Source organism: Phaseolus vulgaris, chromosome 3 (assembly GCF_051622355.1).
Source record: "Phaseolus vulgaris cultivar YP4 chromosome 3, ASM5162235v1, whole genome shotgun sequence".
Taxonomy (NCBI): Eukaryota; Viridiplantae; Streptophyta; class Magnoliopsida; order Fabales; family Fabaceae; genus Phaseolus; species Phaseolus vulgaris.
The window spans coordinates 30,453,801-30,525,889 of record NC_143500.1 but is presented as its reverse complement, the minus strand read 5'-3'; the positions used below and the strand labels follow the sequence as shown (position 1 = coordinate 30,525,889).

The 72,089-nt window shown below is 32.1% G+C and overlaps 3 protein-coding genes and 2 pseudogenes across 3 annotated transcripts; 3 read left to right on the top strand and 2 right to left on the bottom strand.

The window, feature by feature from the left end:
- Nucleotides 1-18,527: 18,527 nt before the first annotated feature.
- LOC137805850 (uncharacterized) lies at nucleotides 18,528-19,920 on the top strand. Its single transcript, XM_068605753.2, has 3 exons — nucleotides 18,528-18,705; nucleotides 18,815-19,065; nucleotides 19,359-19,920. Exons 1-3 carry the CDS (start codon nucleotides 18,559-18,561, stop codon nucleotides 19,732-19,734), a joined length of 774 nt encoding a protein of 257 aa, XP_068461854.1. The 5' UTR covers nucleotides 18,528-18,558; the 3' UTR covers nucleotides 19,735-19,920.
- A 15,784-nt stretch (nucleotides 19,921-35,704) lies between these two features.
- Nucleotides 35,705-47,533, bottom strand: LOC137805498 (uncharacterized; annotated as a pseudogene).
- On the bottom strand, nucleotides 37,867-46,040 carry LOC150028782 (uncharacterized; annotated as a pseudogene).
- Nucleotides 47,534-53,009: 5,476 nt separating the features above from the next.
- Nucleotides 53,010-57,583, top strand: LOC137806989 (importin subunit alpha-2). The gene is made up of 11 exons (XM_068607396.1): nucleotides 53,010-53,483; nucleotides 53,615-53,711; nucleotides 53,821-53,912; nucleotides 54,006-54,137; nucleotides 54,221-54,406; nucleotides 54,493-54,656; nucleotides 54,984-55,062; nucleotides 55,178-55,306; nucleotides 56,420-56,547; nucleotides 56,637-57,024; nucleotides 57,122-57,583. The coding sequence occupies exons 1-10, from the start codon at nucleotides 53,271-53,273 to the stop codon at nucleotides 57,004-57,006; spliced, it is 1,590 nt and encodes a 529-aa protein (XP_068463497.1). The 5' UTR covers nucleotides 53,010-53,270; the 3' UTR covers nucleotides 57,007-57,024; nucleotides 57,122-57,583.
- Nucleotides 57,584-62,636: 5,053 nt separating this feature from the next.
- On the top strand, nucleotides 62,637-63,818 carry LOC137806988 (GATA transcription factor 15). Its single transcript, XM_068607395.2, has 3 exons — nucleotides 62,637-63,046; nucleotides 63,123-63,263; nucleotides 63,347-63,818. The coding sequence occupies exons 1-3, from the start codon at nucleotides 62,945-62,947 to the stop codon at nucleotides 63,590-63,592; spliced, it is 489 nt and encodes a 162-aa protein (XP_068463496.2). The 5' UTR covers nucleotides 62,637-62,944; the 3' UTR covers nucleotides 63,593-63,818.
- Nucleotides 63,819-72,089: the final 8,271 nt, after the last annotated feature.

Here is a 72,089-nt window from a genome sequence, read left to right as displayed (position 1 = left end):
TGGTGTGTGCAGATGAGAGTTTTGTTTGATTATCATGAGTTATGAGATGTCGTTGAGAGTGGAGTGTCTACATTAGCTGATAATGCAACTGAGGCGCAACGAGTAGTGCATCGTGACCAGAAGAAGAAGGACAAGAAGACTTTGTATCTCATCCATCAAGGGATGAATGACGAGACATTTGAGTAGATAGAAGGAGTAACAATTGCAAGTGAGGCTTGGACCATTTTGTCAACCAATTATAAAGGTGATGACAAGATCAAAATGGTGTGTATTCAAACCCTAAGACGCCAATATGAAATGTTGTAGGTGGAAACCATAGAGACGGTTGATGTCTATATAAATAAAGTTTTTGCCTTGACAAATCAGATGAAGACCAATGGTGAAACACATTCGAAGCAGGCAAAGGTGGAGAAGATTTTGAGGTCTTTAACTCCCAAATTTGAACATGTCGTTGCCGCAATTGAAGAGGCCAATGACATTTCAACAATGACAATAAGGTTATTTTCCGGTTCCCTACGAGCGCATAAGCAGCAGATGAATGACAATTAGATTGAAAAACCAATTGAATAGGCTTTACAAGCACAAGCCTCAATTGGTAGCTCCTATCATAAACACGGTAGTTCACGAGGCAGAGGACGGGGACGTGGTGGTAGTTGTTCCAACAAAGGTCGTGGTGACCAGAATCATGGAGGCATTGAGCAAAACAACATTAGTTCTAGTCACAATCCAAGTTCAAATAACTCTTGGCGTGGAGGACGTGGCCGCGGAGAACGTGGTCGCGGAGGACGAGGAGGCATGTATAATAAATCAAATGTGGAGTGTTATAATTTCCATAAACGTGACCATTATGGAAATGAGTGCAGATCAAAAAGTGATAATCATGCTGCCAACTATGCTAAAAAAGATAGTAATCATGAACAAGCTAAAGAGGATCATGCAATACTAATGGCAGTCACATCAAATGAAACTCTTAACAATCAGACTTGGTATTTGGATACAAGTTGCACGAATCATATGTGTGGTCAGAATGAGCTGTTTGCAGATTTGGATGACTCATTTCGCACAAAAGTGAAATTTGATGATGGCATGTTCGTTTTGGTGAGGGCGAATTCTTATCACATTGAAGAATGGTGATCATAGGTAAATCTGTGATGTGTTCTATGTACCTGATATGAAAAATAATTTGTTGAGTATGAGACAATTGGTCGAAAAGGGTTACGTGATGCACATAGTTGAAAACCAATTCTCAATTTTTGATAAAAAAGGTAGTTTTATTCTTAAACCTTTTTTATCATAAAATCGCATGTTTCCAGTAGATTTTCATATGATTTCAAGTGCTTGAATGCAATAGTGAATAATGAATCGTGGTTATGACATTTACGCTTTGGGCACTTAAATTTTCAGAGTTTGGAAAATCTCTCCAAACGAAATTTAGTGAATGGTTTACCCCATATTCATCACCTTGATCAATTGTGTGAGGCTTGCATTTTTGGAAAGAATCACAGGATACCATTTGTTAAGGAGCCTTGGGGTGCGAAATTTTCTTTGGAGCTTGTTCATTTAGATGTTTGTGGCCCGATGAACATATAATCAATTGGAGGTAATAAGTATTTTTTAACCTTTATTGATGATTTTTCAAGGAAAACCTGGATTTATCTATTGAAAAGCAAGGATGAGGTATTTCACTGCTTTAAAATATTTAAAGCATTTGTTGAAAGACAAAGTGCCAGACTAATTAAGATGGTGCGTAGTGATGGAGGGGGTGAGTACAAGTTTAATGAGTTCAAGAGACACTGTGAAGAACTTAGGTTGTAGCATAACATAACCTGTCCCTACACACCTAAACACAACGGAGTTGCCAAGAGAAAGAATAGAACAATCATGGACATGGCGAGGAGCATGCTTAAAGCGAAAGGTATGCCAAATTATTTTTGGGTATTCATGTTTTGTATGCCGGACAAAATTTGAGTTAACAATTCCGTTTGAGTGGGGTTTGCCTCCTCGGGTTGACCACCTTCAACATCTTGTGCTGGCAATTCATCCTCTTCATCATCTTCTTCGTGTGCATGGTGAGGTCCACCAAGTTGCCATACGCCATTGACCTGAAATATATTTAGTTTTGTCATACTTTTTTTTCCAAAGTAATGATTCCAGCCTAGCATTATTGCTTGTTCATTCGACAAGTCGAAGCCATACACCTGCAAGATCCTCGTTATCAAATTTGCATATGGGAGAGGCATCTTGTTATCCCGACATTTGATGATGTGTTGCATGATGTAATGAGGCCAATTAATGTGTACATTATTTTTTATTAACCACAACATGAAAATATCTTCATTCAGTAGTTGTGCACAGTTGCTTCCTCGAGGGCACAAGATATGCACCCATGTGTAATGCAACAGTCGGTCATTCATTTTCAGATTACCGACATTTTTGAGATTTTCACCTTCAACATCTTCACGAATCATGGACGATAATGCTAGTGCTCGATTAAAATTCAGTTCCTCAGGGATCGTCCCAAGGGTTAACTTAATACCATCATACTGTAGATGAGCAATGGTCATCCAATCCATTTCTTTAATGTGTATCATTCTTTCGCAAATCTCAATGGCAAGGTGACCAACAGGTGTGATTTTTGCATTTGTATAAAATACTCTTACCAAATCCTCATAATACGGAAGATTAATTCCAAGGAAAGGTTGTAAACCTTGCCAATTTAGAAGATTTTGGAATTCAAATCCTGGACCAACAAAAAATGGAGTATGCATCACTTTTGGTGGTAATACTGCTCTTGCGTGAAAGTTCTTTTCAAACACCACCATTTGACGCCTGGTACTGAAGTATCTTGAATAATCAAGAACTTGTTGAATCCTCGTTGCTAGAGGAGGAACGTCAACATCTTCTGCTAGAGATTTACCCTTACGGGTTCTGTTACGTTTGTGGGATGATGATGCCATGTATAATGCAATTACTACAATAAATAACTAAACAGAAGTTAACATAATATCATAAAGCAATAATGCAAGTTCAGAAAGCAAAATATTACATTGCTAATGAAAGTAAAAGTTCACAAAGCAAAATATTACATGTCCAATAACTAACAAAGACATTCAAATATTACATGTCCAGTAACTAACAAAGACAGTCAAATATTACATGTCCAATAATTAAAGGTAACCCCCACGCAGAGATATGAAATCAATGCCTAGTCATAAACCCAAATATGGCATTCGACGCTCATATGGCATCCCAAATAGTTGTTTAACTCTTCCGGGATGGTCACATAAAAACTCGTAGCATTGATCCATGAGTTGTTCATCTTGAATGTTTAGCTCCACGAGCATTACCCAAATATCAGACTCTGAGTACTGGTATGAGGCATGGCGTCGATGGTGGTGTACATGCTCAGCATATAGGTCGTTTCTTCGTCTAATTTCGGCAGCTATATCTTGAGCTGACGTTGCCTGTGCACGAGCAATATTCACCAACTGAGAGGCATTTTCATTTCCATCCTTCATTGATGACACACATTGTTGAAGATTAGTATTCAACATTGCAAATTGTTCATCAATGTCGTCCATATTGGGACCTTTTCTCTTTGATCCTCGGGATGAGGATGTGCCCGCAGAGCCAGCAGACGGCATAGAAGGAGTGTTTGAGGGTGTGTCTGAAGGAGTGTGACTAGATTGGAATTGAGGAGCAGGTGATCGTGGGACGTAGGCATCTGCCTCCTCAAAGTTCGGTTGTTCGGGGATATAATCCATATTATTCTCCCCAAGGTTGACACTGAAATTGCTGATGTCAGGAGGTGAATTGATGTCACGGGCTGTCCTGGCTCGACTTCCCGTGGCTCTATCAATAGACCACAACTCCTCCATGAGGTCATAATGGCGAATGTGATTGAAACGCCATTTCGCCGCAGATGGTTTGACCTACATACATTTCACATATTAGTATATGATGCGAAATGTGAAGTTAAATGTAATTGTTACATAAAAAAATACTTATCATTGTACCTTAATCGGCTCACTCCAAACTTCGTTCTCGGCTTCAAAAAGTTTGGTGGTCTGGTTCCATGCGAAACCACTCAATCCACCAAACAAATCATGGATTTCCCTCCACCTGTCCTTCAGGCTTTTCTGGCGGTTCTTCACATTATTTTTCTTAAGACCCGATAAGCCCGCCTCATTTAAAGCCCTAACTATGTTAGTGTATCCTTGAGTGGTCCAGCTACCATCAATTCTACACCCTTTTCGTACCTCGTCAATCATTGCATTCAGCAAAATTAGGTCCATCTCCGTCGTCCACTTGGTGAACTCTCGATAAGAACCTGATGAATTTGAAGCCACAATTTTCCCGCGATCCATCTAATTAACTTAAATAAAGTTAGGATGACAAACATTGAAAAATGGTAGAAAATATATAATTTCATGAAATTAATTGTTTACATAATCTTGCCACATTTTGTTTGCTATAGTGTCCCTAATATCACACCCTAGCCTGTAATCATGTTCACGAGCATGGGTGGTGCTTGGTTGGACATCTTGTTCTAACAATTCATTATCTACTTCTTCAAGCAGAGACTCATCATTGTCGATCCCGCGTAGAAAGTTATGCACAATACAACAAGCTAAAACAATTTTTGTCATAGTATCCACATCATAATGTGGCTCAGTCCCACTGGCTATAATTGGAAAACGTTTTTTAAGCACCCCAAAGGTTCTCTCAATTACGTTCCTAAGTGATGAATGTCGATGATTAAACAACTCTTTTTCATTTTGTTGCCCTCTTCGCGAATATTCTTTCAAATGGTATCTCACCCCGCGATAAGGTGTTATTATATTTCGTTTTAACATAAAACCTGCATCACCAAGATAGTATTTTCATACAAAGATTGTGGAAAGCTGGATTAGTATATGTTCCTGCCGGTTGACCGGATGCGTCTTTGTGCGTGGCTTGTCCCCGCGAGCTAGGGCACCTTCGTTCTGCTCCGTCCGTGAGTACTTGAAAAGAAGTGGACAAAGGGGCGCCCTCGCAGCCGTTTGCACTCCGACGATCAAGTCAGTTAGTGAGAAACATCAAAGGGACGCACGTATCGGAACACCGTGAATGGATGTTCTGAAGGTGGTCTAAAAACTGAGTAACTGAATAACTAGTGCTTTCTGCCCTAACTTCTAGTGCGTACAGTGGGTGCGCCAACAAGACAACTAGGGTTTCTCTGTGTGTGTAAAACTGTGAGAATTAGGTCCAAAACTCGGATCCCTGTCTCAAACGTCTAAAGCCCCTTTTAAACACCTCCAGCATTTAAAGCGTCTTAAAGCGCATTTAAAGCGTATAAAAATGTTCAACGCGTTTAAACCGTTTAAAGCATTGAAAACATTTAAAGTGCCTTAAAGCGTTCGAAACGTAAACTAAATTAATGCGTACCTTAGCAAACTTTCAGGGAAACTGATATACCGTGATGTTTCAATGCTTTCTGCTATGTGTTCTTCTGACTTGATCGCTACTCTTCGTGGAGGGCCTTACAGCATCGTAACCCAACTTAGGGATAATCCATCGTGTAAGTCCTCCTTCTTGGAGTGCATCTGCGCAAGGGGTGACTTTCTGGGTGCCAACTCATGCGTCCCAACCTCTAGTCATTCGCCCTGGGAGTGTATCTACCTTTCTCTCGCACCATGCACGTGGTTCTCCCCTGGGCGTGGCCCTCTCATGGGTCGTATCTGTCCCAGGGTCTCCCAGCGGTGGCATGGGTACTTCACGAGTCAGGTTACCCCCTACTGGTACTAGAACTATGGCCTTGAAGCCACCTTCCTCTTCTCTTTATTACTGTTCTGAGGTACTGAGGCCTCTCACGGTGTCGCCCCCTCCACGGTCTTTCCTTCCCATGGGTATCGGGGGGTGGCACCGTCGATGCCTTAACCTTGGCGACGCCTACACCAGGCGACACCTCATCTTGGCGACGCCTCACCTAGGCGACGCCTACAACTGGCGATGCCTCACCTTGGCGACGCCTTCAGCGGTTTAGGGTTTAGGGTTTAACCTGTTGACTTTCTTCCCTTGGGCCCCCTTGAGGGGTCTTAACATATGTTGACTTTGACTTTGGTCAAAGCCCGGGGATGGGACGGTACAGTATATACTACTACAACCTTTTAATTCTTCTGCACACCCAATCCCCTATAACTAACCTTCTGGAATAACCAAAGGATCGCCTCGTACCAAAGCATCTTTCAATATCCTTGAATCGGAGGCAGTTCCTTCCCAACCGGCTAAGACATATGTGAACTTCATGTCAAAGTCACAGGGTGCAAATATGTTTTGGGTTGGCCAATCTTTTCTCCCTCGAAAACGAGGCGCATCAGCACATGCAACCTTAGCACGTACATGACTCCCATCTATGGCCCCTAAACAATCCCAATGTAAACAAAAATTCATAACTTTAATTAAACACAAACTAAAGAAGACATTACACATGATTTCAAGTAATGTTATTATCAACAAACCTTAAAGTAGGGGAAAAATCGACTGTTGTTAAGGATTTGTGGTTCTACAACCGTTCCATTTGGTTGAATTAAGAATTCCCCCTCCAACCTTAAAATTGCACTAAAAACATTATGAAAGTGACGGGAAAATGTTTCTCCAGACCGATGGAAAAAGAATGACACACTTCGATTCTTCACATTATGTCCAATAATGTGCAGAAATTTCGCTACTTGTTCTTCCACGGTTGATCGATATGCATTTTTAACAAGTCCAATTCCTCGTATCCGTTCACATAATTTAATCAAAGCTTCTGGTCCCATGCGAATAATGTGACGAGATTCTTCAGTGTGAACCAAGTACTCCATCAATTCTTGTCTGCGGCGCTCTTTTTGTGGTTGGGACTCACTGATACAGTTGCTTGTAGTAGACACCGTGCGTAACAATTTCAATCCAAAAGCAATCATACAAAGAATCATGACTGATGCACCTTGATTATTTTTTTTTATTTGTTCTTCAATTTGTGAAATTAAATTCATGTTCGCCGCAACAAGATCTTCATAAATTTCAACTGTTTCCTCAAAGTGTATCATCTCCGCCTCGTCATAATTTCTTTCCGAATTCATACCGAACGCGATTACCGTATCGGTGTGAAAGTACACCAATACAGTTACCCTAAAACGTACTTTTAATTAATTTTAATAAAAAAATTATTATAAATTACTATATCATTCAATAACATAATTTAATAAAAAAAAAATATAAACAAACAAAATAATTTATGTACAATCTAAACAAATATTAACTAAAGGTTATCAAATTTTATTTGGATTCTGTAAAAATATTATTTACAAATAAAATATTATTTCTTATAACAATTTAATTTTTAAACACTAATAACTATCTACAATTATTATTATAAATTCAAATTTCTTCTGTAAATTTTTTCTGACTATTTAAATTACTATAACATTTTTTTATAACATTTAATTCTAACACCAATAATTTATGTGAAATACAAATTAAAAAAAATTAAGTCAAAATCATATTTCTACTCAAAACTTTTACTTTTTTTTTAATTACTACAACATTTTTATAATGTTTTTAATTATAACATTAATAAATTATGTTAAATCTAAAAAATAAAAACCTAATAAAAATACTTTTTAAATCTTGAATTCCTTTCTGTCTAAATTAATTTTTTTAAATCTTTTTTATAAACAATTCATTTTTAAATAAATAATTACTTTCTACATTTATTATTAAAATATCAATTAAAAATACCACTTTTAAAATATCAATTACTTTTTAAAAAACCTACAAATTACAAATTTCTATTTCCAATTGTAAAAATATTAATTTTATTTGATTTAATTATAACATTAATAATTTATGTTTAATATAATCAAAAACTTAAACTTTACAAATTTCTGTTTCCATTCGGTAAATCATTCATTTCATACAAATAAATATTTTTCTTAAATGTTAAAAAAATAATAACTATCTACAAAAATTAAAACAATAAATCAAATAAAGGAATTAATTTACTAACTCCTTAACATAATTAACTAAACTAAAGTCTAAAGAAATAATATTACAACCAACATTCATTTACTAACTCCTTAAAATAATTAACTAAACTAAAGTCTAAACAAATTATATTACAACCAACATTAATTTACTAACTCCTTAACATAATTAACTAAACTAAATTCTAAAAAAATTATATTACAAAATCATAATCATCCAAACATAAATATAAAACAGAAATTAAAAAAAAAATAACTTTACATAAAAAATTTAAAAACCTGAAGATAAGCACTCAATAACAGCACAATAGGGATGACTGATAGGATGAAGAACACACCACGAGTGCCTGAAAACCACATAAAACAAATTAAGAAACACAGAATTTCACAAAATTTATAACATAATCGATTATCCCATCAGTTATATACACAGGATAATCGATTATCCACGTATAATCGATTATGTTAGTAGGCAAAAAACAAGCATAATTGATTATGACAATACATAATCGATTAAGACCCTTTTTCCACACTTCAGATAATCGATTATGGGTTGAAATTTTTACAGATAATCGGTTAGTGCCTTTACTTAATCGATTATCTACACCATAATCGATTATGTGACCAGTGCTAGTTCAACCATAATCGATTAAGCACCATTCAAAGACATGCTCTCACCTCAGATGAACCCAGCGATGAACCCAACATGTCAGATGAACAACCTATACGTAACTCAAGCCCCTACCACACACTATGATGGCTTACGAATCTCTCCAACCACACTACACTACACACTCTAATGGCTTCGCTTTCTTTGCTTATCTGTGAATGGAGGAACCAGCTTCATGCATCGTTTTATATAGCATTTAACCAGCTTCATTCCACACCTACCTCACCCATTGCATTCACTCAGCTTTCACACTTTCACACGGTCAAACGATTCCTGAGCCAAGTCAGGAATCTGATGCTTTCATGTGGCATGCATGCAGGGGCTCTGTTCAGCACAAAAGCAAGGGCACCAACGTAACTTCCTATGAATGACGTGGCACTCGCTCTCCTCAGCTCAACTTTCTCTTCATCTCAAGGGAGAACCGAAATTCACTCCCCTTTCTCCAACATGGATCCAAATGGAGTGGTGTTGTGACTTCCGTCGTCGACAACAGTACCACGCCTGGAAGCAAACAAGCCCTTAATCCAAACACTCTAACTTTCTTTACACTTTCTATTCAAATCATCTCAAATGCACTCCCTCATTTCCACTCCCTAATCCAATCAAAGTAACTTCCTCCCTCTTTCCAAATCGATTGACCCAAACATCATTGGTATTGGTATGTACCAAAGACAACTCTAAAAGAAGCACGTTTATTTACACACCAATTTGGTGTTAGGTCCTTCCTTTGGGGTATATACCAGCTGGTTGTTGGGTTTTTTATTTTTTATTTTTTGGGGTTTTTTAGGGTTTTTTTTAATACAATAATTATAATTTTTTTTAGAAGAATTGGAACATTCTTAAATTTTTTTTTTCTGATAAAAGAAATTTACACACCAAAAAAATCTTAATTCTGATTTACTTATACTTATAGACACATGAATTTTATTTTTCTTCTAATAAAATTACATTATGGTTTTTATCTTTTATTTTATGGTTGATTATTAAGTTTTTTTACATTAACTTATAGTTTTGTTGTATTTATGCATATTGTACAAACTATACTCATCAGGTTTTAACTAGAACCGAGCGTATAAATATTTTTACGCTGTTATGTAATCATTGATTTTTCATGCACATTCTACATTGCCATTCAACTTTTTCAATTCATTTTCATGCATATCTATGGCAATTTCTTATTAGCAGACATTGTAACCATTTTATACTGAAGCTATCAAAATTAAAACCAATTCGTTAATAATTATTGTTAATTACAACTTAATTATCATTTTTGTATCACAATTTATTTTGAATTTGATTAATTATTTTGTGAGATTATAACAACTACAATTTGTAAATGGTTTGAAATTAAAAAACTTACTGATTTATTAAATATTTTTGTTTAAAATATTTTAATCTGTGTACACAAACTACTACAATTTTTTTAAACAATTTAAAACAACATTAAAGAAGTTTAACCCATTATATTTTGGAAACCAATTTTTTCAAATAGCTCTTACACTCATCTACTTTTAGACTCTTAAATTCAATTTTATACATTTTTAAGTTTCTAATACATCTTTATAATTTATTCACATCTCATCTTCAAATAATTATGCCTCCTCAAATGGACTAAACAAAACCCTAAGCTATATTAAAACCTACACTAACCAATTATACAAGTATTTCAAAACAAAAAATTTAACTATCAAAAGGATATTAAATCAATTTTTCAATAACTTATTATTGTAACCCTATATTTTCCCACATCTAATAACGATAACTCATTCATACAATGTTTCAAAATATATCCCTCTTCATAGAAATTTTAAGGAAATACACGATCATCACAAATTAAGGAAATCAATTACAAAACAAAACAAATGGTAAGTTAACTATTTTTAAAACTTCTAATATAAATATAACATTAAATATTCACATAAATCCATCAATTATCATGCATTTCCACATAATCATCAAGTGTCTATCAAAATTCACAATTGATCTTTCTCATGTTAGACTTCTACTGACTCACAACACATACTTGACTCTACTTCCGGAAGACTCGTGTATTGAAATTAGAATCCAGAGACTTGCACCTGTCATACTACTCGGTGTGAAATCCACACAGTCATGCGCATAATCATCTCAATATCTCATCATCTCATATGATATGCTTTTGATCTTCTCTGGTAAGTTCTTCCAAACCTTAGACTCAACAAAATGAACCTCCTTTGACTCTCACCAACTGAATAACTTTATCTATGTGATTCCATTATACCAGTAGAGTCAGAATCGTCTCATTCACAGGACACTCACAAATCAATACACTGTAATAACAATCTCAACAAATATTTCCTTTCCTGTCTTAATCACACTTTCACCTCATTACATATATCATTTAACACATTAATGCACCATTCAATCACATCATATTTTAAACTTTCTAAATCATCCAAACATATATCAAAATTCACTTAAACATATAACTAAGTTCATTTAATCATACTTTTAAATAAAATGTATAATTTCTACTTAAAAACAATAAGCAATCATACACTAGGCTTTCTAAAGCAAAAATAAAAATTTTAAGTTTTTTTTTAGAAAAAAATTTGGCTTAAGCGAAAATTTTTAGTTTGAGCGAAAATAGACTTGTAGGTAACCCAAAAAATTTGGCTTAAGCGAAAATCTTTAGTTTGAATGAAAATTAACCAACGATCACTCCAAAGTTTTCCCCATTTTTGCTTGAAAGAAATCTCATCTCGTTTGACCAAAAATGGACCAGAAAGTACCTCAAAATTTAATTTGCTTGAACGAGATCCTATCTTATTTGAGAAAAAATTGACCCGAGAATACTTAATATCTTATCAAATATACTAAACCAAAGTTACAAAGTCCCTGCTAGAATTACTCTAAATCAACATCAAACAACCAATACTCAACGACATTATCCTTTAAGTGATTCATCAAACTATTTAAATACATCCATTTACTTATTAAAATAAAAAAACAATATGATGTTATAACATCTACCATATATAAAATTTCACATTTTATTTCAAACAATATGGCGCTGTAAAGAGAAAGTACCTAAGAACTTTGATTAGTAAGGAGCAGACGGATATGGTGTGTATTTAAGAGACAAAATGTTCGATGTTTAGCAGAGAGAATGTTCTTACGTTGTGGGGCTCTAATGATATAAAATGGGTTGAGAACGGTGCAATTAATAACGTCAGGGGGATTATTACGATTTGGAGGAAAAAATGTTTTCAGATGTCGAGGTTCTGTAATGGTAGAAACTATTTTATCATCAAAGGGATTTGGAAGCTTGGGACGAAGGTCCCGGTCACAATAGTAATTGTTTATTGTTCTGGGTCTTTACGGGAGAAGAAGGAGGTTTGGGAGGAGATCAGTAACTTTAGGGTGTTACAAGTGACTAAGGCTTGGTGCGTAGTGGGCGACTTTAATTCTATCAGAAGAAGGGAGGAGAGGAAAAATTTGTTATCTGTATCTGATTACGGTAGTGAAATTGTTGGCTTTAATAACTTTATTGAGAAAGAAGAATTGGATGATATTCTGATGATTGATAGGAAGTTTACGTGGTATAAACCAAATGATTTAGTGAGGAGCAGGATCGACAGGGATCTCGTGTCAAAGGAATGGGTTGAAGTATGGTCGCATAGTAAACAACATGTGTTAAGTAAATCGGTGTCTGATCATTGTGCGATCATCGTTAAAAGTGAGAATGTTGATTGGGACCCAAAACCGTTTAGGAGTCTGGATGTTTGGCAGAGTGACAGCAGATTTAAGGAGTTTTTGAAAGAAAGTTGGCCCAAGTATGAGGTACAAGGTGGAGGGATATATATCTTCAAAGAAAAACTGAAGAAACTCAAGTTGATCTAAAAGTTTGGAATAGGGAGGTTTTTAGGGACGTGATTAAGGAGGGGGATGGGTTGCTAAAAAGGATCAGAGAGTTGGACGCAAGAGATGATGATCTGGATCTTAATGCGCAGGAGAGGGAGGAAAGAAAATCTTTACTAGCTGACCTAAACAAAAATTTATTTAAGCAAGAGGCAGTGGCGAAGCTGAAAGCAAGGCTAAAATGGTTGAAGCAAGGTGATCTTAATACAAAATTCTTTTATTCTTCTATTAAATGGAGGAGAGCTAAGAATGAATTACATGGGGTTTTCGAGAACGGTCGGTGGAGTGAGGATAAGGATGTAGTTAAGGATAAGGTCAGAGAATTTTTTGAAGCTAGGTTTGTTGGGAATGAAGAGTTGTCGGTCAGGTTGGATAATGTTCGTTTTAATTCCATCTCCGAGGAGGATAATCAGATGTTGGTTGGAGCTTTTTCTGTAGAGGAAATTAAGGAAGCGGTGTGGAGTTGTGATAGTTCGAAGAGCCCTGATCCTGACGGCTTTAATATGGATTTTATAAAGTTTAGTTGGGAACTCATTAAAGCGGATATTATGGTAGCAGTAAAGGATTTCAAATCCTTCGGAAAATGGCCTCGGGGTTCAAATGCGTCTTTTCTATGCTTGATCCCAAAAACTGAAAATCCTCTACAGCTTGGGGAGTTTAGACCTATTTCTTTGGTCAGATGTTTGTACAAAATTATTTCAAAGGCTCTGTCGTTGCGGTTAAAAAAGGTGATTAGTAAAGTCATTGATGTTAGACAGTCTGCTTTTCTGCTGGGAGGGGATTGTTGGATAGTGTGTTAGTTGCCAACGAAGTCTTGGAAGAGATGAAGAGAAGGAAGAAAAGTTGTGTTGTTTTTAAAGCCGATTTTGAAAAGGTGTACGACTCAATAAGATGGGAGTTCTTTTATTACATGTTAGAAAGGGTTGGCTTCTGTGGCAAATGGATTGGTTGGATTAAAGGGTGCTTGGAGTCCGCTTCGGTGTCTGTGCTAGTGAATGGTAGTCCGTCTAAGGAGTTCTTCCCAAAAAAAGGACTTCGTCAAGGCGATCCGTTAGCTCCTTTTTTGTTCCTTATTGCGGCGGAAGGATTGACAGGTGTGTTTAGAATGGTAACGAAGAGAAAGTTGATAGATAGTCTGGAGGTTGGGGGAGAGAAGGTGAAGGTAAACATGTTGCAGTATGCTGATGATACTATTTTCTTCTGTGCAGCTAATGTTAAAAGTATTTTCAATATAAAGGCGGCTTTGAATTGCTTTGAACTCGCGTCTGGGTTAAGGTGAATTTTATGAAGAGCAAGGTAGGTGGTTTAGAGGTAGAGCAAATAATGATTCAGCGGTTTGCGACAATTCTTAATTATGAAGTGATGGTTTTTCCTTTTGTTTATCTGGGTTTGCCGATTGGAGGGAGTCATAAGAAAAGGGAGTTTTGGGCTAAGGTGGTTGATAGAATGAAGAGAAGACTGAGTAGATGGAAAGGTAGGTTGTTGTCTTTGGCAGGGATTTTCCTGATTAAGTCGGTGCTCTCATCTATTCCATTATTTTATCTATCTCTTTTTAAAATTCTTGCTGGGGTGGCAAACGAGATAGTGAGTATTCAAATAAATTTCCTGTGGGGGTGGGGTTCTGATGGAAGAAAGGTAGTGTGAGTTTCTTGGAAAAAGGTGTGTGAAGCTTGAGAGGATGACGGGCTTAGTGTCATTGATTTAAGGATTTTTAATATGGCTTTACTTGGTAAATGGATTTGACGGTTGGGGTTGGATAAGGGCGATCTGTGGAAGGAGGTAATTGATTCCAAGTACGGGGGTTGGAGAAGCTTGAGAGAGGGTAGGGGAGGTAGTAAGGATTCTCTGTGGTGGAAAGATTTAAGGGAGGTTCAAAATTTAGAAAGGTGGGGTCGGAATTTTGAAGAAGCCTTAGTTTGGAAGGTGGGTAATGGGAAGGAAGTTCGGTTCTAGGAAGACAATTGGGTGGGTAGGGAGCGTTGAAAAGTGTTTTTTCGAGGTTGTTTTCATTAAGTGTCTCAAAAGCATCTACGGTAGCAGAATAGGGTTTTGGAACAACAATCTCCAGGTTTGGAATTTTGGTTGGAGAATGAATATTTTTGAGTGGGAAAAGAATTTAGTGTATCTTCTGTCTCAGGAAATTCAGGGAGTGAGCTTGAGGTCGGGGAAGGAAGATAGTTGGGAGTGGAAGGAAGGGGAGAAGGAAGGGTATACGGTTAAATGGGTATCTTCGTCTTCGGGGGGGTCGAGTTGGGGAGAGAAACAAGGAGTTTATGAAGTTCTGGAAGTGTAGAGTTGTACCTGCGGCACAAGTTACTGTTTGGAGGGTGTTGGAAGATAAGTTGGCTACCAAGGTTAATTTGGAAAAATGCGGGATCAGGGTTGTAAGTTCAGTGTGCATTTTCTGCGGGTCGGAGGAGGATTCTTGTTCACATCTATTCTTTGAGTGTAGATTTGTGTGGCTTTTGTGGAACCTTTGTTGTGCATGGTTGGGAGTGCAAAGCACGTTCCATATTCCTCTGTTAAATTTTTCCCAGTTTAGGATTTGTAATGCGTCCGCTTCGGTAAATGAGATTTGGGGGGCGATTTGGATCGCAATTGTCAACGAGATTTGAAAGCATATAAACAAAGTAATATTTAATGGGTGTGTAAAAGATGTTTTGGAAGTGTTTGCCTTGGTGCAACTGAAGGCTTGGTCTTGGGTTACCTCCAAGTTGCAGGATGCATTTCTCTGCTTGGTGTATTGACCCTTTGACCTGTATGGAGATGATGTCATGAGTTTTTGCTGGGAGTAAGAGGGAGTGTTGTAGGCTTTTCTTGTTGGTTTATAAGAAGTGGTTTTTAGGTGTTGGTGGGGATGAGTCATGAGGAATAGGTTAATGGTTGTGTTCTTTGTATATGGGTTGAACCATCCCTTAAGTGGCTCACATTTATTCATTGTTTATTGCTGATAAAAAAAATGCATTACTCAAACAATCAATCCTGCAAAAAATATTTTGAAACTGGTGACCACGTCACCTCCACATCCAGATATTCTAGCCTAGGATTCTATTGAAAATTTAAACTAACTTCCCTTACGTAAGCTTGAGTAGATACTCACTAAGAGCTCCAAATCTACCAAAAAGCTTAAAGATAACTTAACCTGCACCACAAAGTTATGATAAAAAATCTAACTATATCACTTAGGACCTTGAGCTAACAAAGATTAGACGTGATGCTAAAAGGGTCACATGCAAAGCCTATGCAAAGACAAACCTAACAAGTTCAAAATTTGACTCAAAGAGAAGAGTAAAAATGAGCTTACTCTGTTAAAGATTCTGATTGGCCAATATTGTAGTATTCACTGTCAGGAGTTTGATGGCAGACTCCGATCGTCAAACTGATGAGCGGGGAGATCAAAATCTTAGAGAAGAAGTAAAGGAAAGAAAAAAAAGAGTTTTTAAAGATATGTTGTTTCTTTTAAGATGAAAGTTGAATAATTGAATGTCTATTTATATGTTATTTTAACTTTAATAATAAAATATTCTTATGTCATTTTAATTTTATCATTTTTATTTTAAGATTATTTTTTTTGGTCCTTACAATTATAAATTTTTTTATTGAAAATAAATTATTTTCATTGATGAAATTAATTATCTTTATTTGAGGATAGTTTGTAGACCAAATAAAACAATTTTAGAATGGTAAGAAACTTTAATATACATCAGCATTCAAAAAGCTAAGAAAATAAACTTAGGAATATATCACCGAAACAACTAAAATACTAATAAGAAGTTGAATCAATTGCCTTAGTACCTTTTTATGTCCTTGCATCTCAGAATCTTTAAAATATTTACAAGTAGAACTAGGACAAAAAAAAACATAGAGAGATTTTAAGGAAAAAAAAAAGAATTTACTCTAAATATAAATTTTGATTGGTCACAATTAATCTTAAAACGTTTTTAGTGTAAATTTTTAACATTAATCTTAAATATAACATATATCTTTTTACAAAATCTAACACTAAAAAGAAAGAGAATCTCCACCATAAAAAGAAATATTCCATAAAACACAAGATATTTAAAATGATAAAAAAAATCTCTCCAACTAAAAAACTTTATTGTGGGTCTTATAAAATGTTACTTTAAGATCGCAAAATAAATTTTATCGTTAGAGTAAAAATTGAATAAAATATGGTGAAATCTCGTATCTTTCTACCTTATGGTGTTAGAGATTTTATCATCACAAACATAATTAATTGTATTAGTTACTGTACTAAAAAAATAAAAAATATTATAAAAAATCATAAAATACAACTAGTTTATATATGTGTGTATATATATTATTAATTTTTTAATATTTTTATTTAAATAATTATTATAATAATTAATTTTTTAAGTACATATTTGTTGTTACAGTAAAAAATGAACACACATGGCATCGTGTGTTTGGACTCGTATATATAATTTATCTCAGGCAACACTATTTTAATTACACAATGACTTTTAAAATTAAAATACTTAGAAATTTTGTAATAATTTTTTCAAAACAATTTTTGTTTAACTAATATTGCAGAAGGAATTATATTCTTAATGTTTTAAAATTAGGATTTATTTTAATTTCTTTTGGCAACTCACCATTTCATAAGTTCATTTATCAATTTATTCCTTTCATATCTATTAGCATTTAGCATAGCTTTTTATCCACGGTGGATGGAAGACTTTTTTTTATAATAATCATTAGATATTTTTATAAATTAAAATTATTTTACATATTAAGTTATGCTTAAGTAAATTTTAATTTATAAATAAATAAATATTATTTCCTTCTTACTTATTTTGAAAAGTTATTAAAAAAAGCTCATCTAAACATGTTTTATTCCACCTTGTAAAATTCCTTCTTTAAATTTTGTACTTATGCCCTGCACTTTAAGCCTTCCACAAAGAAGATAAATCTCTAGAAAAGGATAATAAGCCGTCCATCTCATATTTCTTTATCTCAAATCTCAAACAAAGAATCATTTAACTTTCTATTTTTTTAATTTTAACCAACATTTGCAGAAAGATATCTTCTTTCCAGAAAGTCCTAACTGCTCAGTCTTGTTCTATACTCCTCTTCTTTACAGAAATATTTCTTCGTCAAACCTTTTTTCATTTAGCATTCAGTTTTGTTTTTTACTTCTCATTTTCTCTCTATGAGATAAAAGGGTATTTCTGTGGATGTTACTTTGAACTGTATAGTGAAAATCACTGTGAATATTGTTCAATCTCTACTAAGGGATTTGCAGAGACTCAAATACACATCCATCTTACAAAAATCAAATTTGAACACCTTGTATACTATTCAACATCTAGTGATCAATAAATAAGTACAAAAATATATGTATAATAGATGATATAACTTGATAGTAAGGAGATAAGAGAGAATTGATCAAGAGTGTTCGATTATCATTGCTTTTAATCTTAATTTCCAAGACATAAGAGGCTATGTCAGTGACTAGATTCAATGGTATCATTGGATCACCAGAGAAACAACCTTACTTTTATGCCAGGGTTGCAAATAAAGCATATTAATCTTAGAAGCAGAATCAGAAAATGATTTAGCAGTGTTCATATGTAGTACTTGGCAATACCTTTTAAGGGCAATGCATGCATAAATGTTCTCTGACTTTTGTAAAAATTTACAAACTCTGAATTGACTGAAAGGCTTGTATACTTTGGGAGAGTAAAGATTCTGGTATTCATGAGCACAAGCTTTATCCTCATCAAACAGTACCCTTCAAAGCTACCCTTTTAGTGCTTATAACTAAATTATGCAATGTCCCTTGTGTGAATGCCATGGTATCAAATCCCACAAGATGGGAATCTCTGGCCTTTAAGTAACCTTTGTTCCAAGCAATTCTGTTTTTTATTCTTTTCAATATTTTTTGCATAACATAAAAAATTTAACTCCAAACATAAAAATCTGTTGTGTGAATTGTGTTTCTCATCAACCCAAACAATAATGGCAGTCACACATGCTGACCTTGAACCAAGGAGAAGAAAAACAGATTTGAGTAGCAAAACAGGTGTCTTTCTCATGGCTCTCACAATACTATTGGGGCTATTCTGCTTCATTCTGTGTCTCATAGCAGAAGCCACACGTTCGAAGGTACTGGTTTTGTTAATAACATGTTTGAAAATTACGTATCTGTCAGATATCCCAGAGACAATAAAAAGAAATGAGCATTGTTTGTAATCTTGTGGAGTTGATATGGCAGGTGATGTGGATGAGCACAGATGAAAATGGAAAGGGAAGTAAATCAGAATGTGTTTACAGTGGTAGTGGGAAAATGCCATTGCTATGCGCTTCTTTTGCTTTCATTGGACTAGCATTTGCCATCTTGGTTGAGCACAGTTACATGTTGATAGCAGTTAGTAATTCATCTCCTGCTTTACTCGCCTTGGATCCCGAATCTGCTTCTGCAAAGTCATTAACATGGCAAGCTGGGTTCTTCTTCGTTACAACTTGGTAAGAAAAAAGTCGCAACTTGTTACTTTTCCACCTATTAGACAACAAATAGTTCCTTATTTCAATTCATGGTCCTATGGTACCACCACATATTTATAGTCTTGACCAATTTCTACAACTCGTTCTTGCAAATTGAAAAAACTGTAATCATGATTAATGATTTCTGTCTTTTTTCAGTATAATTTATCTGTTTTCTGAAATTAAATGGAAAGTTCACTGATATTAATCCACATAAATTTATGCTGTGAAGATTGAGCCAACAATATGAATATTCGTTTGGCCATGTTTTGTAGGATTTGCTTTGCAGTTGGGGAGATTCTGTTGTTAGCAGGAGTGAGTGTAGAGTCAGGGCATCTGAAGAATTGGTGGAAGCCTAAACCCAGTTGCCTTAGTATTAGAGAAGGGTTGTTCTGTGCTGCAGGGGTGTTTGCTTTAACCACGGTTTTCCTAGCTTCTGCTTTATACCTAACAGCACTTCGTGCACTAAGAATATCACAGGAGCAAGAAAATGTTCGAAGAGAGGTACTTCTGACCTCTGTTCTTCATACTTCTCCACCAAGAGGATCTCAACCACAAATCACAACTGTTACTAGGGAGAACCCCACAACAAGAGAGACCCCATTATCTGTATTTCCATCTCCTTTCAATAAAAGCTACATCTTTGTGTGAAACTTGTGGGAAAGTATAATTTTTTAGCCTCTGGAGATGCAAAGTAAAGTTGGGAAGTGCAGAAAAAAGCCTTTATACACAGTTAGTTCTAGGAAGAACTCTTCAAATTTGATTCGTTATGTAATGTTTGAGAAAATTTTCATATTTCAACAATCAAAATACAACTTTTGTCTGATCAAGTTGACATATTCATACATGAAAACGGACTTATATGTGCAGCATTTGAAACGCGGAAAAATGGTGTGGACCAAAAAGAAAAATTAGATTACAAGTTTTAGTAACCATGAAAAAAAAAATTAGAAGTTTCTGTTGTTTGGACATTTAATCTTTCTTTGACAATATCATGTTGGGAAATTCTTTACATGAAAAAAATTAACAGTAAGAGATAACATGTTTGGTATAGAAGCAAGTGGAAAATAACATAAAACTAATCAAATGTTTAGCAAAGAGCATATATCCGTACACACATTACAATTCAGCATACATAATTTTCAACGGAAAGCTGAAAACTAATATGTGAACTCAATGAATAGAAATATTTTTAATAAATTTAGTTATCACGTTAGTTGATAAATGCAAAAATAAGATTAAAAATATATGTTAGATTATTTGTATATTTGTATATAAATTTCACTTTTATTTTACTAATAAAATATTTTCGTGTAGTTAAAATTTTAACTTTTTTTGTTAATTTTAAAATCTTATAAAATTTAAAATAAATTTTTTCTAACGATTTGACTCTTTTACCGCGCGCGGCATCGTTAAAATAAATAGCATAATATTAAATAAGGGATAAGTGAGACATTTTATTTTAGAAGTGTGATGGAAATAAAATATAATATACGGTACAAACGATTATTTTAGGTAACGTTACTAAAATAAGTTAATTTATTTTGTGGATATTTTAGGTTTAACAAGTTTTATCAGATGAAAAAGATAACATCTTAGTTGATTTAACTGTCGATTTGTGTTTTGACTGTTTGAATATTTTTTCTTAAATTACTGGAGTCTTCAAGTGTGTTCTACTTTCTTTTTTATCATAGAACTAATACGTTGACCAGTGCATTGGGAGTTTTTCAATATTTTATATATAAATATTAATATTAAAATTAATAATTTTATTTATATATATATATATATAAAAATTATAAAGTTGATCAAATGAAATTAAATATAGTGCAAGTTTACATTTTTTTTTATATTAATGGATTTAATATAACATAACATAAATAAGTAAAAATTAATAAATAATTTTTTGTCATAATAATTACATTACAATACAATAATTTGAACAAATATATTGTATAAACAATTATCTAATATTATGTTCACATAACGTATTTACAGTGAAAATGAAGTCCTCTTCACCAACCTCATGCTATCTCTCAGAAAAATTATTGCAATTAAAAAAATAATTCATTATATTATACCAAGTACAATTATTGCAAAAAATTATCAGTAAATGTGTGTTTCTTCCATAAACATATTGTAGGAAAAATCATAATAAATTTTGAAGTCACCTTTTATCATATAAATTAAATTAAAATGTAATATAATACAAATAAAACATGATGAAATATAAATACAATGAAATACTATTTATATAAATAACTAAAGATCTTAAAAACCATACAACAATAATAAACATATATGCATCATCAGGTTTCTAGATAAAAACAGCAATCATTAATACTTTAATGACTAATTAATAATAAACAATATACAAAGAATAAAATGAATATAAGCATTCTATAATATTAACACAAAATATATAAAATAAAAAATATGATCAAAGATTTTTATGACTTTAATATACTGGCAATTGTTATAGCGTTAAACATATGTAATAATGTCAACCTATTATAAATATACCAGATAATGAAACAAAATTGTAATAATTTATATATTCATGTTGATTTTTCTCGGCAAATGTACTGAATCAAATGTAATATAGTGCTTTTTAAAGTACGAATGTCGAACCCATAGGGAACAATTCTAATTAATATGTTCTGTTATAAAACTCATTAAGTATAGAAAATAATTTTAAGAACATGTTCATAACCAAATTAAAGATTTCACAAGTAACTCAAGATTTAGGGTTTGATTCAACCAAAACCAAAACTAACTTCTCAAATATAGATAAAGATACTTGGGATTGAATTTCGTCTATCTCAATCATTTGTATTGTGAATAATACAATATATAATACTCAAAAGTACTTATTCTTGATGCTTAGTTTAAAGTCATTCGCCTTGATTCCTCACAGATGAAATTCACAAGATAATTTCTCAAATACTAATTCCTCATATATCTAACAAATCATCCAGCTTTATGAATAGAATTATGATGCAATTAATAACCTGGAATCTATTCACAGCATTACAAGTTATCAAGTATTTTCGTCAATTTCAGATCCTTAAAGGTACTTTCCAATTAAATGTAAGGATCAAAATCAAGACTCCATTGATCAGATAGAATCAAGCAATAAGCATGAAACGAAAATACCAAAAACAAGTAGAAAAGAGAATATTATATATATATATAATACATTTGATAAAAGTATATTACATTCAATCCCAAGTTAGAAAGCACTTAGGCACTCATGACAGCTCCTCCAATCTTCATTCTTGATTTGGATTGCATAAGAAGAGTTGATCTGAGCAAGTTCTTCTCCTAAGAACATAGGCTTTCTTTTCTTTCTCTCACTAGCTTCTCTCTAAAAATCACTTCTTGTTTCCACCGCTTCCTTTTGAGTTGTGTTTCAAAATTTATATAATGAACTTTAGCTCAAGTTAGCCAATTTAGCTTAAGCTAGATCTTTCAGTGCATTTCTAGCTTGAGCTAGCAATTCTAGCCTGAGTTAGATTAGTATTGCACCTTTAATCAAATCTGGACAGTTTTAGGTTGAGCTAAAAATTCTAGCATGGGCTAGATTAGTACTGCACCTTTAATCAACTCTAGACATATTTAGATTGAGCTAAATCCTCTAGCTTGAGCTAAATCCTCTTGTGATCCAATTAAGTTTTTGCTTTCTTTCTTTCAATGCCATCTTGAATACATTCTTTCAATTCTTCATATTCATCTGCAATTTACACAAAAATTGAGATTAAATTTCTTCATTTGTTTTTTGGTTCAAAATATATAATCAGATTCAATAATTCTCATATTAGGGTAATTTTCTTACATTAAGCAACAATTAAGTTCCAAAGTGTTCAATTTTCTCAATCATAAAAACTACACATTGACACTTATCAATTCATATTGCAAGAAATGCATGAACAAATAGAATATGAATACTACTAAACAGAAACATATAGTCAATATAATATAAACATAAAGAGTACCTAACTGTTCAGGTTTCCAAAAAAGTCCAAGCAGAAAAATAAATATGTCTGGGCTTTCTTAAGCACTGGTAACTATTATCCTAAGAGAATAATACAAGAAATTATCCAGGATAGCTTAAACTGTGAATAGAAGTAAGTAACAAAACCCTGATATGAGAAGAAGGATTTCTCGTATCACATTCAAAGATAATCTTGTCTCCTTCATGAAAAGAATTAAAACGACATAAATTCTTCCACCCTTTGCCAAGTTTAGTCCGTCTAGAAGGAAACTTCCCTTTCAACACCTTGCATTCCACATCCATTAGTAGACCATGCAGAGTAACCTTATTGAATCTCCCTTGTTGAATATATTGTGAAAATGGAGCAGGAAGATCCTACAACAATATCGAAATAATAAGTAAATAGAAATGAAGTAAAATATAATACAGGGCGTTTTTAAATAAATGAATGGTATACTAACCAAATAACTGAGTTTGATACTTAATCGAGACAACTTTATGGAAAAATGGTCAAAGGGACCAATGCTTAAGGGTTCCTTCCCTTCAATTTCGTCCAAATAACGATTTACTCCACTCTCAGGGACATCATCCATATAAACAGTTATATGGAAAGCGTTGTGACCCACATAACTGAATAAAATGTAGTTATCATCTGTGAAACCATAAAAATCAAACAAATTAAACCATCCACTCAATATTTTCGGCGACAATAAATTTTCGTTATACTGCACTATATGGACATTTCCTTCTGAATCTGCTAGGGTCTACTCCTGTCCAAGTTCTTTTTGAAATTCGATGGCGAAAGCCCGATCTACATAACCAAGCTATTGATTTTCAAATAAAGAAAAAAAAAGTCAGGAAATGAAGAAAATGTTTAAAATAAGAAATTTTAGAAAAAAAGATAAATATACATACTTCACCATGGCTGTTCATGCACCAAAAGACTCCTCTTGTTTGAAGTCTAATGATTTCTTTAGCACTAGGAACCATTAAATGAGTAATGGAGAAAACACCAAGTAAGTAGGAGAGAAAGTGAATAATAAAGAAAGTGAATAATAGAGAAAGCATCAGAAAGAAAGTAGTAGAGCACCAGAAAGAAAGTAGTAGAGGAGAAGATTTTATAGAAGATTTAAGTAGAAAAGAAGGCGGTTGTGAATAATAAAAAACACCACAATGTTATGACCTTTGGTTTGTCCACAGTCTCTTTCATTTCAAGTACAACATTAATTAATATTAATATAATAATATTAAAAAATAACAATTAAACTGAATTATAACATCCTTACTTCAATATAATAATACATAATTATATAATATATATATATATAATATTATATATTATGTATATAAAATTTATAATATTTAATTATAATAAAAAATAGTTAAATTTAAATAATATTGAAATTGAATTAAATTTTAATTGTATAAAAAAATGATTTTCGGGAAGCAAAATTTAAATTTAAACTATTAATGTTTAATGTTGAAATGAAATGATTATCTATATCTACCAAATCTGATAGGGAAGAGGAATGAATATTTTGAAAACTGTGTAAGAAAAACTCCATTAGTCACGTGTATATGAAAAAATACAAAATCAAGTACGTCAGAGTGAATCTAAAAAAGTACAAATCAAGTAGGTCATAGTATCTGTAAACTTCTTAGTTGATTGCTATCATATATATGGAAAGCACGCATGTATCAATAAATATAACCTTTAAATATTTATTTATTTGTTTTTGTTTAATCAATTTGTTTTATTTAATAAATGTTTTGGAATAATGAATTTGTTCATTTTTCAGAAGTTTGATGATGAGAAATATAACATAAAAAAAATGAAATCACATAAAATGATAAAGAAGTCGACCAAGAAAAAAAATCATTATAGACAACATATAATTATTTTACATAAATAATAATAATAATAATCATGTAAATCCAAAGGTTAAAATTTAAATAATGTTTAAAAAAAATTAATTTTATTATGTAAAAAAATAAATTTGGAAATCCTAAAAGTTATTGACACTTTTAATATTGGGATGAAATGATTACCTGCTGCATTAACTCTGCATAGAAAGAGTAAAGTAAATTTCAAAAAAAGTGTATAAAGAAAATACAAAGGGCACACTCTATCTCAAAAAGAATAAAATAAATTATTGAGTTAATTATTCTTACACCTATTTAATGCAATCATATATCAATAAACAAAAACCTTGAAAATAAGAAATGATCTACCTTGTATCTTGTTGAGCATAATGTTGATATATACTCAACAAAGTAACTTATATAATACATTTAAGGTATAAGTTATAAGTTATAAAAACAGAGCATGATTAAATAACAAATAATTGTAAGACATAGCATGCAATTTGTCGTAACAATATTATATTCAATTTCCAACCATTTAAATAATAATTCGTTATTCAATTTAGTACATGTATTTGAAGAATAAGTATAACGTAATTGACATACCTGTAAAGTTTCTTGAGACAAAGAATGTTACATAAAATTTTCAAAAAAATAATTTATTATATTATTATATCAGTTATAAATAAAAAACTGATTAAACATAATATATATATATTGAAGTGTAACAAATTGTTTTAACTCCAATATTAAGCATACCTGAAACATTTTGTCCAATGATGAAACCAACACATTACACAAAGAAATATTAAAGAATAATTCCACTAATAAATCAAAATATGTTCTCAATAGAAATTAAATAATATGTACTGAGTAACGAATAGAAACTAAAATTTTCCAAATAGTGCTAATGAGACATTAAAATAAGTCAATTAGCTTAAAAAGTAAAACCGCTAAAAATTAAGAAAACACATTGCTATTACTAATAAAACAAAGTAAAACCACTAAAAATTAAGAAAACACATTGCTATTACTAATAAAACAAACTCTTAAAATGTACACAAAAATGATGACAATAAGAGAAAATAATTTTATGAAAATTCATGAATAATAGACTTTTAGGAAACAAAATAATTTTACATTTCTGTAACAATTGTTTGACAAATAGTTCTACAAATTAGTACATGTGATTTGAAGAATAAGTATAAGGTAATATACATACCTGTAAAGTTTCACTAGTACAAATATAAGAAAAGAGCACTCTTTATTTAATGCGGCTCAGCGCTTAAACGCAATCGTAAAAAACGCGGTGGCATTTTTGAAATTATGTTGATTTATAAATGCGGTTTTCCCTGATAGTCGCATTTGTAAATGTTTTTTTACCCTAACATTTGAAATGCGCCACAGTTTAAACAGTTTCTTTCTCTTCACCGCCTTTCCTTTTCACTGTTGCTGCTCCGTTCCAGGTCGCGTTTGCACTATTCCTGCTACGTTCACTCTGTTCTTCTCATCTTCATTCACATTTGGTAAGTTCTTCGACCTCGTTTTGTGCTGCACCGATTAATTTTTTTCGTTTTTCATCGCTTTGGTTTCTTACACAATACTGTTAGATTGACTTTGCTTTGGGTTCTTATTGGTTTTTTCTCTCCTTCGTAGCTTCATTGAGCGCCACCGGTTCCGCTGCCGCCGCCACCGCTTCCGCTCCTTCTTTACTCTTCACCAACGAAGGCTTCTCACACAAGGTTGGTGGTTTTTTAAATTTTTTTGATTTTTTTTAATGTTTTGAATTTGTTTATTTTTATGTATTATAATTTGTATTTTTTAATTTATATTATTCAGTATTTATTATAATTTGTACTTATATTATGTTAGTTTAGTTGTTAGTTTTGAATAGAATTATCATTGTTGTATTGAGTCCGAGGGTGTTCGACCCTCGGCAATAATACGTGCTGGTATTGAGTTCGGGGTGTTCGACCCTCAGCAAAAATGTTAGATAGAACCCTGATTCTGAATGACTATTGCAGAATATAATGGATCGAAATTGGATAAATTTTGTTCGTATAAGTGATGAGTACGAAAGAGGAGTAGAAGAATTTATACAATTTGCACAACGTAACGCGATTAATAGTGGTCATGATGGAGCAAAGATCAGGTGTCCGTGCGTTAACTGTTTGAATGGATGGATATTGGATGTTAATTTAATGAGGGAGCACCTGTTATGTGATGGGTTTCTTCGATCGTATATAACTTGGACATGGCATGGTGAATTATTAAATTTACCACGTGTTTCTGTAACTGAAGAATATGTGGGGTCCACCATGAATGAAGCAGTACACAGTGATGTAGCAAATGATCGATTGGAGGAAATGATTCGTGATGTAGGAGCTGAGTCTTTTGCAAAAGTGCATGGATATGGAAGTATGTCAAGCGATGCAGAGACTCCATTGTATCCTGGATCAACTAGCTTCACACGGTTGTCGGCGGTGTTAAGATTGATGAATTTGAAGGCAATAAATGGATGGACTGATAAAAGCTTCACATAATTGCTTCAGTTGTTGAAGGATATGCTTCCAGAGGGAAATACTCTACCTAATCGTAATTATGAGGCCAAAAAGATTCTTTGTCCAATGGGTATGGAGTATAAAAAGATACATGCATGTCCTAAAGATTGTATATTATACCGCAAAGAATTTAAATTGTTGAAAAGTTGTCGGAGGTGTGGGTTATCACGTTATAAGTTCAAACAAAAAGATGATGATACTATTGAAGATATAGAAAACCATTGACCCCCAATGAAGGTTATGTGGTATCCTCCCATCATTCCAAGGATGAAGCGTTTGTTTGCAAACCCAAACGATGCTAAAAATCTTATATGGCATGTAGATGAGAGGAAATGTGATGGCATGTACCGACATCCAGCTGATTCTATTCAGTGGAAGAAATTTGATGATGAGTTTCCAGAGTTTGGTAAAGAATCAAGAAATATCCGACTTCGTTTAGCTACAAACGGAATGAATCCATTTGGTAATGAGTACAAATCACAGTTCATGGCCTGTATTACTAGTTATTTACAACTTACCTCCTGGATTGTGCATGAAGCGAAAATACATGATGTTGTTTATGATGATATCCGGTCTGAAACAACCAGAGAATGATATTGATGTTTATCCAAGTCCCCTAATTGAAGATTTGAAGTTAATGTGGGACCGGGGTGTTGAAGTATTTGACGGATTTGCTAATGAAACTTTCAAGCTTCATGCCATGTTATTTTGCACCATCAATGACTTTCCAGCATATGGTAACTTATCAGGTTATAGTGTTAAGGGTCATAAAGCATGTCCAATATGCGAAGAAGACGCTGCTTCTCAACAATTGAAACATGGAAGGAAAACAGTATATCTTCGGCATCGGAGGTTTCTTAGAAGTCATCATCCTTACTGGAGGTTGAAAAAAGCCTTTAATGGACACCAAGAGGGTAGTGGTCCACCAACTCCATTAACCGGTGTTGAGGTTTAGGAAAAGGTAAATAACATGGACCACACCTTCGGTAAGAAAAAAAAAATTAATCTGTGACAAATATTTGGAAGAAGAAATCAATCTTCTTTGATCTTCCGTACTGGTCGAGGTTAGAAGTCAAACATTGTATAGATGTAATGCATGTTGAGAAGAATGTGTGTGATAGCTTAATTGGTACACTTCTTAACATTAACGGGAAGACGAAGGATGGTCTAAATGTTTGTTTAGATTTGATTGAGATGAACATACGCGGCGAGTTGGCACCCATAGAAATGGGTAAGCGTACATATTTGCCCCCAACCTGTTACACAATGTCAAAAGATGAAAAAAATAGTTTTTGTCAATGTCTAAAGGGTGTGCAAGTGCCACAAGGACATTCCTCAAATGTGAAGAGCCTAGTGTCAATGCAAGATTTGAAGTTAATTGGGTTGAAGTCTCATGATTGTCACATCTTGATGCAACAGTTGTTGTCGGTAGCTATCCGTGGGATCTTACCAAAAAATGTTAGACATACCATAACCCGTTTGTGCTCATTCTTCTCTTCCATCTGTTGTAAAGTCATTGATCCCTCAAAACTAGATGAACTTCAAAATGAAATTGTTGTTATCTTGTGTGAATTGGAGATGTTTTTTCCTCCGTCTTTTTTTGACATCATGGTTCATCTAGTGGTGCATCTGGTAAGAGAGGTTAGATTGTGTGGACCAGTGTACTTAAGATGGATGTATCCTGTTGAGTGGTATATGAAAATTTTGAAAGGTTATGTGAAAAATCATTATCGTCCAGAGGCTTCAATGATTGAAAGGTACATAGCTGAAGAAAGTATTGAATTTTTGTTCAGAGTACATGAAAAAAGCAAATCTAATAGGTGTTCCAGCTAATTCATGGCACCACAGGCGTTCTACAAGTAAATGTTTACGTGGTGTGAATATTGTAAGCAAATCTCGATCAGAAGTCTTGCAAGCACATTTGTACATATTGAATAACACAGATGAAGTTATACCTTACATAGAAGCTCATAAAGTCATTTTGAAGGCAAAGAACCCAAGACAAGCAAAGAAATGGGTCTTGATGGAACATAATAGAACTTTCATGCCTTGGTTTAAAGACGAGGTGCTCAAGAATTCAACGGCATCAGAGACCTTGACCTGGTTGGCTGCTGGATTGAAGTTTGATGTCATCTCATGTACAATGTACGAAGTGAATAATTGTATATTTTACACGAAGTCCATGGATGAAAAGAGTACAGTTCAAAATTCTGGTGTTACTCTTGAAGCCGAGTCAACGCAGTTTTCGACTTCGAAAGATACAAATCCAGTACTTGGATCAATGGCATACTATGGGTTTATAGAAGAGATATGGGAGGTTGACTACACTAAGTTTTTCGTTCCAATTTTCAAGTGTAAATGGGTTGACAATAAAAGTGGGGTTAAAATTGATGATTCAGGATTCACACTAGTGGACTTTCGAAAGATAGGGTATCGAGATGAGCCATTTATAATGGTTCAACAAGCATCTCAAGTTTTCTACGTGAAAGATCCTACGTCAGAACATTGGTATGTCGTTTTACACGGCAAAAAACAAGGGGAGGCCATAGATGATATTAAAAATGGTGACCCCCGTTCATTCACACCAATGATAATTAATAAAGATGACGATGTACTTGATGATGTACATGCAACCCGTAAAGACCACAGTGAAGGAATTTACATATGAACTTTCAAACCACATGCAACCTGTAATTTAGATTTAGAATTTTATGTATTATTTTTATAAGATTTTAATTTGATGCAGATTAACTAATGTTTGTTACCTAATTTTTTTAACAGAGACATGGATGACGATCAGACCCCACTCAGACCTCGATCCGGACGAGGCAGCAGAGGACCTACTAGATTGAAGCGTCTTGCATTGAGACGTGCTGCTGGTGAGAAGACACGTGTTGACATTGACGTCAACACTGGAGTGGCTTTTGCTCCTAAAGCAGATGAGTTTATGAGCTATCTTGGAGTTGTTTCTCGTGAGAGGCTCTCTATTCTGATTAATTCATGGGATGAGGTGTCAGAGGTCGACCGGAACATGATCTGGGAGGATGTTCTGGTAAGCTTTACATTTTGATATAATGCTTTTTAATATTCATTGATTAATTTTAATTTGCTGATGTTATTTTGCAGGCAAACTTTGAAATTCCTGATGTGGAACCGCTTCGATCAAAGATTATATCCAATATTGGACTAAAATTTTGTACCTTTAAGTCAAGACTGACTTCGAGATACGTTTTTGGCGACCTTAAAGATGAAAATCCATGTTTAAAGTACAAACATATTGATGAAGAGACATGGCGTCTTTTTAAAGAAAGCCGTCAAAATGAGGCTTGGATGGTAAGTGAAGTAACTTAACTTTTCTTGTTTATATAACATTAATAAGTTTATCTTATTTACTTCAGTTTGTTTATTTCAGTTATGGCAGGATCGTCGGAAGAAAGCTCAAGAGATAGCTTTGAAGAATGTTACCCCGCACGTTATGTCTCGTTCGGGGTATCGAAAACTTGAGCAAGCACTGATGGTGGAAAAGGAGCAATCTAAACAGGGGACGTTGTCTAAGAATGTGGAAACAGGGGTCACTTCTCCTCCATCACGACCTTTTTGCCATGTAAAATGGAAGAGGGCCCGAATTAAAAAGTCGGGTGCACCAAGTTCTGAGCAATCCGGGGTTATCATCAAAAAAATTGTAAGTTATTTTTGTTATTTTCATTTATTTTAAAGCATTAATTATATTAATGCCTTAAAATATGATTTTTGTGTACTCTTGTAGGATTCCTTGGAATCCGACGGTAAATTTGTTGTTGAAGGTCGTCACGATATCCTGGTTGAAGCAATTGGACGACCTGAGCATTGTGGTCGTGTTTGTGCAGCTGGACAAGGGGTCGGAATTAAACTATATTTTGGAGTTTCAGAACGACAGTCATCCTCCTCCTCCAAAGAGAACGAAACTCAAATGAAGACTAAGATACGTGAAGAATTAATGGAGGAGATGAGAAAGGAGACTGATTTGATGTGGCTAGAGATGACAAAGGAGAATGATCGAAAGCGACAAGAGTTTCTATCGCAACAACTTTGTGTTGAGCCAATTGAACCCCTTGTTAGTCCCACTCCCAAAAGCACAAAGGGGAGTTGTGCAAATCCTCCAACATCAGGGGATGATATCAATGGGCAGACGAAGGATTGTGAGCTACTGGTAGTGGGCGACAAACTTCATCGGGTGGTGGCCCTTGGAAAAGTCTATCAAGACGCCACCACCTTACATAACGTTCCTCTCTCCCCTAATGTGGCGAATGTAACATTTGAAAAAGTACGATTTCCTGATGCTCGTGTTCCACTACCTTCAGATGAGGTAACCACTGTGGTCGATGCATTTCAGACATTCGTTGCCTGGCCCAGAGACCTCATTCGATTTATGCCCGAACCTCATGTAATAATTTCATTTCATTATATTATTTTTTATTTATATTTATATATTACATATAAGTTAATACAAATGTTCTTTATCTTGTAGAAACTTTTTCGGCCACCAAGTACGAAGAAGAAGCATGAGGTTCCAATTGACAATCATATAGCTTCATTTGGTCTCATTGCTAGTCAGATTGGCAATGAACCTTTTCTAGTTCCGTGGGATGATACATTTATTCAAATAAACACTAAACTGCCACTGATGATGTACAACACAGATTTATCAGAATTTATATCTGGGAATCAGGAGCTCAATATAAGTATAATTCAATTTTTTATGATGTAAGTATCTTTACCTATTATTCAATTTACTTTATGTTAAATTATTATTGATTATGCTTTAACTAAAAACTTGTAGGTTTTTGCATAGAGTCTGTATCACTGAGGGGAAGGAAAATATGTATGGATTCTTAGATCCTGCATATACTAATCCCGTTGGACCAAAGTCATCTGAGACTCAAGCATACATCACTAACACCCTGGAAAAAGAGGGAAAACAAATTTATTTATGCCCTTATATTAATGAATAAGTTTAATTATATGTCATCAGTTATTACTATTTCATGTTTTAAATATTTACTAACTCTTTTCATGGATGATATAGGCATCATTGGCAGTTACTTGTCTTATCAATGGTTGATAAGACTGTTGTGTGGTTTTGTTCCCTACACAAGAAGATTCCCACAAAATTTAAGGATATCATTGATACGTAAGTACATTATAAACTTAACTTTGTATATGTTACTAATTAACCATCTACTAACGAGGTTTTTTGTATTAACCAGTTCATGGCGTGGATATAACATCCTAAAAGGTCGATCCAGTTCAAATAATTTGAACTACATAAGAATAAAGGTTTGTAATTTTTTTCTTTCTCTATTATCATTGTTTATCAATATACTAACATATTACTTTTTATTGAATTATAGTGTAATAAACAACCAGGAAGCTATGAGTGTGGCTATTACATTATGCAATGGATGATTACCATTATAAGACTAGGTGTTAAAACTGGTTGGAAAGAGGTAATAACAGGATATGTTAAATCATTTTTATAATTCTTGAACATATATATATCTAAAAACTAATTTATGTCAACTATATTTTGCAATGCAGTTATTCACGAACGAAACACCAATGAATTCGGAAGGCATTTCATATGTCAGAGATTCCTGGTCCACATATTTCATAAATTTTTATAACTCTACCATAGTTAATCAATAGTGTAGGTTTTATTATGTTTGATTACTATTGTAAATGTACATTTTGATTTGATTCTCAATATATCTCTATATTTTTGTATTTGTCTGACTGGGTTTGATCATTATGCAGGTTAATTTATATGGTTTAAGGACATTACAAATTGCACTTTAAAAAAAAACACTATTTACAAATACGGTTATTTACCAAAGCCGCATTTGTAAATCAAAAAACAAGATTTACAAATGCGGCTCTGGTGATAGCCGCATTCGTAAATCGCATTTACAAATCTGATTTACGAATGTGTGTTAATCAAATGCGGCTCTATAGCCGCATTTGTAAATGTAAAATAGCCGCATTTGATTAGCATTTATGCGCTAGTGTTTATTGAAACAAACAACTTACCTAAAATATTCAGGATAAAAAATTATTATATCAGTTATAAATAAATAAAAACTGTTTAAAATAACATAATAATAAAAATTTATATATATGATATATAAATGTATTGAAGTCTAAGAAATTGTTTTTGTTAGAAAAGATGGCTTTAAACTAGAGGGGGGTGAATGGTTTAAAGGGGTTTTCGCAAACTTTTCAAAGCTAGAATGAACTTATTTCAGAAACCAATTGATTTAGCAATTCAGTTAGCCAAAACAGCAAGCAAAATTGTAATACCAGGAAAAACAATCGGTTGTTTCTTCGAAACAATCGGTTGTTTATACCAGCAAACAACAAACAAACTGAATTTAAAGAGATAGGGATAGAGAGATTGTACACAGTTGTTTATACTGGTTCACTCAAAACTAGAGCTACATCCAGTCTTCTCAGAAACCCTGAGGATATCCACTAAGCAATCACCACTTGATCACTTACACCACAACCAAGAGAATGACCTTGAACACCTCAAGAAACACACTCTCCTTGGCCAACACGAAGATTGCTGATCTTGAACACCTCAAGAACACACAGCCAATCTCAGCAACACACACAAACGAATTGTTCATCAGTTTACAAAGAATACACTTGTTACAGATGAAAATATGAAATCAATACAAGCAGAATCCTATTCAGCACCTTGATCAATCTCTCAACTCTTTTGCAATCTCAGAACTCTTTGAAAAACTCTTAGATCAAAACTATGTTTCAAGATTCTTTTAAAACATTAAAACAGTTTTTCAGAATATATCTAAGAATATAGTTTGTTATCAAATCTTAACAAACTCTTAATTGTATTTAAAGTTGATTGGTCAAAGCATTTAATGACTGGAGTGTATTCTATTAAAGCATTTAAAGCTCAGTCAAAGAAAACAGTTTTTCTGTTATGGTTTTAAAACAAACAATCGATTGTTTCCTCGAATCAATCGGTTGTTTTGTTACTTAACAAAAACACCATTCAAAAACAGTTTTCAAACTTTCTCAAAACACCTATGTGTAAACAATCGGTTGTTTCGACAAAACAATCGGTTGTTTCAACTTAGTTTGAAAAACATTTTGCTTTGATAAAATTGAGATGTTAATTGCTTTGAGATTTAATCTAAGGGTTGATTACAACATTGAACTACCCCAGAACAAAGCTTAAACCAGCACAGCATCATCAAGCAAAGCAGAGGCTACATCATCCTTCAAAGGATTTGGATTCTTCAAAACATTGAACACCACTTGGTTCAACAGTTTTAACTCCAATATTAAGCATACCTGAAACATTGTGTCTTGTCGTGAAACCAAAATATTACACAAAGAAATTTTAAAGAGTAATTCTACAAATCATCAAAATATATTTTGAATAGAAATTAACTAATATGTAGAGAGTAACAAATAGACTCTAAAATTGTCCAAGTAGTGCTAATAATACATAAAATTTCATCATTAAAATTACTTTCTTTTCAATCAATCTTGATATTTGTCCTTAATGTCTTGAATGAGATATGATCATCCAATCCGTAGCCCTGAATAGAATTTCACTCCATAAATCAACAGTTTCCCATTGCCTTTCAAGAGCCTGATTTGACAATTTATTAACAATCCTGGGATATTAAGTACACAAATTGATACACGAAAATTGCAATAGTAAGAATAAATTATGTAAATTAATAATTTAAGTAAGCAATACATCATCAAGTGCTTCAAAGAATAATCCTTATGAAGTGCTCCAGAGAAGCATCCTCATGAAGTGCGTCAGAGAATCAGCATTTATGAACTTTAATGTAACACAATTGTTTCTTCTGATAAGGAATTCCTTTAAAACATTAATGAAATTAACAAACTTTGACAAAGGTATTTCATAATAGGATCTAACACATTCTACAATTGATAAAGAATACGTACCATACTTTCAAGATGACCATGAATATATTTTTGGATAAAATAAGGTTCGTACAGACTTTTGTGTCACACAAAAGCAATGATCAAACCTATCAGAGACAGTGTATATTAGTTCTTAAATTGTTGTTCATATATTACAAAAAAGATATGAGAAATAAAAATATTTTTCAATTAATTAAAGAATTTTCATACCTCATATGTAAGGTTGTAAGTAAATACTTCAAACATTTTTTAATATTTCTCTGTAAACCACGTTAGTAGTTAAATTAGTGGTAATACCATTATCATCCAAAATCAATATCTTCAACCCTTCCTTAGATTTTACTCTGAAAAGAGAAACATATAATTGTCTGTGTGTAAACATTAGACGCGGTAGATATAGACCAACTTTATTGAGCATTTGACCTTGACTTTTATTTATTGTCATGGCAAAACACAAAGATATTGGAAATTTCCTTCTTTGAAACTTAAATGGCAAACCTGTTTCGAAAGGAGTCAAGTTCATTCTCGGAATAAATATTTGATCACCTATATTTTTCCCAGTAATAACTTTGGCACCAATAACATTTTTCCCCAAGTGAGTTACCTGTAATCTTGTTCCATTGCATAGTCCATTGGCTTGATCAATATTTCTTAGAAGCATTATTGGAACTCCAACTTTTAATTTAACACAATGATTGGGATTTCCAGAGCACACTGGTGCAAAAACATAAAACAAGTGCGACTATTTCGAATTTATAAATGCGGCTTTATAGCCGCATTTGATCAACACGCACTTGTAAATCAAGAAATACAAATGCGGCTATATAGTCGCATTTATAAATACCATTTACAAGTGCGACTATTTGTTTTAGCCGCACTTGTATATGCCAAATCAATAAAAAAAACTAAAAATTTTTAAAACATCGTCAAACTTGTGTGAAGGCAACGTTGATGAAGAGTCATGGGAGCGCCAACAACGGTGGCGGCAGCAGAAGCGACGGCGCACAGGGAAGCAGCGGCGGAGCAAACCAAAAAACCCACAAGAACCCACGAAGACAATGAAAGAGTACTGAGCAAAGCAAGAAACCAAACAAGGTAAGAAAACGAATGCCAAACAACGAAACAGTGCTTTGAGACCACCAATGCAAGGAAAAAAACATATATAAGAAAAACGAAAACATCTATGCATATATTTGTGAAGCTGAAGAGGAAGAAAGAGAGCTCAAGAAACTTACATTGACACAAATGGAATGCAGATGCAGCAGAAGGAGACGAACTTAGAGTGCGAACGCGAAACAAATGCAAAGACGAGAAAGAAAGTATGAATTGTGTGTGGCGTGCTTCAAATTTTTGGGTAAAAAAGGATTTACAGATGTGGCTAAAGGTAAAACCGCATTCGTAAATCAAGCGCTTTGATTTACAAGTGCGGCTATACAAATAGCCGCATTCGTAAATCAAGCGCTTTGATTTACAAGTGCAGCTATATAAATAGCCGCATTCATAAATCAAAATAATTTCAAAAATGCCACCGCGTTTTTTACAAAAGTGGGTAGCGCAAAAGCCGCACTAAATAAAGAGTATCCTTTTCATCTTTTTGCACTAGTGGCATTTGATATCATTCAAAAATTTAGTTGTAAACCACTCAGCTTGAGCAATTTCTTGTTCTTCAGATTCGCAAGGACTGTCCGAACTTAAATAAGTAACTTCAGATCCTGGTATTAATGATAAAATGAAATCATTCACTTGATTCACACATTTTGTTGTAGGACATAATATTGCACCATCATCAAAAGAACCATCAGATGTCACATTGTTTATGTAAGAGGGATAAACAAACTCAACTAACTGCAGTAAAGGTTGTTCAACATCTAAAATTAAATTCTCTTCCGGTATTTCAATCATTCCTTGTCCCAACTCATTTAACTCCATATCTCTATCTCCAATGTGAAGTATCCAATCAGAAAACTCTTTTATTTTTGTTTGACTTTGCATTGATGTATGACTCTTTAATCTCATATTCTCTGTAAGTTTTAAGATTTTGCAATGTTTCCATAACTTCGAGTAATTTATTGTTGCCTTCACAATGTCATTTTGATCCATTTTTTACGACAGGTAATATCTGACGAAAGTCTCCTCCCAATACAATTACTTTACCACCAAAAGGTTTAAGAGCATTTTCTTCACTTTCAGCTTTCATGACATCCCTTAAAGTTCTATCCAAGGCTTCAAAACATAACCTATTAATCATTGGGGCTTCATCCCATATAATTAATTTAGTTTTGATCAACAATTTGGCCCTAAGACTTCCTTGAGGAATATTGCAGGTTGACTTTTCATTTATTAACAAAGGAATGCAAAAGGTAGAATGAGCTATTTTTCCTCCTGGAAGTAACAAAAAAGCTATACCGCTAGAAGCTACATTCAACGCAATCAACCCTTTTGATCTAATAGCAATGGAGAAAGTTTTCCACATGAAAGTTTTTCCAGTTCCTCCATAACCATATAAGAAAAAAAAAACCACCTACCTCTGACAAGATTGTTGTCATTATATTCTCATAGACTTCCACTTGCTCCGAAGTAAGAGATTGAAAAAGAGAACAATGCATTTCAGACATTTCTATTTTGTCATAATTGAATTCATCAATAATGAATCTATTTTGATAAATAAAAGAATTTGAATGAATAGGTTGTGGCAGACTTGGAAAGTCTTTCAAACACTTACCATTTGAAATTAATAACTCTTCTACTTGTAGAAGACAAAGATTTTGTATTTGAGCATCTTCAATTCTAAGAATTAGGAAAGAAATTATATGTCATACAGTAACTATAAATTATAAATTATAAATTTCCAAGAAATAAAAAATTTATACCTAGTAGGACAAACTCCTTTCTTTTTTGGTATAAAATGTCATCTGATAACAACTTCCATGTTTTGTTCCACACTTCATCTGGTCTAGACATAATATTCATCAGTAAAAGGGTAACAAACAGTCTTCTCAACTAATTTCCCGAAGCAAGGTCATTGGACTTTATAATGGCATCAATAAACTCTTTATCATCTGCCAATAGCCTCATTGCATAGCATGCCTCTTTATATGTTTGGTGAATGAAACAATTAATAGTTTTGATACTATCATAGTTACAACAACCATTTTGATAACTCAACAATAACCTCAGATAATATAATTCCCCTGACCCTACATGAATATATGTTAACCTTCCAATACTAACACCAATTTTCCTTGGCTTCCACTCTCTTTTGTCTGCCATCCAAACAAAATATCTAGGGTATTCACAATAAGTCAAATTTTTTCCCAGTGGATAAATTTTGTTAGCTTCAAACCAAGCTAAAAAAATTGTTCTTTTATGTTCATTGAAGTTCAATATTTCATCAATGTCTTCATTGTCTTTAAAGAGAATTGGTTGCTTGTACAATAGATGAAAAGTCAATCGTTGAACTGGAAGCCATCTATGATGAATATCAAAGGCAAAAGTTCTCCACACAGCTTCACATGGGGATATGTATCTACAATCATAATACTGTTTAATTTCATCAATAATTGGGGTCTCTGTAGAGTCTTTATCAGCAGTAGTAATTTTCAAATTGGCTCTATCTGGACCCTTGTTCACATATTTAAACAACTACTTGATTGAATTTGATTTGTTGCAATATTTTGTTAACATGGGCTTGGTACCTCAGTAGTAGCAATGGGCTATATGGCACAACATTTCTATTGTCCAACTTAATTCCATTTTTAAGAATGAATGTTCCATTATCTTGACGTTTATAACATGGATATCCATCCTCATCAATAGTAGTCAACAATTTAAATTTCTTGGGGTAAAATTTCGAACATCTACCGTTAATCATGCAAGGTGAACTTATTCGACTTACCCCACAAGGGCCATGTATCATGTAGGTTGCCACTGCCTTTGACAATTCAGGATATAAAATTGCATCCGGTAATTCTGCAGAAATGACTCCATCAATATCTGTTGGAGTTCTTAAATTTTTCTATCCATCCAACCACAATTATATGTGGGCATGAGGTAAACCGCTTTTTTGAAATTCCACAATGTACATACCTATGAGAATATGAAAAAAAATCTTCAAAATGTAATACATAATAATATAGTAAGGAAACTGTTAAATATGGGTTAATGTGGATTACCTGCATTAACTTTGCCAAAATAGTCATCTTTTTTTAAGTCAATCATCATTTGATCTAATTTCATCTTGAAAACTCTACAAACAATGTATGGCCTATCAGCAACAGTTAATCCTTTTGACGTAACAAAGTCACGTATCTCAGACCAGTTTACGTTGCAGGTAATAGTGATAAATAAATCAGGATATCCAAATGTTTTGCAAATGGCCATAGCATCTTGGCAATTTTTGAACATATACCTCATTCCTCTTGTAAAAGATGCAGGTAAAACTATACGCTTTCCAATTGCAGAAGAATTTTTTTCTCCTCGATTCATTGCTTCTTGTACACCTTGCAAAATATCACAACGGATTGTTTTTTGGTTTAGCCTTATGAACGAAAATCTTTGAGCTTCAACCATTGTATATGCATCAACCAAAAACTGTTGAAACAATCGACGTGAATGGACTATATTCCCAAACTCCACATTTCTTTCTTGAATTCTAAATGCAATAAATTCCCTTAATGAAATACGACTTCTCTTACATTCTTTGCTCTTACTTCCAAAATTCTGTATTGGAATCTGTTCTTGATAGCCATCCTTTCCAAAGGGGAATATTAATCGATATTGTAATAGAATCAAGGCTATATGTGTTTCATGAAGTCTAAACAATTGTCCTGAACTTTTTTTCACTATGATATCTTGCTCTACATCCATGTTGTTATTTCATCTGTTGTAGGGGTATTGTACACTTTTGGATCTTTACATCATTATGTACAAAATCTCTTACCTTTCTAAAACTTTTTGCCAAAACATTGTTGTCATCAATCATCTTGGTAAGATCTTCATTCAAGGATTTGTCAAACTTCACATGTTTCACTTTCGACCTATATGCAATTTTAAAAAATATATCACTAAAAATTATCTTTGAATTAATTCAATAAATAGAAAGTAAATCAATAAAGTAACTGAATATAACACATACCCAAAGTGAGATAATCTATTTGACACTTCATTTTGAGTGTCATATATTTAAAGTTGTGCAAACTTAGGATATGATCCACTATCCGGGAGCAAGCTTCCAAGCCTATGATAGTTTTGTCCATGCAAAATAAATTGAGGAGGTCCATATCCATCATTTATCAAAGAATGAAAATTCCCTCCAATTGAAGTAAATGAAAACATACTATTGTAAGTTCTAATATTTTGTAGATAGTGTTGACTTTGACTATCTTGCCTATTTAATAACCCTAACAGCAATTTAGGAGGTTCTTGTAGGAAAGGGAGTTGTACTTTTTCCTTTTGACAACAAATAGAAAAATCAACGTTAACATAAGTCTAAGATTTCTGAGATCTTTCTTCATACCACACCTCGCCCAAGCAATATTCACATTGAATAGTAGGTTGTCCAAATTCAACAATATCTATTTTCAGAAAATTAAGAAAGGTGATCTATTACTTTTCTGAGATAAATTGATTTAGTTTGCATGAAGAAGTGAAGAAGTTAGAGTTAAAGATATGCACCTTCATTTACAGCTTTTGAATATAATTCAGAACTATAAACTTTTGTGGTGTCATCTGAAACAAAAAATAATAAAAGAAAGTGGTTGTTAAAAAATTAAAAAAAAAATTATAAATTAACAATTTTTAGTACCATTATTTTCTTCATTTTGCACATCTTTGTCAAAATTCAATCTCTTAGTCACTGAGTCAAGGATTTGAACACTGTATGTACGAAACTTGTTATGTAAGTTTAGTGTGTTACTAACTACATACCCTACACTCCCTGCAACTGGATTACTTGGACAAAATATGTTCAAAAACAGCAATTAAGTAGTAGTAAAACCATTAGTATGATTTTGAAATTTACTTGTCATAAAAGAATAACGAAAAATAATTTACATTGGTTTCCTGAACTAACATTGAAATTTAGGGGTAGTACAGATTGTTTGTAAACATGACAATGTTGAGAAGTTGTATCCATCACGTTCAAATGATTCTTAGGGGTCACTGATTGAGAAACACAATGATTTAGGTTAAAAAAAGTGTCTTTCATTAAATGAATTTTCATTTGAATGATAAATTATTTTATAAGTCATTATTGAAGGAATAAATGTACGAAAATGAATAATGTTTCAGTTTATATTTCTACTACCTCTACCTTGATCACCCTTTTGCATCTTTCCCAAAATGTGCACAAATACAAACAAAAAAAATAGTTTCCAAAAAAAAAAAGAAATAAAATTCAAATGTGTTATTGCTATATATTGTAATCAACTATAACGAATAATGGATTGTAAACTAACCATGAAGACGTTGAGTGAGGCTAATGTCTCCATGAGTAATTGTTTGCATTGATGACATTGCTTTGGTAGTAGAATGCATCATGTTTAAGTCATTGTTAGGAGTAAGGTTGTGAGAAAAAAGGAAATTTGAGCCTGTAATTCCAAATGTCTGAGAAGCAAAATCCTGACTTGATTTAAGAGTACTTTGACCTACAACAAAAAGTTTCAATGAGTGATACAATAAGATAAATCAATTAACAATCACTATATAAGAACTTATAAATTCTTTTACATTAAAGTTAATCTTTCGAACTTTAACATTTCATTGTGTTTGAACCATATATATATATATATATATATATATATATATGATAATTATTATTACTTAATGATTCCAGCTGATTAAGAAAAAATATAGTAAAACATAAATTAGTACTATAATTAATAAATCTAAACTGTCTGTATATTTGTAATAATACTATAATTGTAATCAAACCATGTGAATGATCCATTAAGAACTAACCATGAACCTGCACTGTAAGCCCAAATTCTTCATTACTAATTGTACCCATTAATGACAATACTTTTGTAATTGAATGCATGGTGTTGAATTCATTGTTAAGAGTCAGGTTTACATAGACAAAATCATTTATGCTTGTATTTTGAGAAGTTTGACACAAAAATTGCTTACTTGAGTTCACAATAGTTTGACCAACAAAAAAAAATGAGGCATAAGAGTTGACTTTAGTACTATAATTAGAAATTTCATTGAATGACATACTGTGAGAGTTAAATGAAATAAAATGTCATTGTTACTACCTCTTCTTTTATCAACCTTTTTTCGCTGATCATAAATGAAGTTTTTCCTCTCTGCCTTTGCAGATTTGGCAACATCTGATTAATATAAAAAAAATGATTCCACAAAAACAATATATATAAAAATTAAAATGTTTATTGATGTAGTATTAGTCTAAATTATAATGAATATAATTTATAATACGTTTTCACTAACCTTGAAGCAGTTCTCAATTACTAACATACCCATTGATGACAATACTTTGGTTGTTAAGTGCATTAATTGATTGTTGGGAGTAAGCTTCTCATAAACAGAGATATTTATTATCATAATTCGTGATGCTGGAGAATCAAAATCGTGACATGAGTTAGGAGTACTTTCACCTACAACAAAAAGTCAGAATGAGTGATAAATAAGGTAAACGAATGACAAATTACTATGTATTTCTTTTACACATTTGATATCAATTGAAAATTAATTTGAATTGGTTTTACACATTCAATATCAATTGAAAAATAATGTTAATTTTATTTCAAAAATAAATATAAATTTAAATATATATATATATAAGGTAATTAGGTTTCACTACCTTTTGTTTTAACTTCTTTGTTGCGCAGTTCATATAATATATTTCTTTTTTTTCTTCTGGCATATTTTCCATTATCAGCATCGAGAACTAAAAAAAAAAAATTACAAAGAAAATCATATATAAATAAGATACAATACTTTTGAAGTAAAGAATATTCTTAAAGTTATGCTTACCATTGTTGGATTCAGATATGCATGTTGTGTTTGGATTTTGATTCTCTGAAAAATAAAACTCATGTAAAATAATAAGTAAAATTATATACAGACACTAAAGTCGTTAAAAACTATAACATACCATCTATTTTTTTATATATTTTTACCATAAATTGTGTTGAGAGTTCATTCACTCTTACATCATAACTGATTATTAACTTATTTTATGAACCTAATTTTTAAATATATATAATAAAAGAATTACATACCATTAAAATTAAGTTCATAGAATTATATGAGTTAAGTGTATTCCATTTGGATTAACATGTTTCAAAATAATAATACATGGATAAATTTTGACATGTAGTATTATTAATGATAAAAAAAGGTAATTATGTTTCACTACCTGTTGTTTTGACTTTTCTGTTGCGCAGTTCATAGAATATATTTTTTCTTTTTCTTCTGGCATATTTTCCATTATCAGCGGCGAGAACTAAAAAAAAGAAATTATAAAGAAAATCATAAATAAATAACATACCGTACTTTGAAGTAAACAATATACTTAAAGTTTTGCTTACCATTGTTGGATTCAGATATGCATGTTGTGTTTGGATTTTGATTCTCTGGAAAATAAAACCCATGTAAAACAATAGGTCAAATCATACACAGACACTAAATCTATTAAGAACTATAACATACCATTTATTTTTTTATATATTTTTACCATAAATTGTGTTGAGAGTTCATTCATTCTTACATCATAATAAACTATGAACTTGTTTTCTGAACCTAATTTTTAAATATATATCTATATCTATATGTATGTATATATGACACTTAAAAATCTAAATATATGTTGTAGTTGTTGTACCTGATACATTAGAATTTGTTTGAGAAAGGCTAACAATCATATTTCTTTTATTAATATTTTGCTTCAGTTGCTCTTGAAAGCTGAATGATTGAACTTCAGGGAGTACTGTAAAAGAACAAATATTTTCAGCCATAAGAGTATGTACTGTTTTGAAGAGTAAGTGTGTACAATATATTGTTCACGCTAGCTTTGTTTTGACTGTTTGTTTTGGCGCCAATTTTTACGGTGCATGGTCAGGAACGGGACTTCCTTATATGTTATTACTTTGACATAATGCAAATATTGGAACCCTAAACAATAAATACAAAGAAATAAAATGAGATAAGTAAACATAACCACAATAAAATAAAAATAAAGAGTAAACCAAATAAACTGTTTTTGTTTCCTCAAAATGGAAACTTGATGCTTCCTAGCAAAAGGAAGCAATACTTGCAAAATAAAATAACTTAAAAAAACTAATATAATTCAAAACAATAACTGATTATCCTAAAAGCTTAAGAAATATAATTATACACTAAGTCTTTTGTAGTGACTCATCATCAGTAGTAGAACCCTAATATCAGAAGAGGGCTTCTTGTTATAACATTCAAATATAATTTTGTCATCTTCACGAATAGAATGAATACGACAAAATTGTTTCCACCTGTTATAGAGTGTAACGCTTCTGGAAGGAAACCTAGACTTGAAAATGTTGCTTTCCACATCTTGTAGCCATCCATGTAGAGTAACCTTCTTGAACTTCCCTCTACGAACATATTCAGCAAAAGGAGAAGGTAGATCCTTAAACAATAACCAAATTATTAGTTAATAATTAGTTGATAAAAGAAATAGAATATATCAATAACCATTTAAAAAGAAAGGATGGTAAACTGACCACATATCCTCCATAGACCTGTTTTGAACTCAACTTTAAGCCAAAATGTATAAAGGGGCCATTGTTGAGCGGCTCCCTCCCTTGAACATCCTTCAGAAAATTTCTTATAACCATTTCACATAACTCCCACATAAAAACAGTTATATTGAAGGAGTTATTACCCACGTAACGAAACAATATATTGTGGTGACCTTTAAACCCATAAAAATCACTCAAACTAGACCATCCATACAAATTTTGGGGACAAAGTATATCTTTGTTATAATATACTATATGAATATTTCCTTGACTGTCGTTGAGGGTCCATTCCTCATCCAGTTCATTTTCAAACTCGATGGTGAATGCACGATCCACGTGTCCATTCTATCCATTTTAAAACCATAAAAATACTCAAATAACTAAAAAAACTATGAAAAAATAGGAATTTCATAAAGAAAGAAAAAACATACCTCCCTACGAATGTTAACTGTTGTAAACAGACCTCTAGCATAAACTTTTACCATCTCTTCAGTGGAATCCATGTCAAATAGAACGAAAGTAGTGGAATTTGTTTCATCAATCACTCGCAACTTCAACTTATACCTGAAATATAAAATACATAAAGGTTTACAAATTCTATCTATAATTTAATTAATATAATTAATAATTAATTAATAGTTAATTATTAACAAAATAATAATTAAAATTAATAATAAATAATTAATATAATAATACAATAAGTAATAAGTATTAAGGAATATGTAATTAAAAATAAATTCAGGCAAGTACAAACACTACCTCTGTTGGACTTTGATAACATGTTTGTTATATTTCTCACAAAAAAACATTTTGGAATCAGGGTAAACATTTTTACCGCATAAGCAAGTTGTGTACCACCAATCGTCATCAGCTACAATATGTTTTATTTTAGTTAAGATAACAAAAGTGCTTTCCTGTAAAAAGAAAAAAAAATGATCTTAAAATATTAATAATTCATTTCAATAAACTGTTAAAAAACATTAGTAATACCTCTTTGCAATCTTTCAGGCCTTAAATAGTATTTCTATGAATGAAGCTGATGAATTCATCCTCAGCATTCTGTTTTTCGGAATCACACAATTGACTGAGTCCCTGTGTAGGAGAATCTATACTTTCAATCATCCTACACATGTAAAAGTTGTGGTTAGAAAGGTTCATACATTTTAAGTATCGAATAAGAATGTATTAAACTAACCTTTTCTTGAGTTCGGTTGCATCTTTGAACTGTATATTATATATTATTTTCGTACAGTCCAAGCAATTTTGTAGAAAAACCTTGTCTACATTAAAATATAATGCATTGTTTTATAACAAATATCATGTAAATACAATGATCAAATAAAAAAATTTAAATAAATTAGAAATTCATCACTTCACATACCCTGGAAAATCTTTACTTTAGCAAAGTGCACACTGATGACAATATTTTCCACCTCTCCAGATGATAGAAATGCATTGAGCTCACCAACATAGTTACCAAATAAAGTACACTCAATGCGGTAGCTGTTGTAAGTTAAAATTACAATTGTAAGAAAACGTATTTTGGATTCGTTGTGGTACAAAATATTAGCTTATCCATCAGTTTCAATAGAAATTGCATTTAACTTAGTTGTTGACCCTGGTCTATTCAACTCTCTTTCAGTTTCCACACCAGTTAATATTCCAATAACATCTGTACAAACATATTCATTTAAACACATGTCGAAAGAAATCTGTTCAAGTAAAATAATATTACCAACCGACTAAGTAATCCGTATCAAAACCAGGCGCCTTTAACACAAAAATTGGTGTGTAATGAGGTATTGCACATGAAACCAGATCATTACCAACACAGGTTACTTTGGTTCCAAACTGGAAATTTATTTTGTATTGATGACAGGTAGTGCGATAAGATCCTGAATTAGTAGACACACTAAAGAAATTGAAGGAATAAACTTTATCCTCAAAAATATCATTTTGAAATTTATAAATTAGAGTTCTTCTAACGAAAACATGAATTCTATCACCCTGAAAGATAGCAACAAACATTAAGCATGATTAATAAAAATTACATTAAACTGTAGTACAAAAAAATATAAAAGAAAATGATAAAGTATTTTACATCTTTGTCTTGTATCACCATTTCAATGGAGAATGGAAACTTTTGTTTTCATGAAATCAGAAACAAACCACAGACGTATAACCCTTGCTATCAGGATCCAATTTTCACTTTGTGGATTAACATCTTTGACACAATTTGTATTTTGTCTTAACACAAACATTGTAAGGGTGACCTTTGAGTAAAAGGAAAATGTAGAATGCAATGGTCAATGTGAAACACAAAACATACCCATATACGTATATATATACTGAGGAAGTGGTACAAAATTATTTTCAAAAATATCAAAAAAACAATTTTACATAATAAAGTATAACAGTATTGTGAGACAAAAACAAACATTCCAATTTTCAAATGGGATATAGTTTTAGCTAAGAACAAAGATGAATTTAGTTCAAATATGTCATAAGACAAAAATAATCATAAATAACATTAAATAAATATATAGGTAATGACAAAAAACTTAAGTTTTTAAATGTTCAATGAATAACAAAAATGAAGTTAAGCATCTCAGGTTTCATACAGAAGAGATTTAGCATATAAAAAATCGAAACTTTAAAACGTGCAAACAATTTTGCTTTTAGATTGAAAAAAAACACGTTTCTACTTTCAGCATTGCGATTAATGAACTTGTTGTTTGACTTTTAAAAGTCAGGTTGCATAAAGAAAACATTTGAAAAGAAAGTACAACATTTTTTAAATTCCTAGCATGATCTGAAAACCCTACTATGCAAATAAATGGAATTTTAGGTAGGTTTGCTTAGGACATTTGCAAAAGAGGATTCTTGTTTAGCACAAAAAAGAACCCTTGCTTTGAAATCTCTGAAATAATACACAAATTGCCAGAATACACAGATGCAGAACATAGACAGAAAAAGGTGAAATCGTAACAGAGAAATCTTACCAATTTCATATAACCATACACTCTTGCTTTTCCATGCGGACGAAAGAAGGAAAAAATCTTTCCTTAATGCTTGATATACTGAGGAATCAGTTTGAAAACATGAAAATCAATAAACAAAGCTATAAAAGTAGCAGTGTCGTTCAGAAATTACTGAAACCGTAAAGAAATCAAAGAGGAGAAAAAGTGAGATAATGACTTAACATAATCGGGTAATAAAAACACAAGAACCAAATGAAAGAAAGACGTAGAAGTATAAAATCAAATATGTACAAAATGATATTTGAAAAAATGATAACTTTTTAATACTTCCTTTGCAAAACAGGAAAATGAATATACAAACCTTTGAAAGTAGCGGTGGGGTTGACAGATTCATGAAAAAGGCAAAAAAATCAAAGAAGAGAACAACTTTGATACAAAGAGCACAAAACAACATTAATGACTTAAGCCAAGAAGGTAATAGAAACAAAAAAAAACAATGCAACACACGTGGGTAAAGGTTTAAAATCAGATCTAAGTTTACTGAAAGTAGAAAATGGGAATGTCAAATCTTAAAATTTTAGAGAAAGTGTTTTGAACCAAATGGGATATTTGTGTAAAAATGAAAATTTTATCAACACATCGTGTGCAAACATGAAAATGAAGAAACAAACATATTTTTGACTTGAATACATTAAAAATACAAACTTTCTTAACACTTTCTCTAGAAAAAGACAAAAGATGAAACCTTTATCCCCATTCAGCCTCATTGTTAACCACACACCTGTGGTCCTACCTTGACTATTAAGAAAACAAACCAAAACAAAAATAAAGGTTTTATGGTGTATTGGATGAACATAAAAACAGCTTCTTTATCCAACAAAAAGAATCACTTCCATTCAATGGACTGTTTTGAGGATATAAAATAGAATGAATGAGCTTTACATGGAACTGAAAAAAAACACAATAAATGAAGTACAGGGAAACCACAATGAGTAAACTATTCATGAGTTGAAAAATCTAAATGACTGAAAAATTTCATTTATTGAATGGTATTTGATATTTATAAATTTTCAATTAAATTTTATAAATTAAAATAACTTTTATTTGTGTAAAACATTAAATCATTTAAATTTTGTATTTATTTAGGAATTTGAATCAAATGCTAAATAATAGTAATATTGGACATTTTATATGAATCAGAAAGGTAATTAATGTTGTTGAAATTTTAAAATTTGAAAATCTGAAAAATTAAATATTTGAAGATTAATAATAATTATAATAATCTTGGAATTGGAAATAAGTGTGTAGCAGAAGAAGATAGAAAAAAGAAGATATGAATCAGAAAAATAATTAATGATCTTGAAATTGTAAATTTTGAATATTAATATTAATATTAATATGGATACATTATGAAATTTTAATATTAATAATATAGAATCATAATAACTATTCGCAAATATTAAACACAAAATTGAATTTGAATTTTGAAGAATAATATAATGCGAATAATATTAACGTTAAAGTTTTTCTGAAGAATACATTAATAATAAAATTAAATACATTAAATATAATTAAATACATTAAATTGAAGAATAACTTTTTATGAAGTTTAACTTATTTATGCCAACACATTATTATAAAAAAATAACACACATTTCATGTCTCTTTTCAAAGTAAACTATAAAGTAACACATTCAAATAAAAATACAAAATAACATTCCATAATAATATTTAATATGAAATTACATAATTTGACCATGTATTTAAACAAAACTTGATAACTAAAATAAAGTAAACAAAATTATTTTTCTCTAGTGGACATTACAACAATTTACAAATTACATAACTCTATAATAGTAATTGAATCTCTATACTCAGAACATTGTCCTTGGAAAATTAAATTCAGAAGAATACAATCTTGAATTTTCACAACACTAACAACACCATCATATGAATTGGGGTTACTCCACTATCAAAGATCAATTTGTGGTGTTCACAAAGTGCATGGATCTGACAAAATTCCCTCCATCCACAACCAAATTTAATAGAAGCTTTGGGAGGTGGCCTTATCAGAATTTTGCAATTTACTTCACTATTATGTCGATGAAGGACAACATACTTTAACCTGTTTTCCCGAATATAATTTGCAAAAGCAAAAGGAAGATCCTAAAAGCAAATAAACACATGTATAAATGCAGTAATGAAGTAATATGAAGTAACAAAAGAAGTCGATTTTGCCTTAAACAAAGTAAACTTAAAAGAGTTATCAAATAAGGGACATAATAAGTAGTCATTCTACTACCGGTTGTTGCACATCTTTGAGAGGAAGTCCAAACCCAAGTAGCCAAAAAAAAACTCCATTAACGATTTTATCAACAAAAAAAATGAACAATAAAAATAACCATGAGAACAGAGAAAGGAAAAGATTTCACCTTGATGCTTGAACATACGATGGATATGAACGAAAATCCATTCCACTTCCACTACAGGTTTCTGCACAAACTGATATATAGATGGAAAAAAGGTGTAAAAAATTTTACAAAGAAAGTTTAACAACAAAAAGGAGATCTCTTTGAGTGGAAGTCCAAACCCTAAATTGCCCAAAAAAAAACTCCATTAACGATTAAATTAGCAAAAAAATGAACAATGAAAACAACCATGAGGACAGAGGAAGGAAAAGGTTTCACCTTGGTGCTTGAACATACGATGGATATGAACGAAAATTCATTTCACTTCCACTACCGGTTGCTGCACAAACTGAAATATATATGGAAAAAAGGTGTAAAATTTTTACAAAGAAAGTTTAACAACAAAAGGGAAATCTCTTTGAGGGGAAGTCCAAACCCTAAGTAACCCAAAAAAAACTCCATTAACGATTAAATCAGCAAAAAAATGAACAATGAAAACAACCATAAGGACAGACGAACAGACGAAGGAAAAGATTTCACCTTGGTGCTTAAACATACGATGGATATGAACGAAAATCCATTCCACTTCCACTACCGGTTGCTGCACAAACTGAAATGTAGATGGAAAAAAGGTGTAAAATTTTTTACAAAGAAAGTTTAACAACAAAAAGGAGATCTCTTTGAGGGGAAGTCCAAAACCTAAGTAGCCCAAAAAAAAATCCATTAACGATTAAATCAGCAAAAAAAATGAACAATGAAAACAACCATGAGGGCAAAGTAAGGAAAAGATTTCACCTTGGTGCTTGAACATATGATGGATATGAACGAAAATCCATTCCACTTCCACTACCGGTTACAAAGAAAGTTTAACAACAAAAAGGAGATCTCTTTGAGTGGAAGTCCAAACCCTAAGTAGCCAAAAAAAAAACTCCATTAACAATTAAATCAGCAAAAAAATGAACAATGAGAACAACCATGAGGACAAAGGAAGGAAAAGATTTCACCTTGCTGCTTGAACATACGATGGATATGAACGAAAATCCATTTCACTACCAGTTGCTGCAGAAAATGAAATATAAATGGAAAAAAGGTGTAAAAAAGTTTAAAACGGAAGTTTAACAACAAAAAAGGAGATATCTTTGAGAGGAAGTCCAAACCCTAAGTAGCCCAAAAAAAAAACTCCATTAACGATTTAATAAGAAAAAAACTTGAACAATGGAAACAACCATGAGGAGGAAGAGAAAGATTTCATCTTGGTGCTTGAACATACATTGGAAATCCAGCAAAATGTGTCCAGAGAAGAATAAACCCAACAAATGAGAATGCTTGAGAGAAACGAAAAGGCAACGAAATAGAAGTGAGAGAGTAAATGAGAGAAACCAAAATAAAAGAAAGAGAAGGGAGAGGAGAGAGAAAATGTGGGTGATAATAAAATGAGAGTTTGTGACACGTGTAAGTTCTACAGCGTGTCACTTGTCACTCCCAGAATGAATTTCAGTTTGCTATTTTTAGTTAAAATTTTAATTTTTTTATTTTTTAATTTCTTTTAGAACTTATCCTGGATGTGCCTTCTATTTGTATTATAGATTGATTCTTGGTTCAATTATGATCTAGAAGAATTTAGAGTTATAAATTTTAAATTGTTTAATGAAGTCGTTATAAAGTTAGTTTTAAAATTACTTTTGAATATATATATATATATATATATATATATATATATATATATTAATCAGTAAGTTTTAATATAATTTAAACTATAATTGAAGTGTTGTAAATAAGTTTACTTCAGTAAAAAGAATCATAAGTTAACTAAAATAAGTAGGGAACACAATTCTCAAATTTCTTCAATAGAAAATTGAAGCGAGGCCACAAAATAATGCATCTTTGAAGAATTAATTAGTTAACAAAATTATTAATGAAGAGATTAAAAATAAATAAATAAATTATTATGGTGATTATTTAAAATTGATAAAGAACCAAATTATGGATTTACATGACGGAATGAAATCTTAAACCGATTTATTATTGTTATGAAATATTGGCATGGAGCCACTCAAGTTTTTAGTTTGAAAGATTTTAAAAATTTACTTGATCAAACCATCGATTTCTATTATATTTAATAATATTAATTTATTTTGATTTTTTTTTAAGTTGAAACTTTGAGTTAAAAAAGATAAATAAAGATTTATTGCAAAACATAAATCTATCTTACTTTATTTATGTGAAGTTACGGAATTAATAAGTTAGAAACCGTGAGGGATACGAGTTATTATTATAAAAATCAATAAATTTGCGATATGATTATTTATAATTTAAAAAGTATAATGTTAACATTAATATTAAATCTCCGTATGTTATTATTTATATTAATTTAATGAGATGGAAAATGAAAATGTAAATGATGAATAAATAATTTAGTTGTTGGATGAAATGACCGTTGAAAGTTTAAAACATTAGGTCGCATTATGATTGTGGTATGATTTATTATTGAGGACCCATGGCTTGGATCCATAACCCGCATCGAGCGCGAAGGTTTAGATCCAAGATCCAAACCCTCACATTACATAAACCTAACTATCCAATCCAATCTAATCTGTAGTATCAAGTATCTAGCTAGGGTTTGGGTTTTTCAAATTCTTCTTCCCCTGTTCTTCTTCACCCATCCCATTTCCACCCAAACCATGTCTCTCAGGCCAAATGCCAGAACCGAGGTTCGCCGCAACCGTTACAAGGTTGCAGTTGATGCTGACGAGGGTCGTCGCCGAAGAGAGGATAATATGGTCGAGATCCGAAAGAGCAAGCGCGAAGAGAGCTTGCAGAAGAAACGTCGCGAAGGTCTCCAAGCTCAGCAACAGTTTCCGGCTCCTCTTCAGGCTTCCACTGTTGACAAGAAGGTACATCGTCTCTTTGCATTCTTTTGCTTTCTGTATATTGCTTTTGTGCGAATTAGGGTTTGATCGCGTGCTTTGATACTGCGATGATAGTTCGTCATAGAACCAATTTTTATGGTTATTTATTTGTGCAGTTAGAGAGTCTTCCGGCGATGGTTGCTGGAGTTTGGTCGGATGATAATAATCTTCAACTTGAAGCCACTACGCAATTTCGCAAGCTGCTTTCAATTGGTAACTCTGCTTTGTGAATAACGTGCTTCTAAATTCTAGTTGTTGATGGCCTAGTAGCATATATTGCTGGGGTTCTGTGTTAACGTGTGGTTAATGATTTTTGCTATAGAACGAAGCCCTCCGATTGAGGAAGTTATTCAAGCTGGTGTTGTTCCGCGTTTTGTTGAGTTTCTTGTCAGGGAGGATTTCCCTCAACTTCAGGTTCGAGGACCCTTTTGAACTGCATCTTAATGCTTGCGTTTCTCCTCGTGGTTGAAATTTGTTACTTATTTATGTTGATTGTTGTTTGTTTAGTTTGAGGCTGCGTGGGCTCTTACAAACATTGCATCTGGAACTTCTGAGAACACTAAGGTGGTCATTGATCATGGGGCAGTTCCTATATTTGTCAAGCTGCTTAGTTCGCCCAGTGATGATGTTCGGGAGCAGGTATGTGTTTGAATGTGGCTGGGGCAGCACATGCATCTTGCCTTTTTAATTTTACTGAAACATTAATTCCCTGAAAATTCTAGGCAGTGTGGGCTTTGGGAAATGTTGCTGGTGACTCCCCTAGGTGTCGAGATCTAGTGCTCAGCCATGGCGCCCTCGTCCCACTATTGGCTCAGTTGAATGAACATGCAAAACTTTCAATGTTAAGAAATGCCACATGGACATTATCTAACTTTTGTAGGGGTAAGCCACAGCCTCCATTTGAACAGGTAATGTCGTTTTATCTCTTTATTGGTTCATTCAGCTCGAGATAGCGTCTTTTACCGTATTCCTATTGATAATATTTAATGGACAGGTGAGACCAGCACTTCCAGCACTTGAGCGCTTGATCTTCTCCAATGATGAAGAAGTTTTGACAGATGCTTGCTGGGCATTATCATATCTTTCTGACGGCCCGAATGACAAGATTCAAGCAGTTATTGAGGCACGTGTATGTCCCACATTGGTGCAGCTACTCTTGTGAGTACTCGTTCTACTGTACCTGTTTATTCAAGTCATAACTCTATATCTCCTATCTATCAAACCTATAACATGCGTGTGCCATACAGATATATCACATTGTAGTCACGTTATACAAAATTTATTCATCAAAGTTTGTAACAACCACACTTTTTCTTCTATTTTTTATAGACTCGAACCAAAAAGTCTATAGCAACCTAAGCATCATGTTCAATCAATTGAACTAAATTCTTAAAATCTTTTTCTTTCTATTTATGTTCTACTGTACCTGTTTAAATGGATTCTACTGTGCTAGTTGTGCCTTAACTTTTTATGAATGTTTTTCAGGAACCAATCTCCCTCGGTGCTAATTCCTGCTCTTCGTACTGTGGGAAATATTGTAACTGGAGATGACATGCAAACTCAGGTAATGGCTTGTCAACATTTATAGTAATTTTCTTGATACTATTTATTTTCTTGTTCAACATTGTTCTTCGAATAATCTCCTAATTGTGGTGGATTTTTTTGTTTTGTTCCATCAGTCTATTATCAATCATGGTGCGCTCCCTTGCCTTCTGAACCTGTTGAATCATAATCATAAAAAAAGCATCAAGAAAGAAGCTTGCTGGACTATATCAAATATTACTGCTGGAAATAAGGAACAGATACAGGTAAGCCGGCAAAGCCCAATTGTCACTGTTTTTATAGGTTATACTTTTTCTGATTTTTTGTCTTGAATTTGTATACATGTTAAATTGAATTGATTCGTTGAGAACATTTGATTATAGCTTGTTATTGTAGATTTTTTTATGCTTCTTTCATTATGCACAATAAGCACAGTTAAGGTGAAAATATGGTGGAATTATAACCAAGGAAAGTGTGATGATTGGCCTACCTTCCCCAAGGAAAAAAAAGTGGTTTTCTATTAAATACAAAGCTGTTTGGTGTTGAGCTTTGTTTTTTAACTGCTGAAAGCAGGGCTTTGTGTGTGTGTGTGTGTTGCCAAAATTGCAAGAATTGTGATTTCATGTGATTTTAGGTTTCAATAACAACCATAGGTTGTTGAATCATTTTGGGTGCTGAATTGCCTGAATGTTCCTGAATTGCTATAAGTTTTCTGCATCACACAATTCAGTTCGTGAGCTGATTGCATGGCACTTGTAATTGGAGCCAGATTGTGCATGACCTGGTTCTGAAAATGCCTTATTCTTTTTCTTTTTTATAAAAAATGAGGCAAAATGGCGAATTAATCAATCTGAACCTTCTTATATGACCCACATGAATTATTTTAGAAAGAAACCCTACTTTTTTCTCCATTCTGTCTCCCATGCTGCACAGTTCTTCTGTCTCCTATTATATTGCTGGTTGCATTCATTATTTGGAGAGGTCCTGTCCTGCTGGTTAGCGGTCTCCTGCCTCAGTGCTTGTATTTTTATATTTGTCTCTCCTCTTTGATGAGGCTATCTTTATACTCTTGTGTTCTTTGCTGTTCTATTATTGGGTGAGAAAAGAGATTAATATAACTGGTTTACCCATTGATATTTTGATATGTTCCTTCGTGTTAAAATGTTCTCAGATTTAAGTTTATTGTTATTTCATGATCATGAGTAATGATACTGTGCTTTTTTATGACCTTGTTGACTATATATGTGAATCTTAATTATTGTCATTAATCTTACAATTTACCAATAAGATAATAAACCTTCTCATTCATTATTTATGCTTACACTATTATTGCAAAGCACAAGATTTACTCATTTTGTTTGTTGAAAAAACTTCCGTAGTCTGTTATTGAAGCTGGTCTGGTTGCCCCCCTTGTCAATCTTCTTCAAAATGCTGAGTTTGACATCAAAAAGGAAGCTGCCTGGGCAGTCTCAAATGCTACATCTGGTGGAACTCATGACCAGATTAAGTATGTGCTTTCTGGTGATTGGTTGTTCTTTAAAAGTCACTTTTTATGACTTTATGATGGCATTCACTTATTTTTATGGTATTTTTAAGGTACTTGGTTGCTCAGGGTTGCATAAAGCCTCTTTGTGATCTTCTTGTTTGTCCGGATCCAAGAATTGTCACTGTCTGTTTAGAAGGCCTAGAGAATATTCTGAAGGTTGGAGAAGCTGAGAAGAGCCTAGGTAACACTGGAGATGTCAACTTGTATGCACAGATGATAGACGATGCTGAGGGATTGGAGAAGATTGAAAACCTGCAGAGTCATGACAACAACGAAATCTACGAAAAGGCTGTTAAAATTCTTGAAACGTACTGGTTGGAAGATGAAGACGAGACCCTACCTTCAGGAGAGGGTGCTCAACCTGATTTTGCTTTTGGAAGTGAACTCCCAGTCCCGTCTGGTGGATTCAACTTCAGCTGAGGACCTTTTCCTGACAAGGTTAATGCTTTACATGTCATTTTAGACCAGAAATCATATGTATAATTTTGACAAGCCTCGGCATTATTTCTAAACTATTTAATTCCAATATTTGTAGGGGCTTGTTGGATGAAGTAGGTTTATGCCGGATGACTTTTGGGATAAAGTCCTGGTGGGTCAGTTATTGCTCCTTGTGTCTGCTTACAGTCTGGTCTAGTGTCTCCTTCGTGGTTTATGAGATGCCGGGGAAGGTCAGTTTAGCTACCATGTCCAAGTAGAGAAGGCACTGGTGGATTAACAGCAGCATAATGACCTCTTCAGCAGTGTTTACTGTATTAAAAATATATAATGCTGGTGAGAAATATCTGGAAGGGATTTTGTATGTTGCTGTGGCAGGGACACAGGCCATATGCCGAGGGGATTTTGTTCAATGCGGCTTTGGGTGCTACTTTTATCGAGTCAATAGTTGTATTGGTAAAGATTTACTGGGGTCAGTATTTGATTTGGGTAAATATATTTTTCCGAAACCAATTTTATGGTCTACTATAAATTTGAATCTTAAATTAGTGTTATTTTTGTACGTGGTTTTCAAGCTTTTTGCTTGTTCATATATATTTTGGGCAATCATGATTACCAATTTGCTAGGAAAGGTGTAATAAGTTTAAGCTCTACACTAATTTGTCCCAATGGTGACAGGTGAAATAGACTCTACATACATCATAACATTACTTTTAACACTAAAATTTGATAGTATTAATAACTTGTACGAATAGAGTGTGACGTTATTATAGATATCAAAGTGGATTGAATCTGGTGGCTCATTCTACCTGTTTCTATAATTCAAAATCTATTGCGTATCTCGACCCTTCAACCAATTAAGAGCCAGTGGATTGATCTTTTGTTTAATATTTTTTTATTAAAGTTATTTGAGATTAAATTGTTGAATTTTTTTATTTGTTGGTCTCCAATTTTATATGAATGTTATTTTATTTATCCTATTTTTAAAAATCCCTAAAATATGTAGAATAAACTATGTTAACAAAGTTAAAGTTTAAGACATGGGTTTTAATATGTCAGTAAATAAAAATATCTACTCGGATAATTTAAAAAATAACAAATGGTGGAATCAAGACGTGAAGGTAGAAATGGTGGCTTCACAAGGTAACTCGATCAGAAGGGAGGGTCTATTATAAACTTTAACACTTTGATTGATCTATCATTTGCGTAATATGAATTCATAAAGATACCATGCATAATTAATTAGCCATATTTACTATAACTCGTTGGATTTTATTTTTTTAAAATCATTCAATTCAATCATCAGAATAAATTATGGTTCAGTATAGATTTATTTGAGGAAAAGCTTGTTTAACATACAATTTACACTACAAAAACCCGAAAGTCTACAACAATCTAGGTTGACGTTAATTTAAGCATTAAAGTAGTACGTTTAAATTATAAATATTGGACAAAAGAGGGTTCAAATTTATTGAAATGAAAAGGATACTTGAATAAAACTAACACACATCCTAATAAACTATAATAGATAGATAATGAAATTATGATATAAATAAATTGGATAAATAAAACAATCATTAAAGATTATCTTGAATGAATATTTGAATGAGTAGGAAAATAGTAAAAATAAACTATATGTTATCTGAAAAACGTTTTTCATGCTAAAATGTTTATTATTTTTTCATAAATTTTATATTATTTTTTTAATTTTATGATGCAAAAAATGGTTTCATTTTTAAGAAATGAATACAAGATAGATCGTTTATATCCTAATTTTGTAGATAGTTTACTTTATGTTTTCAGAACTCCAAGTTTCAAGATACCAACCAAACTTTATGTGATGTGTCAACAGTTTTGGTTTATTAAGAATGTTGATATGAGTCAACCATTTGTTGCACGAATCACTGGCCAAGACAAACTTGTGTCTTTTCCTAGTTATTAGTCTTCTCTTTTCTTGTTTCCACTTCATTCTAGTATCTTCCTCAACCTCTTTCATATAAAAGAGGGGAAAAAAACACAAATTACTAAAAGAATATTATTTTGCAATTATTTGGTAAAATTGATTTTTTTTCTCCCCTTACAAAAGCTCATGATTTTTCTATTTAGACATTTTATTCTCTTGTTTGTGTACTTAATATTTCATACATGTGTCGATGTAAGAATAAATGATTGTTTTACGAAGCAGATTTAATTATGAACTATAACTTTTAAATCAAGATCAATTCAACTATTTGCAGTTTCTTTTCTCATCATATCAATTCAGTTTCGAAACCTCATCTTTTTATATATTCATTCTATCACTTCAGTTTTCACACTTCACCTCTTTAATAGTTATTATATTAAATAGTTTTGACAAAATAATTCTCAAAACTCTTCCACCATTATCTGTTGTCATCGTCTTTTTGCAGGTTTTTTTCTCAAAAGAAAGAAAAAGTAGATAAAAAAAAAGATACATTCAACGTCAAAATGTTCTGATGACGCATAACTCTAACGCTTTGCTTGAATTAAATAAAGATGAAAACAAAGGAAAAAGGGAAAAAGGATGAAATTATTTAAATTAATAAAAAAATAAATAAAGTTTTACAAACTATTAGTCAATAGTCTATTTTATATATATATATATATATATATATGTATGTATATATGTATGTATATTGCTCTTTCTCTCTCGTTCTTTAATTATAAGTGTAATATTTTTTCATTCTCTCAATAATACATATTGTTTCCTGTTTCTCTTTAGTCTCTTTTATTCTTTCTCACAAAAAAGTAAGTAAATTTTTTGTAATAGATGTCATTGAAATAATAAAATACTTTGTATACATTTAAAATAATTTATAGGTAATTTGATATAGAAATACTTTTTTTAATATAAATTAGAGTTAAAATAAAATTTAAATTAAAATAAAAAATATTGTTAACTTTTAATAAATAAAAAAGTTCTATTTTAAAATATTTTTTTATAAAACATGAAAATTTAAATTAATTAATTTATTTATTTATTTATTAATTAAGTTTATTATAATTTTATATAGTATCAATAATTTTATTTATTTATTAAATTTATTTAATATTATTTTTAATAATTATTATTATTACAGTATAAAGACAAAATAGAAAAACAAAAACGAACACCTAAATAATCAATTATGCACATTATTTTTTATATTCTTTCTTTCTCTCTCTTATTCTTGGAAGTCAATTGAGTTTCCACTTCTTTCTCACCACATTTGTACGTATTTTTTAATTCTATATTTTCAATTTTTTCCTTTCAAATTAGTTCCAACAAACAACTATCATGTATTATAATGGATTCAAATACCCTTTTTTTTTTCATCTTTTGTAAATAGTATTGTTATTGGGGTTTGAGAATTTGAGAGTGGGTATCATCATCGTCAACTCCTAAGAGATTTTGTCATCAGTTTTGGTTTTGGTTAGCGGTAACTACTAAGAAATTTGGTTTTCAGTTTTGATCTTGGTTAGCAATATAGTATTTACAAAAGGTATTTCTATTAAGGATGATAAAACGAGTTCAACTAAGCATATTGATCTGCATAACATAAAAATCTAATAATTTCTTTCACATCTTCATATTTTTTTCAACAGTTTCATATATTACATTCCAAAATTTTTACTTACATATTATTATGCATGTCTCGTGAGAATAATATTTTAAAATTATTTATCTAATGCATCTAAATAAAAAAAAAATTTATTTAGAACTTTTATTTAAAAAATTAATTTTTAAAAAAATATTTTTTATATGAGTTGATCCGTGGACCAACCTTTATGTGAAGCAGGCGTATAATTTGGCATAAGTTTTAATTATTATTAAATACGTATTTTTAATGTAATGAATCTATTTAAAAGATAGTGTTATTTCTTACTAACACAATTATTACTTTTAATCTTATATTAAGTGTGACGAAACTCGTTTAAACATGATTTGACCTCGTTACTTAGGCATGAGGTTGTGTTGATGTATCAAGGCATGTGTTAGCAAAAACATGATATATACTGTATAATGACTTTCGATCATATAGTAATGTGAGAGATAGTGAATGTATGAGATGGTCCACTAAAATATATGTGTCATGTTTGTTTTTTTGCACATTTGAAGAACATAGCCCTAGGTAATGAGTGATTACTTCCAAAGGGTGTGTATGTTTTTCTAATTATCTTGTTCTTGGATTTCAAGCAATATGTTAAGATACTAAAACAACCTAAAACGAAACCTTCACAGACAAAGGAAGCATGCCACTGATAAGTGGAAATTCCAATGCAATAAACAAGTGAGTTATTTAAGGGATACCCTTTTTCCACCACAACTTCAAAGTTCAAATGATTGTAACATTTGGGAGGGTGGGAAGCAAAAATGACAATTGGGAAGGTGAGAAATAAGACCCACAGAAAAAATAATGCCAGAACAAACTTTTCTTCATGCAATTTTAATAAAAAGTTGCTCATTATTTTGTAAAGTATTTGATATGTATGTTTAAAAGTTTAAGGTGTGATACTCTATAGGAGTAATAATTTTATTAGTTCAGTAGTTACTAATTATTTATATTTTTAGTAAGATAAATATATAATATCTATCTATTTACACAAATTGTACTGATTTCTGTTTGGCATTTGTTATTGTTATTGATAGAAAAAATTATCAACTTTTCTCATGATAGTTTAATTAAGCTCAATAACCTACATACTATAATTATCATCAGCCAAGAGTTTGACAACGACATACTTACGTGGTTGACATAAATTTTGAATAAGGCACATACAACTTGTGCTTATTTTTTTTTTCCAGTCTCACATAAATTTTGATATTTTTATGTCATTTTCCCTGTTTCAATTTATTTTGAACAAACAAACTGAAGTCTTACTTCACTATTTATAGAGGTACATGTACAATATTAACCAAGGTCTTCAAAATAGACTGAAGTTTTGACATGTTTGACCACATTTTAGTTACAATAAAAATAGTCAAACAAGAATACAACTCTTTTGGATTCAATCATGGGTGCCAAGACAAGGGCAAAAGATGCACTACTTGTAATATTCTTCCAGTAGTGTCCCTAACTTGTTAATCTTGGATTAAAAATGATCAAAACTAATTTAATAGATTGAAGACATAAAGAAGTTCTTATAACCTTTATCTGTTAATGAAATGGAAAATATATGGAGACAGACATGTTTACCCTATGAGTAGGGAAGGAGTTTTTGTTCCAAAAGAAATGACCTGAACATCACTTACCTTGAGAATTTATTGTTTTCATAAATACAAGAATGAGAGAAAGAATATGAAAGCCAAACCTCTCTCTATCTCTCTCTCTCTATATATATATACCTATAGAATGTGGGCTTACATTAAAGTTTTTAAAGAAGTTGAAGACTGGTGAGAAGATGTTGTTGTTTAGGGTTGGTTTGGCCTTACATTAAGGTTTTTAAAAGTATAAAATGATATGAATTGAGTGATTAATGTTTGAAGAATGTGAGGGGAGGGAATAATGAAAATGAGTAATTGTCCATTGAAGGAGGAAGGGTTGGAAGGAAAATTGATGATAATTAAGAAATGGTAATAATGAGAGGAATTAAGAAAAGGTTTAGAGGGAAAGGCATGGCGCGTTTTTCATGATTTTGTGGGTTTTGGCGGGTGAAGGGAAAAGAAGAGGAGGGAAGGGGCATTCTGGTAATTTGCGGAGGGATGAGTTAGGGTTTTGCCATCCCATTTATAAAGCTCTGGTGTTTTAAGATTAGATCTGCTGCGGCTGGTGCGCGTGTGTCTGCGTTGCGAGCGTCGTCGTTTCGATTCGATTCCCTCTCTCACTCTCTTTTTCCCTCTCTCTTTCTCTCTCTCTCTCTCTCCCTCTCTCTCTCTACCTCTCTCTCTCTCACCACACTCACTCTATCACTCTGCTTCCTCTGCATGCTTCTTCCCTCGCTCTGGTGCCGCCAAATCGAGAGGTGTTCTCGGAATCCAATCGAATCTCAGGTCTCGGAGATCGGAATGGTGGATCCAACTGAAAAAGTGAGTGTTAGCCTTCGTGTAGTGGTTTCAGGGTTTCTGATTAGGGTTTGTTTGATTAATGGAGGTTGTTGTGCAGGGATCGGAGGGTGAGGACTCAAACCCTAACGCGCCTTCCTCGGGGAACAGTCCAAGCAGCAACAATGAGCAGAAGAAAACCTGCGCCGATTGCGGCACCACCAAGACCCCTCTCTGGAGGGGCGGTCCTGCAGGGCCTAAGGTCAGTACACTCTCCATTTACCAGATCGCGCCACCTGGACTCACACCAACCCTTGATCTCACCTTCTTATCGCTTTTTTTCAGTCTCTGTGCAACGCCTGCGGGATCAGAAGCCGGAAGAAGAAGAGAGCAATTCTGGGGATAAGCAAGGGGAGCAACGAGGACGGAAGAAAGGGGAAGAGGAGTGGCGGCGCCGGGGCCGCCGCAATAGGTGGCGGCGCGTTGGGGAGGGAGGTTTTGTTGCACCGATCGCATTGGAAGAAGCTCGGGGAGGAAGAAAAAGCTGCGGTGCTTTTGATGTCGCTCTCGTATGGATCCGTTTATGCTTGAATCAAATTAATCATTTTATTGATGTAGAAGATGATGCAGAAGAAGAATTATTAAGGAGAAATCTAGATTTTGTTTTAGGATGTTCCCCTAACCTTTTCCGAATTGTATATGTATTAGTTTTCTTCTCTATTGAGTGATTGAGTGTATGGGTTGGTTGTCAACAGTTGTAAGAAATGAAATCATTCAAGTCCAATTTTGGTAATATAGTTAGTCCACTATTTCTCAATCTTCTTCTTCCTTGTCTCAACATTTCTTTTCTTTCACCTTACTATATACCATACATCACTACTTGTCGGTGCCCTCCAAGGAAAATTCCACCAACGATTCAACTCGCCAATTCACTAAATTCGAATCTATCAAACCAAACATTGCTCATCAAATGCCCAACTTATTATGATCTATGAATTTGTGAACTAAAATTGGAGCGTTTATTTTGGTTCCCAAATTTTAAAGCGGGTCATTCAAATTATGTAATTGAACCAATGATAATAGGTAAGTTGTTTATTTGATTTGTTATTTATGGAAAAGGGTTGGAGGGGTTGCAAATTTGGGGGAAAAAGGAAAGAAATTTGAAAGAGGAGGGAAGGTGAAATTCATAGTTCCCGCTAGTTTAATATCTTTTTTGGACAGAGGACTACCTTTTAATCAATTTACCAATTCAGTATTATTATTATTATTATAAACCTGTGTAACAGCCTTTCAATGAGTATTATTATTATTTCAAACAGCCTCTCTGTTACTACATTTCTGGAGTACAAAAAGTTCACTCATTTTTTTTACTGTACAAAAGTTGACTCCTTTTTTTAGAAGTATATGATCACATTTTAAGTTTTAGACTAAATTAGATTGGTAGATGCATGCATATTATAGCAAAAGGGTAATATAATACTTTTCAAAAAAAGTTTTTAAAAAAATTGAAGTTTTTGTATAATTTAAGAAAATTTTAGAAGTTATGTTTAGAAGATTAACAGTGTCTTTGTCAGGATTGACTATTTGTTTTAATGTGAACTAATAAATGCGTCTTTTTCAATGTTGAGCATATGGAGACACAAGTTAAATAAAGGTAGAGAGAAAAAGAAGTGCAAATATGGGGTGAGGTTTTATTCATTAATATAAATAAGCGTTATTTGCTTTGCCATCAGTTTCTTTTGACTTAATTTTGCGGCTCTCACACTGCAATCTTATTTCTCCTTCTCTTGTCTATTGTTTGATTTTTCTCTTTGACCTCCTTAAAAAAATTGTCACAATGTCTAAATTGAGATAGAGAGTAACCATCCCCAAGTAATTATTAAGATATTAGAAAATACCAACAATCAAATATTATTACCAAATAAACTTGAAATCTTTTTTTTATAAACTAAATAATCACTAACTTTTGTTTATGCTGTTAGTATTGAAATTCAACCATTTTTACTCATTCCAAATTGCTTTCCTACTTTGACTACAATGGTGAATTTTGAATGACAATTTTATTTGACTTAAATACGAAAAAACGGGTTTCATATGACAATTTTATACTAAATTGGCGACAACCTAACTGCTTAAAGTGTTGTCCTTTTTTAATTGGATGAAAAGGACAATTTATATGATATAACATTACTTTTATAGGTGTGCTTTTCACAAAAATCATTGCTGTGTTTTTCTATTAGTTTTATGGTTAAAATAATCAAAGCAAAACCAGAAATCTTTATTTATATTCCTTTTCATCATATTATCCCAATTTTGTGAAATAGAATTGACACTTGTGTTATCCAAATACATTATATTCGTTACCATGACTGAATCCAGATAAAATAAAACCAAAGTCAAGTTTGAAGCCATAGCCATGTGAATCATCTATAAACATAGTAAAAAATTTATAGTATTAATGGTTGGGATAAAATCAGATAATAAAGATGAACCTTTTCCCCCCATCATTTTATGAGGGTACAGTAAGCAATAATTGAATTTGGTTTTGGTATTCCTGTTGTCTATCCAGTGCTTTGCTATCCCAGCACAGAATAATGCCATTTATATTCAAACTTCTACTAATTTTATCCATGTTCATTGCTTCTGCACTTCTCTATTACATTACTCATTTGATCTCATTATTCTTTTTCTTCTCTTGGTATATCTTCCTTTAAGTGCAGAACTTATTGCATAAAAACATAAGAACAAATACAGCTACTTGTGCAAGTTGCAGTTATTTGACCATTGCTATGATATGAATCAGAAACATCGTACAACGTGGTGCTGTCTTAACAGTTCATTATTGTTGGAAAATTTATGAGGTAGTGGTCAAGTTTTGTCAATGTGAGCTTATGTACTAGCTGACATGGCATATCTTCCTTTAATATTGCAACATAATTAATGATTTCATTCAAATGAACACAATAATTGTCAAGATGCATCTTAATAATATATCTACTATTTGTTGTGCTTAATTTAGTCGTAATAAATATACCATGTTTTCTTTTTGCATGTCAAAGAGGTGTAGGGCTAGGTATTGTTTTTGAGAAATATTCTGAATGATGATGACTGTGAGAAACTAGCACGAATTGGCAGTGGAATAGAAGCAGTGAAAGGTAAACATAATTGGTGATTTTTTTGAGCTTTTGTCGGAAGATCCAATCCATATTCTAATAAAAATAATTAAATAAAAGTTAATTTTAGAATCAAAATAATTAATTATTACTTTAACTAAATTAAAAATTATTTTATAAATTAATTTTTATTAATATTTAAAATAGTTTATAAATTAATATTTAACTATTACGTTAATGTTGTAGAAGCGAATTTAAAATTAAAATATTAGTTGTTAAAATATTGATAGTTAATTTAGATATTATTTTAAAATTAAATTTATAAATTTTTATTCTTAATAAAAATAATTCTATATATTAATAGTTTTTTAGTTTTTAAATAGTATTTAATTTTTTTCTAAATTTATTTACTATTTAATAATTTTCTTATAATAATACTGATTATTAAAGTAAAGTAAGGTTTAATTATATAATTAGATATATTTGTTGAGCACAAAGTTTGTGTCACTAATTTTCCCTATAGTCAGTTCAAATGTTGATTTAAAACAGGTTAATATAGTGAAATCAACAAAGTTTACTTTCATCTTTCATTGATATCTTATCACTAGTTTCATTCTCATCACATTTAAAAAAAATATTATTTTATTATAATATAATATTTTATTAAAAAAAATTGTTAGATGATTGTTAGTGCAAAAAAAAACTTTTTTCTTATTTGATTTTGTTCTTTCAACTTTACAGGGAGAGAATTAGGTTATTAGTTGTTAATACTAATAGTATGATTTTGGTTAATTAAATCATATTATAATTGTATTTTACAATCGTGTTGATTTGGTTACTTGGTTATTTTTTATTAAATATTTAATAAATTTTATTAATGTGATACCATGAGAGAAGTCATGATGGATGATCCACCATGTTAATTAACCAAATCACCTAAAAATTTAATGAAAAACTAATAAAATAACTAAAATTATACAATTGCAGCATCCAATAGACGAATAAGTTTTAAGACAGAATATACTTTTACAAGTATCTGTAACTTATACTATCAAAATATATTTTCTACTATTCACTGGTTTTATTTTTATTTTGTTTCATTTGAGGTGAAATACTAAAAGGCCATTTAATTTATTTTGGGCTACTTTTCTCTTATGTATTAAGTTTTTTTTTAATTTGTAAAAGTCCACTCCATTTCTTTATTTGCAAATTTTAAGATAGTTTTTATTTATTTTTAAATATATTAAATCTCATGACTATTTCATTAATATAATTTGGTTACTTAACATTAATGTGTAAATGTTTAGTTTGTTAATAATAAAGTAACTCTTCGTTTTTTTAATAGCGAAAAACTATATCTTATTTGAAATCGAATGGCAAATATTGATTAAAGAATCTAAATATCTAATCGCTTATAATAAATACTTTTAATTTAATTATTCATACATGTTAGATGCGTATTTAAATCCATAAAACTTTTACATTGGAAATGAGAATATTAGAATGATAATAGAATAAAAGTAAACTGGTAATAGTATTTATTGGTGTTTTAAATTTAAATGATTTTGATGTGATATTTGACTATAGAATAAAAAAAATGAACTTAAGTCAAGATTGTCATATCTGCGTGTTGCATTTCAAAATCTATTTATAGATGTTGTTACGAGTTACGATAGAATGATAAAAACTGAAAGAAATAAATAAAATAATTAATTTTTAATATTTTAAATTCTGGTAATTTATTATCTCATTAGTGTAGAATAAGTTTTTAAGTTTAAAGTTAAATATCATCATTAAAATTTGGTGACACTTTTAATTATTAAAATAAATATACTTCAGGGTAAACCGTTGTTTATAGTTATGACTGAATACATAGACTATGGTTCCTGTTGAGAACCATCATCTATAAGTCTCACATAGACCGCAGTTTTATGATAATCGCAATCTATTTTTCCAAATCAGCATAGACGATGATTATTAGTAAAAATCGTCATCTATGATTTTTTATTTTTTATTTTACCCTAACCAGATCTCGTACTTACACTTTCATCACTTTCTCGTTTTCGATCTCTCTCGTGCTTATGTATTCCCTGAACCTTTCTTCCTTGCACTTTGCTTTCTTGCATGCTTCCCTCGCGCTCTTTGTAAGTTCTTCCGCCATTGAATTGGTTGCTATTTTACATAATTTTTGTTCATAACATTTCGTGTTGTCCTTCGAGTGCATATTTGATTGTAGAGATTTCATTTCACTACTTGCATTTCGTGCCATCTGAAAACCAATGCGAAATGCTACCAAAATTTCGTGAAATATAAGGAATGTTGATTAAAGTGTATGTACAAATGTTCTTTATTTTGTAACAACCTCATTGGAAACCAAGTCCACAAATAAAGAAGCATATGGTTTTCATTGACGATCCTATAGCCTCTTTATTAGAGATTGCTAAGGCTATAGGTACAAACCCAGTGGAGGTTTCGTGGGATGACATTTTTTAAGAAGAAATAGGGATATCCTTCTATACATATATATGACGGATGTGTTCCAATTGAAGCAACAAACTTTTTGACTTGTTTTCTTATTAATCATTGTCATCATAACAAATCTCAACATACTTTTATTATTCTATTTTATATTTAGTGAATCTTTTACTTGATTATTCAACTATTCCTTATGGGTTCGATATCCGTCCTTAGGGACAAATTATTACTTCTGACACTGTGGTGTGTTAGAATATATGACCTTAAACGAGAGGGGGGGCTGAATTGTTTAAGAGAGGTTTTTGAAATCTTTTTAAAGTTTAACAAACTTCTTTGTATGAATCCAGAACAGAAATCAAGTTAGCCAAGAACAAGAGCAATAAAACAGCAAAGTGATACGTGTCTAATTTCAGTAATATTTCATATTAAAATATAGGCACTTATGAGGATTTATTGCTAATTTACATATAAAATAATCCATAATTTATGAATTTATACCTTCTTACATTGTTTATAATCTTTATTTGAATAAGAGTATTTTATTCCCAAATTTGGTGTTAATTTCAAATTTCTAGGGAGGATTGAAGATTTAGATTAAAAATGAATGATTTGAGCTAAAAAGATAAAGATAGAAGGTCCCAAAATGGAAAAAGATGCAAAGAAAGATTATGCCCTTTTTATGTTTTATCATTTAGCCCATTAGCGCGACACAATAAACAACCTAACCCTAGAAAACTAGGATAAATAGAGGGCTAGAGGCTCAACCTTAGTGTGCCAGATTGAGAGGAAAACACCATAGAGTGAATTGTAACCCAATTGGAAGAATGGAAGGTGCTAGAAGTATGCGTGGCTAATTCTACCATTTGGGATTGTGAGTAATCTGCTCAAACTCTTATGTATTGAGGTGATATCTTATATATTAATATTTAGTTCTTGATTGATTATTGGTATTGTTGTTTTACTTTTAACTTTCCGTGACAAATTGAGAATCTTAAATCTGACCGAAAGGTATTTTTAGGGTTTGGACCTAAACATCAATACTTAGCATATTTGAGTGCTAGGGATAGACTTGAAATGTTAATTGCCATTAACGTTTGAGTGTGATTCTAAGTTGTTTTTATAAATATGCGAGGGATCGATATTTAGGAAACATTCTTAAGGATTTTATATGCGAGAGATCGATATAAATGAATTTTCTACGGACATCAATTTCAATCAAAGAACTTAATATTAACATGCTAATCAAAATACATGAAAGTGGAAGAGATGAAACCTAATCCTATTTTTCCAATTGATGCAACTAATTCTTTGTTTGTTTTCTTATTGATCAGTGCCAACATCATCACTTCAAACTCTTTTTATTGTTATATTTAGCGTGAATATTGTACTCGATAATTCACTGTTCCTTGTGGGATCGATATTCGTTCTTAGGGACAATTATTACTTCTGACAAACGCGGTGCACTTGCCGTAAAAAGTCATCACAAAGCAGCAGAAAAACAATCGGTTATTTCTGCAAAAAAATAGGTTGTTTATACCAGTAAAAGTAAAAACACAATTTAAATGAGTTTAAGGATAAGAGAAAGATACACCAACAGTTTATACTAGTTCACTCTTAAACCAAGAGCTACATCCAGTCCCTAGAAAATCACTGGGTAATCCACTAAGTAATCAAACCAGATTACAACACACAATCCACCAAAGCAGTGACCTTGAACCCTTCAAGAAACACACTCACTTTGGAAATTCACACACCAAGAGTATTGATCTTGACCACCTCAAGAGCACACAACACTCCTTGACAACACAACACCAGAAATAGAGAAGGTTGAGAAGAGATTACACTTGTTTACAGAACAATTTGAAATCAATACAAATGTAATCTTATTCCATTCTCTTAGAAAACCCAAAGCTTTGATGTGAATGTTCAAATCTTGAATCAACTCTTTCACAACTGAAAAACTCAAATCTGTTTCTCTTGCTTGTTTGAAAATATAAACAAACTATTTATATTTTCAAAAGACTGGTCAAAGCATTTAATGAAGGAGTGTATTCAGTTGGAAATCATTTAAAGCACATTCAACCACCAAAATAGAATTCTGTTAGGATTTTCAAAGAAACAATCGGTTGAAACCACGAAACAACCGATTGTTTGGTTTGGAAGTTAAGTCAACCAAACTTAAACAGTTTTCAACCTTTTCAAAAACTCTTAAGAGTAAAACAATCGGTTGATTCGACAAAACAACAGGTTATTTTTCACTTAGTTTGAAAAACACTTTATTTCAAAAAAGATTTAAAACACATTAGCTTTAGATTCAACAAAGGAGTGAATTACAAATAAAACTACCCAGATCCCTCCTAAACCACAACAGCAACACAACCTTGCATCAAGCACATAGGATTTGGATTCTTCAAAGCACAATTTGAATTCTTTAAAGCACTTGACCACTCTTGATCAACAATCTCCCCCTATTTGATGAAGATAAATCTCTGGTTGCTTGTACTGGTCTTTGTTTGAATCTTTAGCAGCACCTGCAAAGCAAAACTTATGTAAACCAGAGCATCTTTAACAGCAGGTTAGAATAGCACATTAACTATTTTTCTGCATAAACCTTAAAGCAGAAAAACCAGCCAAAAATCAAGACTATATCAGAAAAACAACCGATTGTTTCCTCGATTCAATCGGTTGTTTCTATCAGTAGAAGCAAAAATCAACCTTAAAAACATAAATTAAAGAGATTTAACAGTTCGAAACAGTTTATAGAGAAACAATAGAGTAGCACAACCAATTCTCCCCATATTTGTCTTCACAAATAGACTTTATGCATAGAAAACAGTTTAAGAGATATTTTGAGAGTCAAGAATGTTGAACCAAGTGGTGTTCAAGCTTTGAAGAATCCAAACCCTTTGAAGGATGTTGAATGCTTGGCTGTGCTTGCTGTTGCTGAGTTGTCTTAGTTAGGATCTGGGGTAGTTTGAGTTTTGTAATCCACTCTAGATTGAATCCAAAGCATAGGCATTCTCAATCTTTTAAAAGAAAAGTGTTTTTCAAACTAAGTGAAAAACAACCGATTGTTTTGTCGAAACAACCGATTGTTTATACTTAGGTGTTTTTAGAAAAGATTGAAAACTGTTTTTCAAAGGGTTGAGCTGTTAAAACCAAAACAACCGATTGATTCGAGGAAACAACCGATTGTTTGTTTTGGTACCATAACAGAAAAAACTGTTTTAGCTTTGACTGAGCTTTAAATGTTTTAACTGTTTACGCTTCAGTCTTTAATGCTTTCACCAATCTTTAAATGCAATGAATAAGTTTGTTAAGATTTGATAACAAACAATATCTTTGAATAAATTCAGAAAAAAAAATTTGAGAAATAACAATCTTTTGAGAACAACAAATTTCTGAATTTCAAAGAGTTGAGATTGCTTAGAGATTGAGATTGATCAAAGAGTGTGAGATAAGATTTCTTCTTGTATTGATTTCAGATTTTCTTCTGTAAC

Excerpts from the sequence above, each read along its gene's own strand:
- LOC137805850 (XM_068605753.2), top strand. The coding sequence starts at position 18,559 with ATGGCAGTCACACATGCTGACCTTGAACCAAGGAGAAGAAAAACAGAT. Across the intron at positions 18,706-18,814 it reads CAGAAGCCACACGTTCGAAG|GTGATGTGGATGAGCACAGA; the intron begins GTACTGGTTTTG and ends TTGATATGGCAG. Across the intron at positions 19,066-19,358 it reads TTCTTCTTCGTTACAACTTG|GATTTGCTTTGCAGTTGGGG; the intron begins GTAAGAAAAAAG and ends CATGTTTTGTAG.
- LOC137806989 (XM_068607396.1), top strand. The coding sequence starts at position 53,271 with ATGTCTCTCAGGCCAAATGCCAGAACCGAGGTTCGCCGCAACCGTTAC. Across the intron at positions 53,712-53,820 it reads TCGCAAGCTGCTTTCAATTG|AACGAAGCCCTCCGATTGAG; the intron begins GTAACTCTGCTT and ends TTTTTGCTATAG. Across the intron at positions 54,657-54,983 it reads ACATTGGTGCAGCTACTCTT|GAACCAATCTCCCTCGGTGC; the intron begins GTGAGTACTCGT and ends AATGTTTTTCAG.
- LOC137806988 (XM_068607395.2), top strand. The coding sequence starts at position 62,945 with ATGCTTCTTCCCTCGCTCTGGTGCCGCCAAATCGAGAGGTGTTCTCGG. Across the intron at positions 63,047-63,122 it reads TGGTGGATCCAACTGAAAAA|GGATCGGAGGGTGAGGACTC; the intron begins GTGAGTGTTAGC and ends GTTGTTGTGCAG. Across the intron at positions 63,264-63,346 it reads GCGGTCCTGCAGGGCCTAAG|TCTCTGTGCAACGCCTGCGG; the intron begins GTCAGTACACTC and ends GCTTTTTTTCAG.